This window comes from Dreissena polymorpha, chromosome 1, assembly GCF_020536995.1.
Source record: "Dreissena polymorpha isolate Duluth1 chromosome 1, UMN_Dpol_1.0, whole genome shotgun sequence".
Classification (NCBI taxonomy): domain Eukaryota; kingdom Metazoa; phylum Mollusca; class Bivalvia; order Myida; family Dreissenidae; genus Dreissena; species Dreissena polymorpha.
In genome coordinates, this window is record NC_068355.1 from 64,987,673 (window position 1) to 65,048,620 (window position 60,948).

At 35.3% G+C, this 60,948-nt stretch overlaps 2 protein-coding genes and 1 long non-coding RNA gene across 3 annotated transcripts in view; 1 reads left to right on the top strand and 2 right to left on the bottom strand.

The window, feature by feature from the left end:
* The window catches only part of LOC127878760 (patched domain-containing protein 3-like), a 9,854-nt gene extending 1,698 nt beyond the window's left edge, over positions 1–8,156 (top strand). The window contains 8 exon segments of the mRNA XM_052425318.1: positions 1,562–1,785; positions 1,979–2,138; positions 2,882–2,982; positions 4,634–4,812; positions 5,200–5,342; positions 5,593–5,793; positions 6,183–6,799; positions 6,801–8,156. Of these exon segments, the coding sequence (XP_052281278.1) occupies positions 1,562–1,785; positions 1,979–2,138; positions 2,882–2,982; positions 4,634–4,812; positions 5,200–5,342; positions 5,593–5,793; positions 6,183–6,799; positions 6,801–7,595 (2,420 nt within the window). The 3' untranslated portion in view covers positions 7,596–8,156.
* A 17,824-nt stretch (positions 8,157–25,980) lies between these two features.
* On the bottom strand, positions 25,981–60,213 carry LOC127832587 (SET and MYND domain-containing protein 4-like). Its single transcript, XM_052358112.1, has 17 exons — positions 60,133–60,213; positions 52,906–53,050; positions 51,177–51,266; positions 50,459–50,582; positions 47,088–47,132; positions 46,246–46,294; positions 42,915–43,047; positions 39,764–39,888; positions 38,532–38,850; positions 38,076–38,187; positions 37,602–37,696; positions 35,439–35,557; positions 30,711–30,784; positions 29,595–29,713; positions 28,352–28,526; positions 27,458–27,571; positions 25,981–26,404 (listed from the first exon to the last, which is right to left on the bottom strand). Exons 5-17 carry the CDS (start codon positions 47,092–47,094, stop codon positions 26,136–26,138), a joined length of 1,710 nt encoding a protein of 569 aa, XP_052214072.1. The 5' UTR covers positions 47,095–47,132; positions 50,459–50,582; positions 51,177–51,266; positions 52,906–53,050; positions 60,133–60,213; the 3' UTR covers positions 25,981–26,135.
* LOC127832599 (uncharacterized) lies at positions 48,659–50,227 on the bottom strand. The gene is made up of 3 exons (XR_008026979.1): positions 50,211–50,227; positions 49,834–49,959; positions 48,659–49,455 (listed from the first exon to the last, which is right to left on the bottom strand). It is a non-coding gene; the product is annotated as an uncharacterized LOC127832599 (long non-coding RNA).
* Positions 60,214–60,948: the final 735 nt, after the last annotated feature.

Genomic DNA, 60,948 nt, shown 5'->3' on the forward strand with positions numbered 1-60,948 from the left:
CATGCTAAATTATTGTACACAATTTGCATTTAGCAGAGCGAAGAAGTTATATTAACATATATTCATCAGATACATACGCACGCGCGCATGCACGCACGCACGCACACACATACACACACATATAGGTATATATATTCATACATACACACATACATATGTTTTAGAGTATATATACAAAGGTATTGCCACTGCATATTACCTTTATCAATGCTAAAAACCTGAGTGTAATGCATATATATTGTAGAGTGGAATTAAGGTTATATCGGTAGGGCATACAATAAATTGACAGAAAGTTTTTGCCGAGTTATATGCCCTATCGGAACAAAATATAGGACTTTCACGGTAGGGCACTATATTTAAAAAAAGAAAATTTTACAATTTATCGGAAACACAGCTAGGTTCTCGGGAAACCCACATAACTTGATTTTATTATAGATCAATAATTAATTTCGTGTTTCAAGTGTTTTAACAATGCTGGAAGCCGTTTGTTTCATTGTCTGTTTATTTTTACATTATAAAGAATGTGTGTTTATGTTTTTCGTATGTCATGCAATACAGGGCACTTTAATAGGAAATTTTATTCGCTTGCTATTTCACCAGTATTGCAAGTTTGGCAAACCTGTTGTTCACAAGATATACCGCGATATCTGCCTGTTTCAATTTCTAGCGGAAGCGTTACGGGACGAAGTTGTGCAAATATGCGCCTTAATGTGCGCACAAATAGGATGTCTAAGTATGATTTTCGTTTAAGTTCTTGGTTCCGATTTGGGAGATGTATTTACCATATTCCACCAATTCTGAATTATTAGGGCTTTTATTAATGTATAAATTTTTGCTGTTTCGAGACATGCTGATGAATCCGAATGTACTGAAATCCAGTTTTGCTTTGTAAGTTCTTTATTTTATGTGCCATATTAAAGTAGAGATTTTAATTTGTGTTCAATAAGACATTGTAGCATTTTTTTAGTATTTTGTGTCGGCCATTCTTATTATCCTCAATCAATATTTAAGACATCGTTTTTGTGAAGTTTTAACAATAGGAAAGCGACCACAATTTCTGAGGCTCGTGATATTTGATGTGGTTTTTTTTCTCGAACACAAAGGTACCTTTTGCAAGCGTGACGGTGGGCCGGTGCGATACATTAAAATTCAGTAAAAACCCAATTTTCGCTTACATGTTATAAATCAGGACTTATTTTACCGTCAAACAGTTCAAAGAAGACTGAAGAAGATAGTTGGCCATATTTATATAAGGACGATAATATGCCATTAAAGGCACGCTTCCCCTTACTTGCATTTGCGTAGCCATGTTATTTAATGAAAGAGAAGAAAAGAAAAAGAAACCAACGTAGGTGAAGAGCTTAAGAAAGTCAATTAAAGTACCCGCGTAACTCCAGCATTCATTCATTGCTGGTTTACCTCCCTTTCTGAAGAACATAATTTTTGTTTTCTATGTAATCCTGTTCTCGTACAGAATTGATTGAATGAATAGAGTTACGGTATCATTTACCACGATAACATTTTCATTTCATTATCGGTTACCATGTTTTCAACTGTGTAGGTACCCGTTCGTGGGATGACCAGGCCACAATGGAGGCTACATTCCCTGATTTAAGCAACAGAAACTACCAGAGTATCCAGTCACTGTCCGAGGGCTACTACGCTCGGGTCATCGTACGCGCCAAATCTAATGACCTGTTGACCTTGAACGCGCTGGATAAGGTCCAGAACCTGGACGATATAGTGCAAGGCATAGTTGTATACCACAACGGACAGACTCTAATGGTGAGAATTTTGTTTACAACACTATTTTTCTGGTACTTTTTTTCTTAATAGATGTAGTTTTATTTTCAATGTAAATAACGTTTAATTGTGACCATACATAAGCATTTTGTTTGTTTTTTAAACATCGTTTATCCTTTGTAAAACTCACGCTTCTGATTGTATTTTTGTGAACGTATCGGTATTGATCATTCAGTTCCAAGACTTGTGTGCTAAAGCCCACGGCGCATGCTCACTGGAAGGATCTATCTTCTGGGACGCCGACTTCCGCAATGCCGTGGCGAGTGGAAACGTGACGTATCCTATGTTTACATCATCGGCAGTAGGAACCGTGAACTATGCATCGCTTACTGGGGGTAATTTATTGTTTATCAAAGATGTTTAAATCAAAAGAAAAAATGATGTGCGTGCATTTTTTAAAAGTTGCTCTCACTCCCGCCCCAACCAGCTTGGGGCATTCATTAGTCTCTTAGGTTTGTTCTTAATCTTTTAAATCTCACCAAGGAGTGGCTAGGCCAATTGGCAAAAGTGCTGCATTACAACTCCAAGGATCGCTTGTGCTATTCTTAGCCCAGCAACTTGATTTGTGTTGAGGGTGGTCATGGATATCTTTTTACACATGAACCTTACATTTGATTTAAGTATATCAGCATTCGTGCATTAGGTAGATATAATATTATTGATGCATGTTCAAGCACATAATAAACATATTGGAACCATCATTAGCAGTGGCCTTTGAAAGTCACTTAGTCACTTATTTTCAAGAAAATCAAATTAATATGTACCGAATGCAACAATGAAAAAAGAGTAACGTTTGAGCCCAGTTATAAAAATGTAAGCGCGATAGAAGAAAAAGTAATATAATTGCGTATAGTTATATTTTAGCCTATCTAAGAAAGTATTCTTATTTCCTATTATGAAAGTGAAAATTATCAACACTGTCCATAAAATCGCTAAACTATATGCTGTTTGTAGATGAAAAGTATATAGCCCATCATTTGTATATTTTCTCATATTTGTATTTTCTGGGCTCCCTATTTTAAAATATCACTCGCGTGTTTGTGTTTCTTTGCCAAACCGTGCCTAGAATGTTTTAAAGGAAATGTCAAAGTTGCGAACGGAGTCCTTAAAAGCTTGGAATACATTCACCTCATGTACTCCCTGAAGGCCACGGCGGGGAAGGAACTGGCTGACTTATGGGTAAGATAACACATATACATACATATTTGTACTGCATTATGCAAAAGCAAATATTCATCACCAAAATGTCGCATATTCTGCATATACACAATGTCAATTAAAGGGGCCTTTTCACAGATTTTGGCATGTATTACAGTTTCTCGTCAATTGCTTTATTTTGATAAATGTAACCATTGGATCTAAAAAGCCCCAGTAAAAAATGAAGAATTAAATTTAAAAAAAAGAAAAAAGTAGACCTCAACAGGGCTCGAACCACTGACACCTGGAGTCCTGTAGTCAAAAGTCTGTCGCTTAGACCACTCGACCATCTGTGCTCATCTATGATGTTCGTTTTTTATACTTTATATAAGATATTGTCGTAGCTTCATAAAATATAACGACAACAACAGAACTCTGCAAATAATTCAATCGTTTCGCGTTGCAACGCTTTATAATTTTCAGGTTTTTAAATCATCAAAAGATGCATATGAATGCTATTTTATAGCATGGTTAACGTTCAGTATTGCTGTTTTCTCACAAATATCACTACTAAAACGAAAATTTGCGAATCGGAAACATTTTTTTAATTTTGTCAATTTACTAAAATGTGAAAAGGCCCCTTTAAATGTAAGCAACAGAGTGTATGTTTTCCATACACAAAGCGTCGTGTATTCTTTCTCTTTCGAAAAAGGTGCATAAACGACCCTTTCACAAATTAGTGTTTATCATATGCTGACAAGTAAGCAATTTTATCAAATAATTGCGATCAATGAGTTATTCTCGGTTAAAATTAGTTCACTCAGAAGAGCGCATATGTCACTACGTGTTTATTTGTGTGTTTTTCTCATTGAATTCTCCATCAAGGTGGTATGTGCCGGTTATCCATCCGTTGTCTAGTGCTGATTTATTTGATTATTGGGAAATGACTGATTTTTTAAATATATATTACATCTTCAACCATGGTCACTCTCTTACAAAAATACTGCTTAATATGCGAATATTTATTTTTACAATTCATGTCCGTCCGTCATGTAATGTGATTGTCGCTGAATTGTATAAACGCGCTCAAGGAAGAAAATGTTGATACCTGTATAGTTTCATAGCTTCCATTTTACTTTCCATCCATCTTCATTGTCTGAGAATTGATATAGATATAATTTCATGGACATTTTCTAAACATAGCTGATTCAGGTAAAACGATTATTGACATGAAAGTGTGAACTTGATATTGATTAATAAATACGATAGGCGTTTTGTGCCAAGCATAAGGTATGAATAGCAGAACAGACCGCCTTTATTTGACTTCAACACTGTTAAAATATTAGAAGATGCAATAATCTGCGTCAGCACATGAGTAACCTACATTTTGTAATTGCTCTATCATTTATGTCTTTAAACCAATGCCCCAACCGTATGATGTAACACTAACAGCAATAGACCCATAACGCAAAACACGAATCAATAACATAAAAACATGTATGAATGAAACTCTAGTCATCGCAATGGAAAGGTCCATGTAGGGTCTTTGGCGGTGTGAATCGCTTTCAAGCGGTCCAGCATCCCACTGGGTTCAGAGTTATTATAACAAACATTCATACGTAAGGGCGACGAAAAGAAACACTAAATCAACCAAACATAAACAATTAAATCAAACTATTTGTAATGACTTTAGGTGAAGGCATTCAAAACGCGGATGGAGGGCTACAGCTCGCTTGAACTGGATGTTGCCTATGCCAATCATCTGTCACTGGACGAAGAACTGGACAAGAACATAAATGGGGACATCGCGTTGTTCGCAATCACGTTCACGGTTATGCTCACATACGCCTCTGTCGCTACGATGAATATTAGGTATAACTAGTTTCTTTTTTTGACGTAAACACACGTAACGTCATCAAAGTATTTATCTGGTAATGCCTTACTTTCCTATTTATTTCAAAGAAAATCGTTAAGTTCATTGTCCGTATATTTCATTAGGCTAATCACTAAAATAATTTTTACACATCCTGTCTATCCACAAGTACGTCCTTGTTATTGCGATTACCCAAAAGTACTGAAAATACTTGAATAGAATTGTGTATGCTTTTCAATGGCGAAGTTAGGACCACGTGTAGCCTCTTGTTTGAGCATGCGTTTTCCTTATTACAACACAAAAGTTTAATTAACCCTATTAACTAGTTATAATGCTTTCCCTCAGTATAACGTCTCAATAAATGGCAAGTTTTCCGTGCTCACTAGGGACGCGGTCAACCAGAGGGCTCTGTTAGGCTGGGCAGGCATTCTTGCCGCAGAACTTGGAATTATCGTCTCTTTAGGTCTCTGTATGGCTGCAGGTCTCGAGTTTGTCAGTATAGTTGGCGTTATGCCGTTCCTGATTATAGGTACGTAACTGAACTTTTGTGTTACTATTGCCGTAGTGTACCAATGACCATGACCAAATTCCTTGGAGTTGTGATTCTTTTCTGCCAAAAGCTTAAATGTAATTTATTTTAAGCCTTAATGGAACATAATGAGGTATTGCGAACCGCAGAAATTTATATTGACATGTGTTTAGTACATATTAACAATTAATTCTTTCACGTTGGATTGAACGCTTAATAATACTATTTGAAGACAATTGTTTTTCTCCAGGCGTAGGCATCGACGACATGTTTATATTGCTGTCGGGTCTTTCGGGCGCTCAAGGCGAGGCTACTGTTGAGGGCCGCATGAAAGAGACATTGCGGGCAGCCGGGGTCGGGGTCACCATCACCTCGTTAACGGACCTGATAGCGTTCATGTCCGGGGCGGCATCCAACTTCCTCGCCGTGAGGAACTTCTGTATCTTTACGGGTATACAAATACTCAAAGTAGTTTCACTAAGATCCGTTTGATCATAAAGGTTTATATTTGGTATCTATTTTTATTATCAAGCTAAGTTTGATCCTCAGAAAACCCCTAAAATAAGTTTTTTTGGTATTGATTTAACTGTTATATATTGTTTCATTGACGCGGTCACATTCAGGTCCCGGTGAAGCAAAATTAACCGACATAAAACAACTACAACGATGCAGTTTTATGGTTTCATCAATTGCTTAATACAACAATAAAACGAGGTTTATTGCAGACTTGTTCCCCAAAATCAAATATTAAAGGAAATACCAGAATATCTATGAACTTGACCTTAAAAAGTCAAAACTAAAACGTTCGATCCTTGGTACATAGTATTTCTATACTTACAGGTGTTGCTGTGGTATTCTGCTACATCAACAACATCACGTTCTTCACTGCTTGTCTCGCCATCCACGAACGACGAGTAGAATCAAACCGGCACTTCTTCTTGATGTGCAAGACGGTCCCGAGCACAGAGGATGCCAAACAATGTGGCCAATCAAGAGCCCGCGTTCTGTGTTGCGCGGGATCACGTCCAAGGAACCGAAAAGAAGCGGAAAGTCTTTTGGACAAGCTACCAAGTTGGCTTATGCCGAAGATCGTTCTTAAGACACCGTTGAAAATAGGCATCATTTTCTTATTCGCTGGTTATATGGCCGCTTCGATATATGGGTGTGTGAATCTCAAGCAAGGACTCATGTTTTCACAACTTGTTTCGGAAGAATCATACTTTTATAAATATTCACAGCTTCTCGAAGATAAGTTCTCACGTCGGAGAGTCGTCTCTATAGTTACAACACATCCGTACTCATTCAGCGATGCTTCAACAGAAAGAGATCTAAACGCGGTTTTGGCAAGGGCTAAATCAAATTCTTACTTTGACCCGAACTTTGAGATTAATTGGCTCAATACGTACAAATTAGGCGCCTCTTACCAAAACTCTAGCGAAGTTAACTTTATCTCTGGTCTTAAAACATTTTTTTCAGGCTATGCAGTACAGCCGATTTGAGAATGATGTAGTTATTGATTCCGAAGGAACCACAATCAAAGCTTCCCGGGTGTATCTTATGTCTCGTGACTTAAAGGACAGCCAAGAAGAAGGGAAGTTTATGCTTGAAGCTCGTGAAATTGCGGATGCGTCAGAATTTAAGTGTTTTGCCTACTCCCCGTTTTTTATCTCTTTTGAACAGTTTGTCCAAATTCTACCACAAACGCTGCAGTCGACTGGTATCGCTTTGGCCGCCGTGTTTTTTGTCACGTGTATTTTTATGCCTCATCCCGTGCTGATAATATTCGTTACGATCACCGTTACAATGATAATGGCGGGCGTGTTCGGCTTTCTTCTTTACTTGGACGTCGCGCTGAGCTCAATCACGATGATTGAGTTAATTATGAGCATTGGCTTCTCCATTGACTTCACCGCCCATATATGTCACGGTTTCATGACTTCAAGATGCAAAACTAGAGATGAAAAAGTCAGAGACGCCATTGACAAGACTGGTTCACCGATATTCCACGGCGCAGTTTCGTCTTTGTTGGGAATAATAGTACTAGCTGCAGCAAAGTCTTACATATTTCGAACATTTGCAGCGGTGATGGGATTCGTTCTATTTTTCGGCATCACCCATGCATTGTTGCTGCTTCCGGTTGTGTTGTCCTGGATTGGTCCAATGAGATCTGAAGATAAGACACGTCCGCAGCTTAACGCGACCAGCGGAAGAAACTCCCCCATGGAAGGGCTGAAAGCCTATGAAGGTCTTTAAAAATCAAGTCCTGAAAAGATCAAGCGCATGTCAAGTTCGCAGAAATCGAGAGTTGGTATTTCATCTGATGACATTGCAGATTTTTAGAAAAATTAACAAAATTTCGAATTAAAACAAAAGTCTGGTCCAACGAAGCGCAAGAAAGCAGATCAGGTTCACCTTAAATCGTTAAATCAAACCCGACGAAGTTGTCACCTGAGTACAGCGTTCACCTAGCAAGATTGGCCCGACACATATATTTTTATAACATCTGTATATAACGTTCGCCAGTAGTATACGGTCTTCTGCCTGTATTTTTCAGACCGAAAGCTTTTTTATCATGCGGTTAGCGGTAACGAGTAAGTGATTTCAAGGTGCCAGAAGTATACACTAAAATCTAAATGTATTGTCGCCTCTCATAACAAACGCCGTAGCGGCTATATTGCGTCTATTTGGAGGCTAAATAATATGCTATCACAAACTGCCTTTGATATAACAAATGCCGCCCACTGCGAAAAACAAATAATAGGGTTTTCAAAAAGTTTGCTTTACTGGGACAGGTACGGAAAAATTTCAAAATAACTTATAATAAATTATTAGTAAATACATGAGGACTAATTAGGATTTTCCAATATTCAGATAGTATTTACATAATTAAATATGAAATTAAAAATAAAACTTTGTTTATTCAGAATGATTGTATGTGGTTTGAACCTTTTTAGCGAATGTGATATGTTGTTTATGGTTTGAATCATCTATAATATTAAACATGTTATTTATGCATGAATGTTGTGCCAAATTTTTTTTTGAATAAAATGATATTTGTATGGTGTTTGTGTACAATGTTAGAGATTAACACAATCTTTTGTTATGCAACATTAATGAGATCGAGGAAGATCACTATGTTCTTAAAATTTCTTTAAATTGCGCGAATGTTTTTAATACATTTATTATAAAGCATTATAGATCCCGTCAAAATATGTTGAAGCTTATTGTGTGGTATAAAGCAGTTATATTCTTTACAAAGATTATAGGTACATACTATTGTAATAGTTGTTGTAATTATTAAACTACGTTTGACATCATGTGGCTACAGTGTATTAACAAAATCCATGTGACATTCTCACGAAAACAAATTTTTCTTTCTATTTAATTTGATCGTAATTCGAAATGACGCATGTTGTGTATTTACTTCAAACACATGATGTTTTATTGTATATGTATATTTATAACGATCAGCTTTATTTGTTCAATTCAAATTCACAGTTTTGTTCTGTTCTTATGTTAGTATATTCAGCCCATACATGCACAGGTAAATGGCGATGCATGTCGATAATGACACTTCACAACAGTGTAGTGGTCGTAAAAGAATAGTATAATAATAAGTACAACACTGTCATCAACAAATAAGAAAATGTCCGCACGTACAAAGCGATGTTATCTTGGACCAACTATGGCATCACTTCAAGTGACTTTAGGTTTCACATCCTCGGTAACACATAATTAACTCATTTCGTATACTGCATTTACGTTTACTGAAACGGAGTACAACACGTAGTTATTTGACGTGATTATGTCTCGAAACATATGCATGGATGTGCTAAAACGTGTTTTCTATTGTAACACTAAATATATTGCGAAGCAATACTCGTCCTAAATATTTGGCTACTCATATAAAGGTTTTGAACTACACGTCTTTAAAATCATTTATGGACATTTAAATAATATTGCAAAATCATCAGTTGTTTGGCTTTTCTAAGCACCTTATTGCCATAGAAAGATGCGGGGAAATTATTTAAAAAAAACACATTAAAACACAATTGTTTTCAATTAATAATAAAACTAAATGTAATTTGTATCGATTTATTTATTTGAGATTCACAAAAGTAAACACAATGAATAAGGCTTGAATAAGGAATAAGAATCTGGTTCCTTTTTTCCATATTAAGCCGCGGAAAAGAAACTGGATTATAAATATAAAAAACAACATGTTGAAGTGTACAATACTGCTATTGTATATCACATACAAGTCATGTAAAATAATGTTTTATGATTTAGGTTTTGTTGATGTGAAGTTAGTATTTTAATTAGAAAATATCGGTCCGATTTTAACAAGAAATCCTATGCAAGCGCGAAGAAGAAATATGCATATGTAGCATAGTACATAAATAAAATGTTTTCGAGTTATTTTGTTTTGATTTACTTAAGAATTGTTTTCATTTTTTTTCTTTAAAACTCAAATATCAAATAAGTTAAACTTGTATAATTAATAAGGAACAATTCCTTATTCCTTATTCGAAAAAGGAACTAGGAAAACGGAGCCAACTTACTCTCCATTTCATTATCAGCTGCTTTTGAATCGATTGACATTTGTAAGTGTTCTCCTTAATGTATTTGTTTTCTTAGTATTCGATGAATATCTTTTCCTCTTCGGTGGTCATAGTTCAGTCTTGGTCTGATATTGTTCATTGTTGAAACTTAGTACTTTTTACTCTATGACTTTTATTCAAATGTACATGTAATTTGTTCTCTTATCAATTGGCTCATTTAACCCACTCGGCTTTATGCCAAACAGGTTGAAAACGTCTTTCTCTAACATAACAACTAACTCAAAAGATGTCAAACTTACCCACATGCACACAACCTGTCATTGTAAGGTTTATTTTGTAAAATACTAATTGCAATATTTTAATTTTACTTAGTTTCGAGTAATGATAATCCAGTTCCTTATTCTGAAAAGGCGTTGCAACGCGAAACGATTGAATAATTTGGAGAGTTCTGTTGTTGTCGTTGTATTTTTTGATGCTACGAAGATTGCTTATATTAAGTAAAAATTACATCTTTCATGGTATGAGAGCGGATTGCGGATTGCCTAGTGGAATGCGCGGTATACTTTTGCTCCATAGCTCCAGGGGTTAGTGGTTCGAGCCCCGTTGAGGTTACTTTTTTTCTTACTTTAATTGTATTCTTGTTTGTTTTTAATTTAGATTTTAAGATCAAATGTTAACATTGATCAATATAAGGCATTTAATTACAAACTTCAATACACGCCAAAATCTGTGAAAAGACCCCTTTAAGTTAGTTCCTTATTCGGAAGCCTGTATTTCGAAAGATCTCTTTCGGATAATTTTTTAGATGTGTGTTATTTAAGCTATATTATGTTATACATACGTATTCTGTCACATTTCTTGTTATATCCTATTTGACGATAAACGCTGAAAACAAGTATTATAAAGACAATAATAATGGAATGTCATTGCCTTGCTCAAACATAGATTAAAATTAACCAAAGAATAATAAATGTTCATGAAAATCATGATATAGGTAGGTTCGAAGTTAAAAATATGAATTGCAATATATTTCTATCTTGTTTTATTTTATAGTAACACAGTTCCTTATTTAGTGTGAATAAAGAATAAGGAACTGGTTTCTTATTCCTTATTCATATCTCTATACCTCTCTAATAAGTTTTATTAAATGATAACATAGTTCCTTTTTCGGATTGAAAAAGAAATTAAGAACTAGTTCCGTATTCCTTATTCATATCGAATAAGGACCTGCCAATGTCTTTAAAAAAAATAATAAAAAGAACCAACGAGATCAATAGATTAATGAAAACCAGTTAAAATGTAGGTTTGGTATCAAAAATATGTATTAAAGTACATTTCTCAATAGTTTTTGTGCGTAATGATAACAAGTTATTTTCGTGGCAAAAAGTAACCAAGTGCACTAACTTTGGAGTAATTAGGTCTTGTTACCAGCAAGACCAGCGCTATTTGTCGACCTTTAATATTGTGGCAATGTTGAAGGTCACCGGATATACCGTTGGCATCCAAGATCGAAAAGACTTGTTTTCGGAGATAGAAAATATATTTAAATTAAGGCACTCAAGTAAAGCTGGCATACGCATTTGTTTTTTTTTAATTGAAAATAACAAATTCCAGATTTCTAGAGTCGCCTAAGTCGCTGCTTTATGCTTAACGTGAATTAAATAGGAAAGCAAACATTGCAGATTATTTATGAATTGTGCGATATGTGTATGGCTTGCTGTACATTCTTGATTTTTAAGTTAAATGTCAAAAGTATATGCATGGATTATAAACAATGCATATTACACGAAATAAGGAAAAAGTGGTCAATTGACAATTCAGATAAGTCGATATACAGTACATGTAGAAAACATGTGAAATAAGTCGCGTTTATAATAAATCGTCAAACAAAATTTGGGAAAATGACGCAATAAGTATGTCATTTTATGACGCCATCAATCAGCTGATTCATTATACGGATGGCGAAAAATTATGTCATATGACTAGATTTAAAGGTTGAAGATCGTATAATTTTGAAGCTTAAGTTTTCTCGACTTTGTTTCTTATGAAAAATCATTCAGTGGTAAAGTACATATAAATAAAAAATAACAAAACAAAAATCGTGTAATTTTATATTTTATTTCAACATTTCTTTTGGTGAATATGTAATATATATATTTTCTGCAAAATATGCACATTTTCTTCCAATGGGTGACCTTAAAATTCGATCAATGAACCAAACAATATCGACCTAAATTTAGCGCATATCGCATGACGTCATTTGAAAAGTAGTCCGTGCACGCGACAGGTATATTCCACAGTGTTGAAGACAGGCAAGTATATTTCACAACGTGTTATAACGTCAATGTCGCGGTGAAAATGGGATAAAACGCAAATATTGACACAAAAGTTAAAATTTCACAAATATTTTAAGAAATGTAGCAGACCCATTATTTGTCAAACGCGTTAAAAAATATCCACAATTTGAACGACAAACTATATCGGACAGCGATAAATGGTTTGATCAAAAATGCAGTGAAGCGAAATAGTTGTATAAAGATGCATTGCATATATATTATAACTCACATATCGATACGGATAGAGTTAACATGTGTCAATTAAAAAGTAATTTTAAAATGATTACAAAAAATAAAAAGGAAAGCATACAATCTTAAACGCTGTAAACAATTCGAATACCTTAAACGGAAAAAAACAAGGAATTTTGGAAGTACTTTAGGTCGCAGAATACACCTTGTAACAATAGTAATACGTCGCTCAATGATTTTAAAAATCATTTTCAGCAAATGTTTTCGGACGAAAATCTTACTCATAACGCTAATGCAGAAGAATTTAATTCGAACCATGACTTTGAAAATTTCGAATATGTGTTAGGTGACCTTGATAACCAAATAACATATAACGAAGTAGTTAAAGCTATTGCCCTCTTAAAGAAATGTAAATCGCCTGGTTTAGATAAATTGCTAAACGAATATTTTATAGAAGCCTGCGATATTTTGGAAAGTTATATAAAAACGATTTTTAACATCATTTTAAAAAAGGTAAATTCCCGTTAGCTTGGACAGAAGGGATTATAATCCCTATACATAAGAAGGGTGATAAATCCGATCCTAGTAATTATAGAGGTATCACCTTATTAAGTAACTTTGCAAAATTGTTTACATGTATACTCAATCAGCGAATATCGGCATGGTGCGAAAACAATGATGTTATATCTGACGCGCAGTTCGGGTTAAGAAAAGGCAGGTCAACTATAGATGCAGTTTTCATACTCCATTCAATTATTGAAAAATATGTTAATATGAACAGACGATTGTATTGTTGTTTTATTGACATGAAACGTTGCTTTGATTCCATATATTTAAATGCATTATGGCTAAAGCTATATAAGTCGAAAGTGGAAGGCAAAATGTTGCGCATTATACGCAGTATGTACCAATCAGTCAAATGCTGTGTTAGACATTCCAACACATACTCCGAATATTTTAATATAGCAGTCGGGCTAAGGCAGGGCGAGATAACATCGCCGATACTTTTTTTTCTTTTCGTAGACGATCTTGAATTTTTTTTTACAAAATAGACATAATGCGGGAATAAATATACAAGACATATGTTTAATACTACTTCTGTTTGCAGACGATATGGTTGTCATAGGTGAAACGCCGGAAGATATACAACAGTCTATCGACCGTTTATATGAATATTGCAATACCTGTGGTTTGCAAGTTAACATTCCAAAAACCAAAATTATTGTTTTCCGCAAACGCGGAGCTATCAAACGTAATGAGCGGTGGGTATATGGTAACGAAAACATAAACATTGTAAACGATTTTATATATCTGGGTGTAACACTTAATTATACAGGGAACTTTAATCTCAATACTAACACTCTGCGTGGTAAGGGTCTAAAGGCACTTAATATATTGCTATCAAACTTGAAAAACTATAGTTGTACACCTACGGTAGCTTTACAGTTGTTTGATGCGTGTGTTTCTTCAATTATTACATACCCGTGCGAAATATGGGTTTTTTCAAAGTGTAGCGAGTTGGAAAAATTGCACCTTAATTTCTGCAAAGCTGTTCTTGGTGTAAGGAAATCAACTTCAAATTTAGGCGCTTACGGCGAACTTGGTAGACACCCGTTATTAACAGATATGTACGCATAGTAAAATATTGGTTTAAAATAACTAAAAGTGAAACATTATATTACGACCCATACTGGAAGAAGGTTTGACAGACTTAAATGATAATACATGTAAATGTAACTAGTTTGGAAAGGTCAGGGAATTACTATGTAAACACGGATTCAATTATGTGTGGTCTAATAACTCACAAATAAATGAGGCAACTTTTTTGTCTTTATTTAAACAAAGAGTTATCGACGAATACCTACAAGAGTGGAAACAAGATATTGATGACAATAGGGTACTCATTGTATATAAAGCATTAAAAACAACCTTTTCTTTTGAATCATATCTCGAGACGATTTTGTCAAGAAATCTAAGAATGGCGATAACGTAATTACGCATCTGTGCACATGACCTTATAATTCAGACGGGTAGATATGATAGAATGGGAAAAAATATGCGACTCTGCCAATTATGTAACAGCAACGAAGTGGAAGACGAATTCCACTTTCTGTTGAAATGCTTCAATTTTGTCCAAATCAGAGAAAAATACATTAAAACTTATTATAGAGTCAGACCTAGCATGTTCAAACTCACACAGTTATTAACCACACAAAGTAAAAGCGAAATGTCAAGTTAGGCAAGTTCATATCAGAGGCACTAACTATTCGCCAAGTTTATACTCATAGTAATGTATAATTGTATTATATGTATAACTGTTGTGTTATATGTATAACTGTAGACTGAATTCATTATGATACATTATGCTTTAAAGTGATAGGCTGCATTTAAACATGCTGTGTAACTATTGTATGCTGATGTAGTTGTTGCATTAACATTAAGTATAAATAAAATTCAGTATTCTGTGTTCTACTAACATTTAACTGTGATTCAAATTGTATAATGTTTTGTTCTTTAAAAGAAAACTGATTTATTTTTTTGATCATGTTGTGTAACTATTGTATGCTGATGGAGTTGTTGCATGAACATCAAGTATAAATACAATTCGGTATTCTTCGTACTACTAACATTTTACTGTGATTCAAATTCTGTTATTTTTTGTTTTTTAAAAAGATATTGATTTATTTTATTGATCATGTTGTGTAACTATTGTATGCTGATTGAGTTGTTGCATTAACATAAAGTATAAATAAAATTCGGTACTCTGTGTACTACTAACATTTTATTGTGATTCAAACTGTATAATCTTTTGTTCTTTAAAAAGATATTGATTTATTTTATTGATCACGTTGTGTAACTATTATATGCTGATGGAGTTGTTGCATTAACATTAAGTATAAATAAAATTCGGTATTCTGTGTACTACTAACATTTTACTGTGATCCAAATTGTTTTTTTTATTCTTTACATAGATATTGATTTATTTTATTGATACAACGACATATTAAAGCAGTTCCATATATAGCTAGATACACTGTTATCATGTTTGTCTAAAATACCTGTAAAGTTGTTTCATTACCAAATTATGATATTTCTGTAAGAAAAAACAACGACTTACTATATTCATGTATTTTGTATTATCATTTTGTTTAACACTAGAAACTGTTAAGTTTATGTGTAATAAAATTATGTTCTGTCTGTTCATGAAAATTTGCAACTTACCATCGAGAGACCCGCCATCATCCATAGCTTCCTGTACAGTTACCGCTTTCAAAATATTCGCGCCAATGAATTCTTGAGTGACGTCATTTTCGCGGGGTTGCAACTATACTTACTATTTTAATTATTGTTGCCATCACACATTCGTTTCGATAATGACGAAAAAACTGGATGACATTTGAGGCTGTTGGATTTTTTATGTTTTGTGTATTTCATTGGTAAGATAACGTGCTTTGTTTTTTATGTTAAACTTTCAAGCACATTTAAAAGCCTTACATTTGTTTGAAATATAAGGATTCATACTTGTCAATAATAGTATAATGAGCTACCGCAGCCACGTGACAAGGGGTTTTCCACCACATTTGGGGGTTGGGATAAAAAAAAAATGTGATATTTTACACCAATTTATACTTGTAGTATTTTAAGGTATAGTTTCTGTAACAGAATACATGTTTATTTAAAGGTAAAATATGAATAATGCGATATAATGTGATTTTATGTGCGAGTGACAGTCTCTGTCTATTTATTGTAGAATCACCCGCATTAGTACTGCCCAGTCTTATGCGAACTTTGTCAGTGTAAATGATCACATAAGTACTGCAAAGTCTTCTTGTATATTTTCCGTACATGGGGTACATTGTAAGTATACAGAAGAAAACCCGGGGTACATTTAAGAGGTACCCGAGCCAAAAATGACCATCCATTCAAGCACAATTATTATTCATGACATCTTTAACAATGCATATAAAAATCTCACATGATTATTTGCTTTTTTCAAAACAGGTCCACGAGGCTGGTTTGCCAAAATTGTTTGGAGATCCCGGGGTACATTTAAAAGGTAACCGACATCAATTGATCCTTTAAGATAAAACGGTGTGGCTTAAATAATTATACTGTAATCATGAACGATTGAAAGTCGAACATGTTCATCCAATGGATTCCGGCCTTCGGATAAAACTATAATACTGCCAAACTTCAACAAAAGTCTAGATAAAATGTGGCGGAGGGTCTATAACTATGCAACAATAGCTGTCTGTACACTCTTGGTGCGGCTTGCTTGTATGCGCCTCAATAACTAGATAGGGTATCTCATATATTAGTGCATTGTAACCTTCGCAGAAATTTTGTCGGAACAAAATAAATGTCGTTTAAATACAATTGGATGTCAAAATAGACAGAGTGTTGCACTTATGTTGTATCGGTAAGTTAAATTTGCATAATTTATCATGTGAATACATGTATAAAATGAAATACTTCTTCGCTGACAGACTTTTTTTGGTAAAAGTAATATTTTTTCGCGATAGTGTATGAATCTCTACAAAGGAAAAATATATAATTTTAACTAAAAGTTTTGTAATGAGAAAGCTGACATGCCCCATTTACTGTAATATTGGATTCCTAGGAAGCAGTTTATCTTATAAAACCAGCGGGTTAGTGGCCTATTAAACACAATCTTGCAAGAACTCGGGGGTTGGAGAATGGAGATCCATCAAGACAACACTCAATCACAGGCAGCAGTATCATAAATTTGCCCCCCGGGACCCTACCCCCCCCCCGGGACCCTACCCCCCCCCCCTCCCCCCCGAGCTTACCCCAGGGGTTCCAGATTGTTAAATGTACACCTATTGTGTATGGTTTGACTTTTCAACAACGAATATTGACAAAAATACACAGTTTGAAAAAATAACCCTCCTATATGTATTATATATACACAAGGTATGAAACGCACTATATGCCTATAGCTGAAAGATTGTGGAACACTGGACTTGACCTTTTTCATCGAAAACACACATGTTCCCATGCAGTTGCCAACAAAATGCAACTGGATTCGTTAAAACACAGTAAAACCAACGAGATTACACTACTAACCGATCTCCTGCTCGGCTAATAACTTTAATATTCAATTAAATTCGACTTTCATACCTTGTGTATATATTATACACAGGGATCATATTTTTTTCGGTTTTGTCGGTCCTAGACCGATTGGGGTCATGAAAGACCGATTGAAAATCCCAAACAGTCGGTCCTATTCTGTTTGCTAAAATTCGCATGTCATGAAATCGATTACACAGTGAACATGCTAACACCCCCTATTTACATTCTTATCTCGATTAGGTGTGATATACCATTCGCTGCAGTCTCTCAACCGGTCAGGACCAGTTTATTGCATGTCAGCCGACTGGTATGACCCCAAGCAGCGACGATTCGCGCGGTTGTGTATTAGTCATGTGTGAAAAACCCGTGTCAATATCAATCGATAATTTCAATGGCTTATACCTAGCACACAAATTAATCGGTCTGTAATGTGTACTCGTCCACGACAAAATCATTGACAGTTACTTCGGAGATGGAAATCTTGATGTTATCCTCGTGGAAATTGTGCATTTCATGCATGAAACAGTAAACTTTCATATAAACAAAGAAGAAAATCTGATATTCTGCAATAATTGATGGCGGACCTTATACACTAAAGGCACGCGCTGTAACTAAACAAAACATGCCGATACATTTTCCACCAGCGTAATAATCCGGCAATAAATGAATTAAAGTCGCGGATCTGATCGACAGAACAGCCGAAAGTTATTTTATGGGCGGAACTTCGCACAAGTACTCAAGAAAAATAATATACATTGTATAACGCTTTAGTAAAAATCGTGTCAGAATCGAAATAATTCTTGTACTTTATTGTTTGTTGTTTAATAACCACGACCGGAAGTTTAGATACGTGGTATCAAATCACACAGATTAATAATATTGACAACGATGAAAAAGTCAGATAAAACAGCACACGAAACACGGAGCGTATATTGACTCATCTAGAGTCTGTGCACGAAACAACAATGAAATAGCAAATGATAAAACCAATTGAGAAAACTCGTATTTACCGAATAAAAAAAATGCCTAAGGGAATTTAACTTGTACTTTTTATTATACCACCTTCATGAATGGCAAAATCAATTGTATATATTTTAACGTAATTTGTCATGAGTTCGGATATAATTTTTCGGACACATTTTCCCCAGTTAAATCCAGACCGATTGATGTTGCCGGAAAATATGATCCCTGATAATACATATACGTAGGTTATTTCTTCAAGCAGTAATTTTAGCGAGAATTTTTCCCAAAATTAGCCATTTCTTCCCAAAATCCATAAGCTAGGGTCTTTTCCCAATGATGCAAGGAAAACCCCTGAGTATATTGAGGCACACCTGGCTTTTTCTGCCTCATTTTTTAAATAGATTATTTTAAATATGTTGGTTGATACTCTTTTAACTATTTTTTATGACTATAACTGGTCAATATTTTATTATTGTTATTGAAGTTTATTCCATTTGGAGCAATGTTTCTTTTATCATTTGCTTGAAATATGTTTTGTCGAAATTGTGATTTAAAATGCTAGATGCAGCTTTAATATAAAAAACACAATGTAGTTATTTTGATTTCATATATTTTGATAACTTGTAAGTGAAAATAATCATGAATACACATGTCTTAACGATACAATACAGTATCATCACACATGCATTATCTTGGAGACTTTTCTATTGCAACACTTGAATCAGTTATGAGTTAAGATTATGAATACAAAAAATTACTCGTGATCATTTGACTACATTCTGGACAAGCTCTCGCTAAAATCATTCATGACAATCAACGCTTTAGCACAAGGTGTATATATGGTTTCATCTTTTTGCACTTGCGAATGAACTTTTTTCTTAAGCAATTATCATTTGATTTCATAAACAATCAAAGCAACATATATAGGTTCTTATCGTCAGCATACAATTGTTTCTGATGTTATCCCATGGTTAAATTAATGCATTCAGCAGGTGTTTATTTACTCTGACCCCATCATTAATTAGAGAAGCCAATGTCTATTATTTGTTTACTGTCAAACAAAATTATAAGTGTTGAAGATACATGTGTACCTCAACCATATGAAGTATTACTATGATAAAAGAATGCCTATAATTAAGAGCAGTAGCCTACAAAGTAAGGTAAAAACTGATTTAGATGTGTTCACAAGCTCTTGATTTCAATTTCACTTAAAAATATTTTGTACATGCTGCTTTAAATCTTAATTAAAATAGATGCGGATTTGTTGTTATAATTATGCACATTTACCAGTTACTTAATGGGTTATATGTTTCCCAATTTATTATCAAATACCAACACAGGCTGTACAGGTGTATCTGGGCTTTCACTTAACCCTTTCAGTGCGGGAACCGAATTTTAAAGGCCTTTGCAAACAGTTTGGATCCAGATGAGACGCCACAGAACGTGGCGTCTCATCTGGATCCAAACTGTTTGCTATTCTGATAGTATTCTTTGAAAAAAAATCGAAGAAAATGCTAATTTTAGAAATTCTGCAGACGACATTTTAGCAGATGACAAATTACCCAGCATGCAAAGGGTTAAAACACACATGCATTCAGCAAAGTTTTCCCAGAACGATGATCAATGTATTTTGCGATATTTAATGAAAAAAAATATGCTAATGTTAACCTCTCTTTTGTTTAAGGTTGGTTGATTGAAGTCCTGAAGACGTTTAACTGGTTATCATTTTATAAGAAAGCAGTAAATATAAGTCTGTGAAGCCGGTTCAGGACAGTGAAGGCCAACAAGAAAAACACCAAAAGGTTATCAGCCTACAGAGGTGCACTGATGCTTGCTGCAATGTTCCTGAATTTAAAGGAGATTGTGAAATGGTTTGGGATGACCACATTTGAAATATGGGTACACCTGGTGTCCATATTGATATTTTCAATATTGATGGTACTGAAACTGGAAGGTGTTTCCACAATGACATGGTGGTCAACATTTTCACCGCTGTTTATTGCAGATGGATTAAACAGCTACTTCTGCATAATTGTGTTTATCAGACAGTTTGAAGATTTTTCTTTTCGTATGGCTGGTGGAAGGCTATTGTCATCTATGCTTATAATTTCACTGCTCTTTGTATTCAAGTTTTTATTATGTCAGAAATTAAGTGATCGCTTTTCTACATACTCGCACACAGAAGTTATTGTGCCATTATTTCTTCTTTTAGTTGTTTTGTCCATTAGATCCTGTCAACCTAGATCATGAACAAGACACAGAGCATGTGCTTTACATGAAAAACAATACAATGGAAATTTTGCAAATTGACTTTATGAAGGTTAGCTGACTTAAAAACACTGTTTTTCCAATATAAATATCCTACCAATGTTGACCGAGCTTATTTTTCAGAACTGTGTTCATCTTTATGTGACATTCTGATTATAATTATGTTTGTCGTATGTATCTTTAGTTTAATTAACAAATTAGTTTCATATGTGATGTTATTAGTGCATCTTGTTATAATTTTTAAAACACAAAAATATAACAACCTTGTGGAATTGTAACATTTGCTTTAAAAGTTTAAAGGCATATCTAAGGTTAATAAGTATAACATTTTAAAAAATAAAGAGTTTTTTTTTAAATCGTTATTTAAATGTTTGCTTAGTAAACATGTCTATTTCTAAAATGCGCAATAAATGTCTAGAAAAATGGAGGAAAATTGTGTTGACTGTCTATATTAAGGTGAAAAAAGCGTCAATAAGACACTTCAAAATTTAGTTAATAATTTTGTTTTCATGCAATTGCTTGGTTATTTACTTAACCCTTAAAGCGCTGGAGCTGAATTTTAAAGGCCTTTGCAAACAGTTTGGATCCAGATAAGACGCCACAGAACGTGGCGTCTCATCAGGATCCAAACTGTTTGCTATTCTGATAGTATTCTTTGAAAAAAATCGAAGAAAATGCTAATTTTAGAAATTCTGCAGACGACATTTTAGCAGAAGACAAATTACCCAGCATGCAAAGGGTTAAAGACACCCCAAGAGAAAACTTGAAAATTTATTTAAATACAATTCCTTGCCTCAGCGCTAGTCATGTATTCAGGTTCTGTTCCACTCTAGCTTGGGAAAACTGGGCTTATTTCATGTGTGTTGTTGTCTCTGTCTGCACAGGCTAATCAGGAAAGACACTTTTTGCTTAAATGGACATTTTGCTATGAGGGGACTTGCTTACAACGAAAAATACCATAAAAGCAGAAAGTGTCATCCCCAATTAATCTGTGACGACACTTAAGCACATGCATCAAGACCTGTTTTCCCAGAGTGCAGGATGGATTTTATCACATGCCATACCCTGTTTCCCATGTAATATAACCATTACAAATATTCTTATCTTACACATGTGTAATATACTTTTTAAGCTTTTTCATAGGCTTATTTTTCGTTCGATTGACCAATCCCATTTTGTTATTTTGCTGAAATGACGTTGCAATGTCAAATGACGTCACAAAATGTAAACAACATTCGGGATTTATCATTATGTTTGCGTAAATATTTATTTAATTTGCTCATTTAAAAGCATGTGATAAAAAAGATCTAACACTCGTCATTTCAAACCATATTTTATTAAACTTGTCCAGGAATTTTTTTAGTAAGCTCGCCAAAGGCTTGCTTACTAACAAAATTCCTGAACTCATTTAATAAAATATGGTATGATATGACAACTCATGCCAGATCCTTTATATTTCTGTCGTACACTGTGTGATTATCCGTAAAATGTGTAGATATGCATTTGAGCCTTGTTCTGAGAAAACTTGGCTTAATGCATGTGCGTAAAGTTTCATCCCAGATTAGCCTGTACAGTCCGCACAGGCTTATCAGGGACTACACTTTCCGCCTAAACTTGATATTTGGTAAGGAGGGACTTCCTTGAAACTAAAAATACCATAAAAGTGGAAAGCTTAGTCCCTGATTAGCCTCCACAGGCTAATCTGGGATGCCACTTTATGCGCATGCATTAAACCCAGTTTTCTCAGAATGAGGCTCGTTTGTACATATATTGATCAGCTCTAAACCTGTGCAATAGATTTGAAATCATGGTGATTGTCTTCATTTATTTGCAACTAAAGTGCCGTTCTTGTGTTATCTAATAACTTTCTTTTGATAATGTAGTTTTATTGCATATTACTTCTTTTGTATTTTTTGCATGGGTTTTCCATAATATTCATGTTGTTAACAACTTATGTACTGTAATACAAATTTATAAATGTATGTATTGCCCAGTTGTATAAACACAGCCAATCTGTTGCAGACTAAGATAGCCATGTCATTTTTGTTGATCAACTTGCAGTCAGTCAAGACCATCTCAGCGGCTGATAATGTACTTGTCCTTTTAAATTTGTTAACACTGTAACTTAATCATACATCATGAATTTTAAAACTCAAATCTTCAAAATGAAGAGAAAATGTATTGCTTACGGGTATAAGGCCATGTCCATAATTAAAGAGTCACTCGAGACCCATGCTAAAAAAATAGCATTATTAAATACAGAAATATTAGAAAAACATGCCCCACCCAGTTGACATGTTAGTAATGCCTGAGAATTGAGCTCCAAGGTAAAGCTCACAATCAATTTGCACGAGATGAACAAGATTATTGACAGCTGGCTTAACATGTTACAACTATATATATAGTTTTCATTCTTTTACAGTGGAATTCTTTGGTGACTGCAAACGTTATTCAAACAAAAGGGCCATGGTGGCCCTGTATTTTGTTCCACTGTTTTTAAATGCGAAAAAAGCGTGCAATGCGCATAGGTTGAAATGTACTCAAGCATGTGACTTTCTCTTTCTATCCGTCGTCCCACTGGGCGCTTAAAGTTGGAAGGGTGAGCATTTTTTATTTATGGAAAACGTTACTACGGTGTTAACTAATCAGACTAAAAAGTCGGGGAATTGTCGCACAGGTCCTTTGCTTATAACGTAGGTACATTTATCTCTTCAAAAGATATTGTCTTTCTTTCTATTTCACATATTTTTAGATGCTGAAGATCAAATCTATGCATTTTTAACAAGATTAATGAAAGTTCCTTCATCCAATCATGAATCTTTTTCCAAAATTCCAAAAAGTGTTTGTAGGTTTCAAAGTGTCTGTTACTTATACACATGTAGTTCATGACATATGCAAAATACATAATGATGTAGATCACCAGAACTTTACTTCATTCTTGAGGCATTAGTGAGTGTAGCAGGATTGTTAACGTGGTGAAGAAATTGTTTATTGTACAAAGAAGATATTTGCCTGAGAAAACAAATTTACGCGTTTTTCAGGTTCATGTGGTGCCGAAAGGCAGTAGGAATGATAACTTTGTAGAGGTTGTTTGTTAAACAAAGTAAATGTTTATGAGACAAAAAATTGAATTATAATTCATCAAGATGTTGCAATCATGGCAACACTACTTGCATATGGCGTGAGGTTTAAAGAGATATCATGACAAACAATTAGCCTGACCTAACTTTCCTTTACCTTTTCCATCTGACATTGGTTACCTGTCATGTTTGTTTTTGAAAAATACTAGGATTGCCATATATTGAAATAAGGTATCTGACCTATTTTCTAATAGGTTGCTAGTAATAGACTAAGCGGCAGTCATGTTATAAACAAGGGTATTGTTCACTGCATTGGTAGAATATACTTTTAATAGATGCATCTTTTTTAAGTTGGATTCTCCTTACTTTTTTGCTGCTGAATATTAAAATCACTTAATTTCAATGTAACAATTTGTTGTTTAGTTTATCTTGAGCAAATATTTTTTGCAATCTGTTTATAAATCATAAAGTGATGTCATTCACAATTTTTTTTTTGATAAATAGGGCCTATAATAAAACAAGAATTTCGAGAATGTTAACATAAAAGAATAATACTAACCATTTGGTTAAAACAAACAAAACAATACATTTTTTTTTATAAAATGTTATATACAAACAAGGTTAATGGACTTAATATAAATAAACACACTTGAGTGTTCATGATGTATTAAACTGAGATAAATTAATATATATAATTTGTTTACCTTTCAATATCTTGCATTTCACATCTTTAGTTCAATGCTATTTCGATTAACTGAACAGCGTGACAAACATAATAAAGCAGAATATGCATATGAATCTGATTATACACAGATCCACTATCATATAAATCAAATCATGTTTGTCTATTTCCATGTTCGAAAGATCCTCTTCTTAATTGTTTTACTTCGCGAGTACACCAAATTTGCAAACATAAACACTGGTTTCCGCACAGGCAGTAGTATTATAAATTTGCCTACCCCCCCCCGGGACCCTATCCCCCCCTCCCCCCGAGCTTACCCCAGGGGTTCAAGATTGTTAAATTTACTCCTATTGTGTATGGTTTGACTTTTCAACAACGAATATTGACAAAAATACACAGTTTGAAAAAATAACCCTCCTCTATGTATATTAATAATAATACATATACGAAGGTTATTTTTTCAAACTGTGTATTTTTGTCAATATTTGTTGTTGAAAGGTCAAACCATACACAATAGGTGTGTGTGGGGGGGGGGGTTGGGTATCTAAAACGTAGTCTTTTTCGTTATCATTATTCATTATTCCTATCAAACTATATGATGTCAGTAATTAATTCGATTGATATTTGTCATTTCAATAATCTTAATTTTCGCTTCACAACGGCGCCATTTGCATACGAACACCAAACATATTTTATGAAACCGATTTTAATTGGAAGATTGGGAAACGACAGCCAATTATATCGCTCGTTTTTAAAATGCTTAGGCAGAATCTGCCAGTGTAAAATGCGGCCTGATTTCGCGGGCCGCGGATATATTAAGCATATGTTCATTTTTGTGACCCCCGGGGCTGGGTCAAATTTGACCCCAGGGGCATAATTTGAACAAACTAAGTAGAGAACTATTAGATGTCACTACATACCGAATTTGGTAGCCATAGGCCCTACGGTTATGGACAAGAAGATTTTTAAAGTTTGCACAAAATAGGCTTTATATAAGCATTTGTTCAATTTTGTGACCCCCAGGACAGGGGCATAATTTGAAAAAAAATGGTAGAGGACTATTAGATGTCTCTACATACCCAATTTGATAACCCTAGTCCCAATGGTTATGGACGAGAAAATTTTGAAAGTTGTCACAAAATAGGCCTTATAGATCTATAAGCAAATTTTCAATTTTGTGAGCCCCGGGGCGGGGTCAAATTTGACCCCAGGGGCATAATTTGAAAGAGGTTCACCCAAGGAACATTCCTGAGAAATTTCATCAGAATTGGACCAGTACTTCAGGTGAAGATGATGTTTAAAGAAAAAGTTAACGCACGCACGACAGACAAAGGACCATGTCATATGCCCCGCTGGCTTCTGGCCAGTGGAGCTAATAAACTAATTTATTCACATAAAAATTACCAGGATGGGGGGGGGCTAATTTGAGTGTCATCTGAAGTGTAACATAAAACTGAAAGTGTAATACTTCAAACATTTTATGTAAAGAAGATTGTGATTGAATTTAAAGATGACGAATTCCTAGATGACAAAATACTGAACATGGATTAGCAGTGAACACAATAAACACATTCAGTAACATGCATAAGAATTATTCGTTGGTTTTTTTGTTATCAACATTATATTTTTAAAGCTTTAATCAGTTCAGAAAGTTCATTTTGAGCGCCCATCAGTATTTTCACACTGTCATGTGACTGCCCATAATTCATTTCAAATATGTGAACTGCTTTCTGATTGGCTACCAGAGCTCTGTTCCATTCCTGTGCATTTATGAGTATTTCTGACAGCTTTTGGAACTCATTGGCTGCTTCAATACTCTCTTGTCCATAATTGATGACAACTGTTCCAATACTCTCTTCTATATATTTTGAAGCCTGGTGAAACTGTCCTGAAATGAAAAACTGTATATGATACTTATGTCCACTAAACAATATCTGGTAACAAAGGTGATATGGTTGAAAAGTTACTCCAGGTAGTTAAAACTAAGCAAATTTGCATTAGGTTTGCATATGTTTTTTAGCTTGGCTATTTTCAGAGAAAACCCAAGGTATTGTCATAGCCAACTCGTCGTGCTGTGTCCGTCGTTGTCCGCATCATGCTTAAACCTTAACATTTTGTCAAGGTTTTCAACATTGGCTCTCAAATCAAAGTGCTTCAACTTTGAAACTTCATATGTAGCTGCACCTTGATGAGTTCTACATGCCACACCCATTTTGGGGTCACTAGGTCAAAGGTAAAGGTCACTGTGACCTCTAAAAAAATCTTTCATCTATTCAAAAATGCACCCGCAGCCGAGCTTGGCACCCATTATGTGGTGCTCTTGTTCATTTTAAGCACTTAAACACTGCAAACATAGATAATTTACCATGCCTTCTTCAAGTGAAATCAATAAAAAAACTGATGTTCAAAAATGCTTTGGATTTGATGACATTATTTCTTATCATCTAGAATACAAGTAATTCCTACTAGATATGTCGTATACCTGTTTATATTTCCGCTTTATTGTAAGTTTTATTTAAAGGAACCATCTTCTAAGCGAACATTAGCCTGTACAGGAATGCATAAGCTAATCTGGAATACACTTTGCGGACATGCATTTAGTCCTTTTCACCCAGAGCAAGGATCATACATTGTACTCTGTTGAACCCTTTCCCAAGCAGAACCAAAGTGAAAATGGCTATTTGCAAACAGCATCAAACCAGAACTGCCTGCGAGAAGCTCGCAGTCTGTTCAGGTTTTATGCTGTTTGCTGCTCATCAGTATCTATGGATTGGGAAGGACGCCTTTAAAACTTGAATTTAGTAAGAAAGGTCTTCAATTAAATTTAGCTTTCTATTAAAAAAAGGACTACAAATGCGTCAAAATACGTATCTAAGAGGTAAAGGGTTAAGAGGCTGTACCAAAAGAAATGTAGCTGACCAACATGCATACAATCCTTCACCTTTTGTAGCATGGCATCTTGCCAAACAGTCTTGGGTTTCGGACAGTTTTCTGTTGTTCCTGTACAGCAAAGACTTTTGTAGTTCCAGGCATTTCTGTAGGTTCTGAAGAGCATCTAAAAAGCAAGAGCACTTTAGTGGAAACCTTACAATATCAAATAGTTTAGTATAAGTGCTAACTTAGTACATTGCATAGGATTCCAAAACTTATACTGTGCTTAAATTGACCGGTATCTCTCATAATCTTTAACACTTATTTCTTAACAGCTGATGCTAAAATGTATAGAGGATATCATTATTGTTAACCTGTTGTCAGTGTTTATCAGCTTAATAAAGGCTGCTTATTTGTTGTGTCAATGAATACTTTGGAATTGATTGAAAGTTAAATTACTTTACAGTCAACCCTGTGGTTTTGTTAAGAATTTAAAATTGAAAAATTTACCCTCGAGCCAGTGGCACTGTATGAAACAAGAGCACTGCATAACGGGTGCCAAGGCTCGGCTGCGGGCAGTTTTGAATAAATGAAAGCTTGTCAGAATTATTTTTTTTAGAGGTCTCAGTGACCTTGACCAAGTGACCCAAAAATGGGTGTGGCGTGTAAACTCAACAAGGTGCATCTACATATGAAGTTTCAAAGTAGTAGGTGGAAGCACTTTGATTTTAGAGCCAATGTTAAGGTTTTAGCATGACGCCGGGGCACGACACGACACCACAAGTTGGCTATGACAATACCTCGGGTTTTCTTCGAAAACAGCCGAGCTAATAAAATTACCTAACTATGAACCATGTAATGATTTAATGAAATGCTAATACTCTTCACTGTAAGGCTATATTGAGTGCACGTTTTCTCACTTTATCATAAAATGTGTGGAATTTATTAAAAATCCAACAACTACCATCGACCCTATTCTCCTGGAGACACTGATATCCCCGATTGAAAAGTCTCTCAGCCTCCAACATCTGTGTCCTGTCCAGAGAACAAGTAGCCCCACACTGTCTGCAGACCATGGTACCTGGCTCCCTGTCTATATCTTCACATGTGGGCCCATCACAGCCACTGCATCTGTATGCCTACAGGGAACCAATCAAGTTCTTAACTATTCAAAACATTATATTGAGGCTTAATTGGTCATTGTCAGCTCAGGTACTACTTACATGTCACCGGGGTACTCTTAAGTATAATTACAAGTACCCCGGGTATGGTAAATATACTACAAGTACACAGGAATTTTATTGCTAAATCGATCATTGTCGTTTTTTTTTTTTAAATTAATTATGTTCACATTTATGTCAATTTTCTGTAAAAATGGCCTCTATATTATTGAAACTCGTACTCAAAAAGCATGTTGATGCAGTTTTTTAAAAAGAGAAGTTTTTTAAGATAAACTATATGGTTTTGCGGTAATATTTTACCATTTCGGATTTTGGTCGGGAATACAACGGGGGGTACAGTCTTAACTGGACCGGATACGTTTAAGTATATTTTCCGTACTCAGGGTACATGTAAGTATACTTAAGAGTACCTGTGGTACATGTAAGTAGTACCCGAGCCAACAATGACCAATCGAGGGCTATTGAGTGCAATAATTATAACACATGTTGAGGGTACATTTTAAAGCAGAGTTTACAGTTTCCCATTTAGCCTTGGATGTATATAAAACACTTATTATTATTTGACATCAGACAAAATGTTTAATAACAAATTAATAAATGAGTTACATTAGGAGTAAATAGGATAGGATACAATTAAATCACAAAATACAAGGATGTTATATTCAAACGGTTCACAAATACATCAACAGTCAACGTTTCGAATGTCGTTTGCTTCATTAGAAGCTGATTGATACAAACACTGAAACACATTGGTATGTGTATGATTCAACATAAAGTTGAGCCTCGCTCTGTGAAAAGGGAGTTTAATGCATGTGCATAAAGTGTCGTCCCAGATTTACCTGTTAAGTCTGCACAGGCTAGCTTGATTTTTCCTTAAAAGAGAAATTCTTTCAACAAAACATATCAAAAAAGCGGAAAGTGTTGTCCCTGATAAGCCTGTGCGGACTGCATAGGCTTATCTGAGATAACACTTTTTGCACATGCATTTAACCCTGTTTTCTCAAAGCGCCACTCAGTATTTCTTACATGTAACACCATTTCAGCCTCCACCCCTTTTAAACAGGCCTCACAGCCACATGTGAAGAAGTACTGTTCCTTGAGACATCTCTGTCGCTCAGTGTACCCCATCCTCTTTGCATGTGGTCCTAACATTTCATAGTAAATTTACAAACACAAGTATCACAAGAGGGCCATAGGTCACTGATTGCTCACCTGAGACTTTGGGACTTTGCAGCTTATGTTTTGTATCCATACCAGTTTTGGAACTAGGCTTAGATATCATGAGATGTATGATACACCTCATGCACCTTGCCAAATACTAAATACCTTGGCCATGCAGTTTCAGGTGAAACTTTTTGAAAGTTTTCACTAAAATAATTTTAGCCTCAGCAGCATCTTTTAAACAAACTTGGTAAAGGACCACCGTATAGACTGTGACACGCCAAATACTACATATCTTGTTTTAGAGAAAAAGCTTTTTAAGTTGTCATGCAATGCAAGTTTGTGTAAATAATAGCACCTCTGGGTAATGGCAGTTTGTTGTCCAGGATGTTTCACACAAAAAAATGCTAAACCCCTGACCCTTACAGAGATTTTTACAGTTTTTAACTTTGAAATCTATTTTGAGCTCTAGTTGAATTGAAGAAACTAAGTAGAGTGCCAATATACATTCATATGGGCTGAAGTTTGTGGAAATGAGGATAAATGAATGTGAGAAAAGTGCTGACCCAGATTAGGGATGACAATTTCCGCTTTTATGATTTTTTTAGTTTAAAGAAAGTCTCTACTTAGCAAAAATGAAGTTTTTGCGGAAAGTGTTGTCCATGATTAGCCTGTGAGGACTGACATAAAAATATCATAAAATGTCTTGTATAACTGAAAAATCACACATGTAAACTGTTGTACTGACTTATCATCTGCTACAACAGACTTCAAATTTAGAAATATCAATTTATTTTGATAAATGTGTTATGTAAATTGTATTGTGATTTATACAAATATTTTTTGTGCATGTCACAATTAAATGATATGTTTATCAGTATGATAATAATGTTTTGTTATGTATGGAAAGCACAAGTTAGGGTTATCACTGCAACCAGTTTTTTATGCTGTATTTAAGGGGAAACACAAGTGTAATCTCACCATAACAGTTGAAGATCTCGCCACCCATAGGAACGTCTTTCACAGCTCGAACCACCAGAACATCTTTTTGAAAACTGAAAAGAGCATATTACTTGAAAACTTGTTTAAAGCAGTAAGAGCAGTCAACCGTCAGGATTGGAGTTTAAACTATTTATAGGTAGTTTTGTGCATATACAATCACCAAGCAAATATAGACTTAAAAGAAACACTACAGTAAACGTTGATGTTCTGTAAGAAACAGTTTGTTGATTTTAAGCAATAACAGCGACTAAATGCCTAGGCTTCTAATTTTAATTATGTAGCACTTGTTCATATTCATATATCACCTTGTTCTATTCTTGCTTCTAAAAGATGTATAAAAGAGTAAGACAGTATAAATGACATTAATAACATTAACTTCAATAAAAGAGTAGTAACAGGCAGTGTATATTTACTTAAAACAAATAATTGTTTTGACTATGTTTGAGCAAGGTTATGTGAAAATCAGGCTTAATGCATGTGCGTAAAATATTGTCCCAGATTAGCCTGTGCAGTCTGCACAAGCTTATCAGAGACAACACTTTCTGCCTAAACTGAATTTTCATGGACGTCCATTAAATGTAAATTCCATGAAAGTGGAAAGATTTGTCCCTGATAAGCCTATGCAAATTATGTTACTTTACTGACATGCATTAAGCCTGATTTTCCCACAGCTTGGCTCATTCACAGATGAGTCACACATATACAGTTTCAGTATTACTGTAACATTAAAGGAACACATTTTTTAACACGAATCTAAACATTTCACCAACAAATTTACGCTAATTTAACTAATTGTGTACTTAAGTTTTTTAATTTTCATTAAATATGGAACATCTAAAAACAATGCTTGTAATATACACCAGTAAAGCACTGAAAGTCTCATACCTTGATATGATAGTGGGTACACAGGAGTGGTTCATAAGACTAGCAGTGGGATAGATAGCTGTCGCATACTTTTATATGATAGTGGGTACACAGGAGTGGTTCATAAGACTTGCAGTGGGATAGATAGCTGTCTCATACCTTGATATGATAGTGGGTACACAGGAGTGGTTCATAAGACTAGCAGTGGGATAGATAGCTGTCTTATACCTTGATATGATAGTGGGTTCACAACAGTGGTTCATAAGACAAGCAGTGGGATAGATAGCTGTCTCATACCTTGATATGATAGTGGGTACACGTAGTAGTTCATAAGACTTGCAGTGGGATAGATAGCTGTCTCATACCTTGTTATGATAGTGGGTACACAGGAGTGGTTCATAAGACTAGCAGTAGTATAGATAGCTGTCTCATACCTTGATATGATAGTGGGTACACAGGAGTGGTTCATTAGACTTGAAGTGGGATAGATAGATGTCTCATACCTTGATATGATAGTGGGTACACAGGAGTGGTTCATAAGACTAGCAGTGGGATAGATAGCTGGCTCATACCTTGATATGATAGTGGGTACACAGGAGTGGTTCATAAGACTAGCAGTGGGATAGATAGATGTCTCATACCTTGATATGATAGTGGGTACACACTCAGGCATGGTTCATAAGACTAGCAGTGGGATAGATAACTGTCACATACCTTGATATGATAGTGGGTACACAGGATCGGTTCATAAGACTAGCAGTAGGATAGATAGATGTCTTTTTCTTATACCTTGATATGATAGTGGGTACACAGGAGTGGTTCATACAACTAGCAGTAGGATAGATAGCTGTCCCAAACCTTGATATGATAGTGGGTACACAGGAGTGGTTCATAAGACTAGCAGTGGGAAAGATAGCTGTCTCATGCCTTGATATGATAGTGGGTACACAGGAGTGGTTCATAAGACTAGCAGTGGGATAGATAGCTGTCTCATACCTTGATATGATAGTGGGTACACAGACAGGAATGGGTCATAAAACTAACTGTGGGATAGATAACTGTCACATACCTTGATATGATAGTGGGTACACAGGAGTTGTTCATACTACTAGCAGTAGGATAGATAGCAGTCTCAAACCTTGATATGATAGTGGGTACAAAGGAGTGGTTCATAAGACTGGCAGTGGGATAGATAGATGTCTCATACCTTGATATGATAGTGGGTACACAGTGGTGGTTCATAAGACTAGCAGTTGGATAGATAGCTGTCTCATACCTAGATATGATAGTGAGTACACAGGAGTGGTTCATAAGACTAGCAGTGGGATAGATAGCTGTCTCATACCTTGATATGATAGTGGATACACAGGAGTGGTTCATAAGACTAGCAGTTGGATAGATAACTGTCACATACCTTGATATGATAGTGGGTACACAGGAGTGGTTCATAAGACTTGCAGTGGGATAGATAGCTGTCACATACCTTGATATGATAATGGGTACACAGGAGTGGTTCATAAGACTAGCAGTGGGATAGATAGCTGTCTCATACCTTGATAAGATAGTGGGTACACAGGAGTGGTTCATAAGACCGGCAGTGGGATAGATAGCTGTCTCATACCTTGATATGAAATTGGGTACACAGACAGGCATGGTTCAAAAGACTAGCAGTGGGATAGATAACTGTCACATACCATGATATGATAGTGGGTACACAGGAGTGGCTCATAAGACTAGCAGTAGGATAGATAGATGTCTTATTCTTATACCTTGATATGATAGTGGGTACACGGGAGTGGTTCATACGACTAGCAGTAGGATGGATAGCTGTCTCAAACCTTGATATGATAGTGGGTACACAGGAGTGGTTCATAAGACTAGCAGTGGGATAGATAGCTGTCTCATACCTTGATATGATAGTGGATACACAGGAGTGGTTCATAAGACTAGCAGTGGGACACATAGCTGTCTCATACCTTGATATGATAGTGGGTACACAGGAGTGGTTCATAAGACTAGCAGTGGGATAGATAGATGTCTCATACCTTGATATGATAGTGGGTACACAGGAGTGATTCATAAGACTAGCAGTGGGATAAATAGCTGTCTCATACCTTGATATGATAGTGGGTACACAGGAGTGGTTCATAAGACTAGAAGTGGGATAAATAGCTGTCACATACCTTGATATGATAGTGGGTACACAGGAGTGGTTCATAAGACTAGAAGTGGGATAAATAGCTGTCACATACCTTGATATGATAGTGGGTACACAGGAGTGGTTCATAAGACTAGAAGTGGGATAAATAGCTGTCTCATACCTTGATATGATAGTGGGTACACAGGAGTGATTCATAAGACTAGCAGTGGGATAGATAGCTGTCTCATACCTTGATATGATAGTGGGTACACAGGAGTGGTTCATAAGACTAGCAGTGGGATAGATAGCTGTCTCATACCTTGATAAGATAGTGGGTACACAGGAGTGGTTCATAAGACTGGCAGTGGGATAGATAGCTGTCTCATACCTTGATATGAAAGTGGGTACACAGACAGGCATGGTTCAAAAGACTAGCAGTGGGAAAGATAACTACTACATACCTTGATATGATAGTGGGTACACAGGAGTGGTTCATAAGACTAGCAGTAGGATAGATAGCTGTCTCATACCTTGATATGATAGTGGGTACACAGGAGTGGTTCATAAGACTAGCAGTGGGATAGATAGCTGTCTCATACCTTGATATTATAGTGGATACACAGGAGTGGTTCATAAAACTAGCAGTGGGACACATAGCTGTCTCATACCTTGATATGAAAGTGGGTACACAGGAGTGGTTCATAAGACTAGCAGTGGGATAGATAGATGTCTCATACCTTGATATGATAGTGGGTACACAGGAGTGGTTCATAAGACTAGCAATGGGATAAATAGCTGTCTCATACCTTGATATGATAGTGGGTACACAGGAGTGGTTCATAAGACCAGAAGTGGGATAAATAGCTGTCACATACCTTGATATGATAGTGGGTACACAGGAGTGATTCATAAGACTAGCAGTTGGATAGATAGCTGTCTCATACCTAGATATGATAGTGAGTACACAGGAGTGGTTCATAAGACTAGTAGTGGGATAGATAGCTGTCTCATACCTTGATATGATAGTGGGTTCACAGGAGTGGTTCATAAGACTAGCAGTAGGATAGATAGCTGTCTCATACCTAGATATGATAGTGAGTACACAGGAGTGGTTCAAAAGACTAGTAGTGGGATAGATAGATGTCTCATACCTTGATATGATAGTGGGTACACAGGAGTGGTTCATAAGACTAGTAGTGGGATAGATAGCTGTCTCATACCTTGATATGATAGTGGGTACACAGGAGTGGTTCAAAAGACTAGTAGTGGGATAGATAGCTGTCTCATACCTTGATATGATAGTGGGTTCACAGGAGTGGTTCATAAGACTAGCAGTAGGATAGATAGCTGTCTCATACCTTGATATGATAGCGGGTACACAGGAGTGGTTCATAAGACTAGCAGTGGGATAGATAGCTGTCTCATACCTTGATATGATAGTGAGTACACAGGAGTGGTTCAAAAGACTAGTAGTGGGATAGATAGCTGTCTCATACCTTGATATGATAGTGAGTACACAGGAGTGGTTCATAAGACTAGCAGTGGGATAGATAGCTGTCTCATACCTTGATATGATAGTGGGTTCACAGGAGTGGTTCATAAGAATTGCAGTGGGATAAATAGCTGTCTCATACCTTGATATGATAGTGGGTACGCGAGAGTGGTTCATAAGACTAGAAGTGAGGTAGATAGCTGTCTCATACCTTGATATGATAGTGGGTACACAGGAGTGGTTCATAAGACTTGCAGTGGGATATATTGCTGTGGCAACCCGCACCTGATTCTTCCCTTCAACCAGCCCAGCATGACCTGAGTCTTGGTACTATCAATAAATATTGATGTGTGTATTCATATAAAAATCATAACCAAGATTATAAAAATTATCCCCTAGTGTCAATGTGTTTGTAAAAGATTTGATACAAATTTGCTAACTTAAAGGTACTTATTTACAAATGGAGACATTTCTTCAAAGAATGTCATTATACGCCTTAAATTAAAAAATTCAATAACTGTACTCAAGAGTTCAATCATAATAGCAGTAATATAATTTAAGGGAAAAAAATTGTCACAAAAAAATACTTGAACCAGTGTCCTTTGGAATAAAAAGGCTTCTTAGCCATCTGCACTATGTTAAAGTCATCATATACTAGATATCAGTGATCCATGTGCTTCAACAAATTATACCGAAAACAACAGAATCATTCCATTCTTATTTTTTAAACGCTTAATCATTTTATCAATTTCAAATGATGATATTTCATGCACCCAGCTTTATTGTCACTATGAGTCTTTGACAAAAATGGTATTTTGTGACCTCAAGTCTACTCTTCATGTTAATGTTATTCCGTTCTGACATGGACTGTACCTGTAATACTGTTATGGCATGTCTTTACATGTAATACAGTTATGACATGGACTGTACCTGTAATTCTGTTAAGATATGTCTCTACAAGTTATTCAGTTATGGCATGGACTGTACCTGTAATACTGTTATGGCATGTTTTTACATGTAATACAGTTATGACATGGACTGTACCTGTAATTCTGTTATGGCATGTCTCTACGTGTAATACAGTTATGGCATGGACAGTACCTGTAATTCTGTTATGGCATGTCTCTATATGTTAGTCAGTTATGGCATGTACTGTACCTGTAATTCTGTTCTGGCATGTCTCTACATGTTATTCAGTTATAGTATGGACTGTACCTGTAATTCTGTTCTAGTATGTTTCTACGTTATTCAGTTATGGCATGGACTGTAACTGTAATTCTGTTATGGCATGTCTCTACATACTAGTATAAGTCAGTTATGGCATGGACTGTACCTGAAATACTGTTATGGCATGCCTTAACATGTAATACAGTTATGACATGGACTGTACCTGTAATTCTGTACATGTTATTCAGTTATAGCATGGACTGTAATTCTGTTCTAGTATGTTTATACATGTTATTCAGTTATGGCATGTCTCTTCATGTTATTTGTTTATGGCATGGACTGTACCTGTAATTCTGCTATGGCATGTCTCTACATGTTATTCAGTTATGATATGGACTGTACCTGTAATTCTGTTATGGCATGTCTCTACATGTTATTCAATTATGGCTTGGACTGTATCTGTTATTCTGTTATGGCATGTCTCTACATCTTATAACAGTTATGGCATGGACTGTACCTGTAATTTTGTTATGGCATGTCTCTACATTTTAATAAGTTATGGCATGGACTGTACCTGTAATTCTCTAATGGCATGTCTCTACATGTTATACAGTTATTGCATGGAATGTACCCATAATTCTGTTATGGCATGTCTACATGTTATTCAATTATGGCATGGTCTGATGGACTGTACCTGTAATTCTGTTATCACATGTCTCTACATGTTATTCAGTTATGGCATGGACTGTGCCTGTAATTCTGTTATGGCATGTCTCTACATGTTATACAGTAATGGCATGGACTGTACTTGTAATTTGATTATGGCATGTCTCTACATGTTATTCTATTATGGCATGGACTGTACCTGTAATTCTGATATGATATGTCTCTAAATGTTATTCTATTATGGCATGGACTGTACCTGTAATTCTGTTATGGCATGTCTCTACATGTTATTCTATTATGGCATGGACTGTACCAGTAATTCTGTTACGAGATGTCTCTACATGTTATTCTATTATAGCATGGACTGTACCTGTACTTCTGTTATGAGATGTCTCTACATGTTATTTTATTATGGCATGGACTGTACTTGTAATTCTATTAAGGCATGTCTCTACATGTTATTCAGTTATGGCATGGACTGTACCTGTAATTCTGTTATGGCATGTCTCTTCATGTTATTCTATTATGGCATGGACTGTACCTGTAATTCTGTAATGGCGTGTGCATTACACACCAGCTGAAGGATGTGACGTAGCAGAAGCCCGCCAATATAGTCCCCTACTGACTTGTGCTGCCCTGAAACATACAATATATTCATTTATTGATGTTTTACATCTAAATGTATCTTTAACTCAATGGAGTGATTTGGTATGATATACATTTGAGGTTTACTGTGTAAAAAAGCTGAAAGTTTCTTGAACAGCCACCAAAATCTTATAAATGTAAAGCAATAACTGTGAGAAGTAGTCCATTAGTATATTCTCACTATATGGGTTCATGTCTGATCAGAATATCCGAGAATAACTCACAGTCTGTTCAGGTTTAATGCTGTTTGTTTATCATTAGTATCTTTTGGCTTAAAAACAAGCCTTTAAAACTTGACTCTTATATTGAATTTGAGTTTTTAAGGGGCTACAACGCATCAAAATGTGTATCTGAGTGTTAAATGGCTAACCTGTCATGCTAGATGGGGAATTTCCTTTAGATGTACTCTCACTGCCAGTGATATCTCCACATCTATCAAACCACCCAGAGTGCTGGAGAACTTTCAGGAGGAGTTGTGCAGTCTGGAATTGAAGTCCACCACATGAGTACCAAGGTAGATGTGGCATATGATCCAGTTTCAAGTTTTTAAAAGCATTTTTTTCACTTTGAAGAATTTGTTGTGCATACTAATTGGCATACCAAATTTTAAGCAGGGCAAACAGGTCTTCAAATATGTATTCCCACAACATAAATTTATCCAGCATAGATGATACAAAGATTACACAATGTTGAAAAAAAAAATTTGTTTAAAAGGAGCAGTAGAGGGAGTTTTTTTGGGGCCAAGGGACTACTTTGACTAAAATGTATGTGAAGATTTGGAATTGTAAGTTAATTATTAGCTGAGAACAATCATTCATTGACCTACAAGGGTATAATGCACAACATCCACTGGACTCATATCTTCCAAGTGGGTCAAAAGGTCATGGACTGCGATGTAGCTGCGACAGTATCTGCCATTTGCATCAAGGCCGGCAATAGAAGGGTCCACAGAACGGCTCTCCAACTCTGACATGATACTGGTCAAGAACTTGAGACCGGCTACCAGGACAATCCTCAGACTCAAATGTGCGATGCCGACAGAATGGAGGAGCTGAAGGTAGTGACACTCGGTCCTGTGGTACTGACTCCAGCTGCCTTCAGCGCATGACGGGCTGCAGTAACGTACCTGGACACATTGGCAACATCTAGAAATGAAACTAGAGCTTTGTAACAAACATGGCTTATACCCACGCAAAGCGTTGTCAGCTAAGTTCGAGGTCAAAAAAACAGGAATGTGTGGGTAAAAGGGAAAGAATAAATTGTCTTGCACATATTCACATATCAGAAAGAGCGTCTCTAATATTAATCCTCCCTGTGGGGTTATAATTATTTTCTTTGGTTTCAGCAGTCTTTTTGTGTATAACACATGTACATTACAAAAGGAAAGCTGGTCTTTTAGTAGTTTGAGTATAAGATGTTAAGCTCCTGACTTCCTCACTATGAAGATTCTTAAACCAATGGAAATAAATCTGACTTTGTAAGATGGACTCTTATTGGTTATTCTGCATTGTTAAATGAGAAATAGTTGAGAAATGAGAACATTTGAATAGTCTTTTCATGGAAATTCCATCAAACATAAATAAGTGTTTAACTTTATCAAAATATGATGGGTAATTTATATTTTATTGCTTGACTTTACTTCAATAGTTGAACCATTATGCCAATTTTATAACAATACCCTAGCACTGTATTTCACAGACAAAGATCGACTTGAAAATAGCCGTCTGTCAAAATACTCCTCAAAGTGTGTTATACTTTATCATGTCATAACAAACACTGACTTGATTTACAGGCCTGACAATAATTGTGTCGCATTCTGAGAAAACTGGGCATAATTTATGTGCGTAAAGTGTTGTCCCAGATTAGTCTGAGCAGTCACTTTCCGCTTAAACAAGATTTTCGATTAAAAGGGACTTCCTTTAAACAAAAAATACCTTTAAAGCGGAAAGTGCCATCCCTGATTAGCCTGTGCGGACTGCACAGGCTAATCTGGGAAGACACTTTACGCACATGCATTAAGCCCAGTTTTCTCAGAATGCAGCTCAATTATTCACTTACGGATACACTATGTTTAGTTTCCCAAAACAGTGATGACAGTGGGTGAGGTAATGTTCAGGCAGCAACACAGCTGCATATGGCCTTTCTACTATTAATGTGTCACCTGCTTGTATGTCTATGGAAGTCTGTAAAAACAGATCATTCACAATTAATTTAAATTCAACACTACAACATGGTATAAATATAGTCAGGAAATCTTTTCTATGAAACAGACCTAATTTTTCGTATTATGTTATTATTATTATTGATTTGTTTGCTTTTCTGTTGTTAAACAGCAGACACTTACTGGTAACTTGTTCACACTTTACCCAGGGCTAGATTGATCAATATAAGTGGCTCTAAAAAACGAACTACAGATATATAAATATGTATACAAACAAGAGATGTGTTCGTCAAAAACACAATGCCCCCTACTGAACCACTTTGAAATAAAATTTACATTTATCATTTGGCAGGTATAGAAATCATCTCCCTTTAAAGCCTATTACCTTGGATTTTGTCCAATCCAACGGGGAGGGGGGGGGGTCTGTAGACAGTCAAAAATGACCAAGTCAGACATCACTGACAACCAAGGCCTGTGGTTTATCAAAGAGATCATAGCCAGAGTTCATCATGTATCTATGGACATAATTCCATAGGTATGTAATGAACCCTACCATTAACAAATTAGTAAAGGAAAGAAATGATAATTATATCATATATATATATATTTTATCATAAAAAAAAACCTTTGATAAATCAATCATTTTAGTAAAAATAATCAAAATAAAAAATCTGTACAGTAACTGTGAAAAGAACTTAAATTCTTGGTAAGGAAATTTATAATCTGAGATTTATAATTATATAAATTACTTCCCTTGAAAATAATTGTCTCTAACAAATCTACATTTTTAGTAGCAAATAATTAAAAGTCACTACCGTGACTGTAGATTCACCACTCAAAATGTGCAGCTCCATGAGATACACATGCATGCCAAATATCAAGTTGCTATGTTCAATATTGAAAAATAATCTCCCTTTAAAGCTTATTACTTCCCTTGGATTTGTATTTTTGACCTAAGACCTTGAAGGATGACCTTGACCTTGACCTTTTACCATGATGTGTTTGCCAGAAACACAATGCAGCCTACTGGGCCGTTTTGATTTATTTAACAACAAGAGCTGACAGAGGACAGCGCGCTCGACTATTCGAGTGCTTGACAGTATAACGTAAGCCATCATGGAGAGGGGGTATACTGTGGGTGTGTGGTCATTTAATAGATGATCTTTAAAAAAAATATAAAAAATCGGGAGGGGGGGGTCTGGGGTGGGGCGTGGGGGATGGTTTGTGGTATGTCAGGTAAGTGTTATTTTGTGTCAAAGTATGAATCAAATGTGATCATAAATAAAGAAGTTATGGCAATTTAAGAAAATTTATTAATGTGACCTTGAGAGTCAAGGTCATTCAAAGGTCAAGGTCTAATTGCCAGGTACAGTACCATCATGAAAGTAAGAAAGTATTTGAAGTTTGAAAGCAATAGCCTTGATACTTTAGAAGTAAAGTGGATCTAAACACAAAATTTAACAAAATATTCAAAGTTACTAAGACAAAAAAGGGCCATAATTCCATTAAAAAGCAAACCAGAGTTATGCAACGTGCCCTGTACAGTCCCCTTACGATAGTTAGCAAGTTTTCCAAGGCTGAAAGCAATAGCTATGATACTTTAGGAGTAAAATGGACCAAAACACAAAACTTAACCAAATGTTCAACTATATAAGTACAAAAGGGGCCATAATTCTGTCAAAATGCTTGATAGAGTTGTCTGCTCTTGTTTATAGATTGGGATCATGTTGGTAAAGAAGTATGCAAAATATGAAAGCAATATGTCAAGGGATTTAGAAAATAATTGAGGTGATACGCAAACTTTAACATAGATTTATCAATAATATGCATATTCTAAGTGAAAAAAGGGCCATTATTCTTACAAAATGCTTGATACAGTTGTCTGCTCTAGTTTATAGATTGGGGTCATGTTGGTAATGAAGTATGCAAAATATGAAAGCAATATGTCAAGGGACATAGGAAATATTTGGGGTAGTACGCAAACTTTAACATTTGCACGCTAACACTAACGGGAACGCTAACGCCGACACCGGGGTGAGTAGGATAGCTCCACTATATATGTTTCATATATAATAGTCGAGCTAAAAATATATAATTTGGCAGGTCAGATAATTATGTCCATTTAAAGCTTATTACTTCCCTTGGATTTGTTTCTTCTAACCGTGACCTAGTTTTTGACTCGGCATGACCCATACTCGAACTTGACCAAGATATTGTCTATTGTACAACTTCTGACCAAGCTTAGTAAAGATCGGATGAAAACTATTTGAATTAGAGAGTGGACACGAAAAGTGTGACAGACTGACAGACTGACAGACAGACTGACAGACTGATGGACAGTGCGAAAACTATATACCCCCTTTTCTTTAAAAGGGGGCATAAAAATACAAAACTGCCCTACTTGACTTAGAGGAAGGTAGAGAAAGATCTTCATTATTCATAACCAAGCCAAAAACAAGAATTCAAGACAGTTCAGTGCTCTAGTAAATGAGCCAGCCAGGCCAACACAAGATTGAGCAAAACAACAAGTATATACAATTAACTTATATGCAAAAGGGAACTTAAATGCAAATATGTGAATATAAAGAAAACAAGAGCACCGCATAACGGGTGCCACACTCGGCTGCGGTTGCAGTTTTGAATAGATGAAAGGTTGTCAGAATATTAATTTTTTAAGGTCACAGTGACATTGACCTTTGACATAGTGACCCAAAAATGGGTGTGCAATGTAGAACTCATCAAGGTGCAGCTACATATGGTGTTTCAAAGTTGAAGGTTGAAGCACTTTGATTTTAGAGCCAATGTTCAAAACCTTGACAAAATGTCAAGGTTTTAGGGGACGGCGGACACGACACGACGAGCTGGCTATGACAATACCTCAGGTTTTCTCCGAAAACAGCCAAGCTAAAAATTAAGTTACTCTCAGCAGAAAGTATCATTCCTGATTGGACTGTGCACACTGCTCAGGCTAATCTGGGACAACACTTTACACACATGCATTTAGCTCTGTTTTTCCAGAATGCAGCTAAATTAATTCATTAAACTCACAGTCACATATCTGCCTTTCTCTGTGGTGTAGGACATGTCCACAGCTCTGCTTGCCTGCACCAACACTGTGTTCTGGCCATACGAAACTGATGGTGGACCTGGTGATTCTATATCAGTGTTGCAGACGTGTGAACTAAAAATACACACTGCAGTAAGACTTACTAGACCCGTTGTCTTTATTTCTTTTTAGCAGACATAAAAAGTAAATATAAACAACACAGAAAGACAGGATATTTACTTATAAATTCAATCTTTAGACTCTACCCAAACTTAAATAAAACAGTATTAAAGATAATATTTTATCCAACCATCTTTTCCAAAAATGTTAATACACAATATAAAAGATATTTTATCAAAGCTGTTAACTTTTAAAAATAACTTTTACCCTTTATCTAAATAAACAATCTTTTAGCAAAACCATATACACATCTATCTTTATTGAAAATATTTACACTCCAAGAAACTTTCTAACGCAACATTTGTATAATTCTCATTTTTCACAAAGAGCTTAAAATATAAACTTCAAATTTTGCACATCATTGTTTGAGAGCATTTTCAATTTATTTGAGCAATGCTCTATGACAAGGGGGTTTAATGCATAAGCTAATCTGGGACGCCAACTTTATGCACATGCATTAAGCACCCTTTTCACAGAGCACGGTCCATTTACATTTACATTAGTTCTTCATCACACTCTGACTGTTGACCTTGTGCACGTATTATTTCTTTGCTTTGCACGTGTAAGTTTAAGTTTGTTAATGATATTGATTTTACTCTCATATTTATCATTGAAATCTCTCATATTGAGCACTAGTAGAAACAGGGGCTCACATTGCATGATTGGAAGGATATAGTATAGAAAATGCTGATGATAATCTACATTGTCTGGGGTAAAAGATTATTTATGTTCCCATGAACATGAATGATCCCATTTGGTCTTAATAGAAGATCAGTACTTTCCACAGGATTTTTGTGAGGCGCTCCAGGGCTGATAGGGGTGGTTCGGGAGGGGTGTCCCCTGCCGACGTTGATTATTTTCATATTTAACGTGTCAATTGATGTTCTGTGGTGCGTTATAACTCAAAGAAAAACAGGGTCAAAAGACGTGATTTGGTGCGCTATGACTCTTCAAGAAAATCCCTCAGTCATTTAAAAAAATGAATATTGTTTAATTGTTTTAAAACTTTCCCGCATAGGTAGTAAAATCCCGACTCGACAATTCCCCAATATATCCTTTTCAACCTGACTCTATTACTGTATACTTACTACTTTTCAGGTTTCTTTTTATTACCCGAAAATCCCGTTTATTCCGTTTTTATAAATCACTTTCTGGTAAATATTTACGATAAAAGCTCTCAATTATTTATTTAACACAAACCTTGCCATTTTCCTATAGTATCAAATAAATTTTAAGTGACTATTTATAGATTTGATAAAATATTGCCTCTGAACATGCGTCAATCCCCTGACGTGTTGTGTGCTTGTTAAAATGCTCAATAGTGAATGCACGCACGCTTTCTATGCAAATGCCGCGACGTTGTACATGCTGCATAATTTTCGCGCTATTTTTAATTAAGAAAAAGATTCGACAGAAAATAAATTTGCACTGCTAATTTCAAGCAAGAATATTTCAACATTGCGGTAACAGATACATTCGGACGTGTGTTTCGAATTAAAAACACGTTCACATCAACTTACGGGTATGGGTTTTGGATTACAAATTTAATTATTCCCATTTGAGATTTCAACAAATATTAACAGTTGCATTATGAATTCAATGATAATATGTTTAAACACTTTACGAGTCGTATAAATATTTTTACGGAATTATGCATGAAATTCACGTTGTCCATGAGGTTTATGGCCGGTTGCCATCATCAGTCTTCTAAGTAACTGGCAAAGATTTCTGTGGCAATTACATGTATGTCATGAGTCGTCTGCATGATTTAACTGCAGGTATTGCCTGCCTACTGCTGTCACTCATACAAAGTGTGCGCTCCAATTGGCCATATTGATTTTCTAATACAGTGAGGCTCCGCCTTTAGGTGGGCTTTAGCTGGGTAAAGCGACAAAGGATCGTGAAGTCGATATCGCTTTGATCTTTAGATGCAATAACTATCAGAATACACTGATCGGCAAATTTCAGGCGCCCCGCGGACTATGATTTAGAAATTCTAGCGCCCCGCTGAGGGATTGTTAAATTGCCTGTGGAAAGCACTGAAGATGGCTGCCATAAACCTTTAAATACTGTGATTTCATAAATGGTATAAACAACATCTAATTGAGACCATGGAAAGCTTTTCAATTTAAGAAATTCTTAATGTATTACTTTTTAAAAACAATTAACTGTTTTGATGAAATATAACACAGGTAATTTCGATTTAAGTATGATTTGTCATTTTAAATCGTCAAGTAATGATACTTTAACAATTATCAATAGTAGCGTATGAACTTTTGTAACATTTAGCAAATTTGAAATAAACTGATATTTAAGCAGTACACCACAGCTATGCATGAACAACAATAAAGCATAAAGAAATATCGGTTAAATATTTTAATGCATAAATACCATTTATTATAATATGAACTATACTAACAATATTAACTATACTAACAAGCAGATAGACTCCTAGAACTAGTTACATTTTATATTTAGATTCCAGTTTGTAAGTAGGATTATTTGAGATTTGGCACCACTGAATATTGCCTGTTTATAATAATTAGTTGAACCATAACATTTCTATTAGATATTTAAATATGATTTAAGATTTAATATTCCAAATTTTAAAGTAATCTGTAGATTAATAATTGAGAAAAAAGTTTCAAAAGTAAACGTTGCGTTAGAAGACCCTTTGAGTGTATAGACATAATCAATGGGGCACCAAAGGGGAAACTTTAACTTCTGCTGCAGCAAGAAAAAATGCTGCAAAATTCCTGCCCGAGCAGCATTTTTTTTGGCTGCTCTCATAATCTGTGTTTTAATCAATTATTATTACATTCTCATCCTTTTTTCAGTTGTTCATAAAATAATAATTAAGCTTTAAAATCTATAAGTCATGCAGGAACATGCACATTTGGTTGATCAATTGCTCCAATGTTACATGATTTGTGCCTATGTGTAATCCGATTCTGATTGGCTGATGCCATTATCTAAAAATAAATGCTGGTCAAGCAGGATTTTTCTGCTGCATCAGAAAAAAATGCTGCTCGAGCAGCAAATTGCTGATGCTGCTCGAGCAGCAATTTCCTGCTCGAGCAGCATTTTTTTCTGCTGCAGCAAAAGTTAAAGTTTCGACCCCTTTGGTGCGCCATATAGACATAATAAGTATACCTTACATGCTGTTCACTTAGCAGTCTTTTGATTTCCTTTATCATATTTTCTGCAAGAATAAACAGAATACTAGCTTAAGGGTTGCTACAAAAATAAGTTTATTTAACAAGGTTTTGAAAACTAGACCACGAGTCTTGGCAAATGATTCAATTTTTTAAAGTTATCTGTGTTCATCAAGGTTTAAACACACTTACATTTTTCAAAAGGGGTGTTATCTCTTTAATGAAAAAGAGGGCTATTTTGGCCCTTGTTTGCTCAACTGAGCTTTGTTTTTAAGAAGATATTTGCCATGCGAATCTATAAAACTGATAATTAATTACAAGCCCGTATGCTTTTGAATGAGATAAATGACACAAAAGATCCTATAACCTACATGCAGCCACACTACATGTATGAAGATAAAGGCCTTGTGGATTAAAGGGTTATTTTATAATTAAGGTAATCAGGTGTGGCAATTATTTACTCCCAAGGAATTATTTGCAAAAAACATGTTTGAGGGCTACTTAGTTTTGTCAAATGTATATTATAACTACTCTCACTCTAATGGTTTCAGAAGACCCAATTTGCAATTTTCAAGCGTTCCTTTTAATAAATCTATTTTGGCCCTTTTTCGATAAACAAATACAGCATAACAGAACATTTTAGTATTTGTTACCCATGAATAATTGCTGTGAAGTTAGATTTTAAATGTCACATGGATTAAGATGTTGTTTGAAAAGAAATATTGATATCCTTTACGTGATCAACATGAGATTTTCACAAAGCTCTCTTGGGGAGTGTTTTGCTCTGGCAGTCTACATGTAGTATAAATTACTATACCCAGATTCAAGACAATTATTTACCTTTCATAGTAGAATCCAATCTTAACAATGAGCATTCTTCCTGACCTTAAAGCACAATATAAAACAATTTAATGTAAAAACCCAGGTAATCATGCTTTTACATATCTATTTTCCATTTCTGCATGAAAACAAATTCTTCAAATGTGAAGTAAGGAAATTTACCTTTTCAATGCAAATTTCAAAAGCCATCGAATTCAAACTGTTTCTAATTCCTCAATATCTTGCTAATTCCTGTAATCAATTGTACTGTAATCAATTGTACTATAGACTTATCATTTTTGTCAGTCAACCTATGCACACCATTCCTTTATAAACAGGTTGACCAGTACCGTGAGCTATGTTGGTCAGTCAACCTATTCACACCATTCCTTTATAAACAGGTTGACCAGTACCATGAGCTATGTTGGTCAGTCAACCTATTCACACCATTCCTTTATAAACAGGTTGACCAGTACCATGGGCTATGTTGGTCAGTCAACCTATTCACACCATTCCTTTATAAACAGGTTGACCAGTACCATGAGCTATGTTGGTCAGTCAACCTAGTCACACCATTCCTTCATAAGCAGGTTGACCAGTACCATGTGTTATGTTGGTCTGTCATACTATGCACACCATTCCTTTATAACAGGTTGACCAGTACCATCAGCTATGTTGGTCAGTCAACCTATTCACACCATTCCTTCATAAACAGGTTGACCAGTACCATGGGCTATGTTGGTCAGTCAACCTATGAACACCATTCCTTTATAAACAGGTTGACCAGTATCATGAGCTATGTTGGTCAGTCAACATAATCACACCATTCCTTTATAAACAGGTTGACCAGTACCATGAGCTATGTTGGTCAGTCAACCTATTCACACCATTCCTTTATAAACAGGTTGACCAGTACCATGGGCTATGTTGGTCAGTCAACCTATTCACACCATTCCTTTATAAACAAGTTGACCAGTACCATGAGCTATGTTGGTCAGTCAACCTATCCACATCATTCCTTTATAAACAGGTTGACCAGTACCATTAGCTATGTTGGTCAGTCAACCTATTCACACCATTCCTTTATAAACAGGTTGACCAGTATCATGAGCTATGTTGGTCAGTCAACATATTCACACCATTCCTTTATAAACAGGTTGACCAGTACCATGTGCTATGTTGGTCAGTCAACATATTCACTCCATTCCTTTATAAACAGGTTGACCAGTACCATGAGCTATGTTGGTCAGTCAACCTATGCACACCATTCCTTCATAAGCAGGTTGACCAGTACCATGTGCTATGTTGGTCAGTCAACCTATTCACATCATTCCTCTATAAACAGGTTGACCAGTACCATGAGCTATGTTGGTCTGTCAACCTATTCACACCATTCCTTTATAAACAGGTTGACCAGTACCATGAGCTATGTTGGTAAGTCAACATATTCACACCATTCCTTTATAAACAGGTTGACCAGTTCCATGAGCTATGTTGGTCAGTCAACCTATCCACATCATTCCTTCATAAGCAGGTTGACCAGTACCATGTGCTATGTTGGTCAGTCAACCTATGCACACCATTCCTTTATAAACATGTTCACCAGTATCATGAGCTATGTTGGTCAGTCAACCTATTCACACCATTCCTTTATAAACAGGTTGACCAGTACCATGAGCTATGTTGGTCTGTCAACCTATTCACACCATTCCTTTATAAACAGGTTGACCAGTACCATGAGCTATGTTGGTAAGTCAACATATTCACACCATTCCTTTATAAACAGGTTGACCAGTTCCATGAGCTATGTTGGTCAGTCAACCTATCCACATCATTCCTTCATAAGCAGGTTGACCAGTACCATGTGCTATGTTGGTCAGTCAACCTATGCACACCATTCCTTTATAAACAGGTTGACCAGTACCATGAGCTATGTTGGTCAGTCAACCTATGCACACCATTCCTTTATAAACAGGTTGACCAGTACCATGAGCTATGTTGGTCAGTCAACCTATTCACACCATTCCTTTATAAACAGGTTGACCAGTACCATGAGCTATGTTGGTCAGTCAACCTATTCACACCATTCCTTTATAAAAAGGTTGACCAGTATCATGAGCTATGTTGGTCTGTCAACCTATTCACACCATTCCTTAATAAACAGGTTGACCAGTATCATGAGCTATGTTGGTCTGTCAACCTATTCACACCATTCCTTTATAAACAGGTTGACCAGTACCATGAGCTATGTTGGTAAGTCAACATATTCACACCATTCCTTTATAAACAGGTTGACCAGTTCCATGAGCTATGTTGGTCAGTCAACCTATCCACATCATTCCTTCATAAGCAGGTTGACCAGTACCATGTGCTATGTTGGTCAGTCAACCTATGCACACCATTCCTTTATAAACATGTTCACCAGTATCATGAGCTATGTTGGTCAGTCAACCTATTCACACCTTTCCTTTATAAACAGGTTGACCAGTACCATGAGCTATGTTGGTCTGTCAACCTATTCACACCATTCCTTTATAAACAGGTTGACCAGTACCATGAGCTATGTTGGTAAGTCAACATATTCACACCATTCCTTTATAAACAGGTTGACCAGTTCCATGAGCTATGTTGGTCAGTCAACCTATCCACCTCATTCCTTCATAAGCAGGTTGACCAGTACCATGTGCTATGTTGGTCAGTCAACCTATGCACACCATTCCTTTATAAACAGGTTGACCAGTACCATGAGCTATGTTGGTCAGTCAACCTATGCACACCATTCCTTTATAAACAGGTTGACCAGTACCATGAGCTATGTTGGTCAGTCAACCTATTCACACCATTCCTTTATAAACAGGTTGACCAGTACCATGAGCTATGTTGGTCAGTCAACCTATTCACACCATTCCTTTATAAACAGGTTGACCAGTACCATGAGCTTTGTTGGTCAGTCAACCTATTCACACCATTCCTTTATAAACAGGTTGACCAGTACCATGGGCTATGTTGGTCAGTCAACCTATTCACACCATTCATTATAAAAAGGTTGACCAGTATCATGAGCTATGTTGGTCTGTCAACCTATTCACACCATTCCTTAATAAACAGGTTGACCAGTACCATGTGCTATGTTGGTCAGTCAACCTATGCACACCATTCCTTCATTTTTTTATAAACCGATTGACCAATACCATGTGCTATGTTGGTCAGTCAACCTTTTTACACCATTCCTTCGTAAGTAGATTGACCAGTACCATGTGTAATTATGTGCTCTACCAAATCAGATATCGGGCCCAGTAGACTAATGTATAGCGCAAATCATGACATATAAAACTGTCCATAAATTGAACACATGCTTCAAATCTTGTATTTTTTAGCAACACGCTACTTACACTGCTCCAGTTGTGCCCACCTCTGAAGCTTTGCAAGGCAGTTAGCTTTCCTAGAATACAGTTTACATTTTGACCCATCTGGAATGCCTACCCTCTGTGCAGCCTCTATGTCTGAGAGACATTCCTAAGCAAGAAATAGAGTCTTGAAAACTTGAAACAAATCAAAAGCATTCAGTAAAGAAAAGGTTTTCAATTAGAAATTGTTTATTTTCTTAAAGTTTCTTGGTATTCTGTTCTGTTGTAAAGACTTATGTCGAAAGCTCCTAGATTGTGGAATAACCCACTTATCAGTAGGTAAAAACAATGTTTCCTTTTAAGCTAGTTTCTTGAAAATAATTAGAGTTGATATGGTATGTGATTTTTCAATGATTTTAACCCTCGGCATGCTGGGAAATTTGTCGTCTGCTAAAATGTTGTCTGCTGAATTTCTAAATTTAGCATTTTCTTCAATTGTTTTCAAAGAATACTATCAGAATAGCAAACAGTTTGGATCCGGATGAGACGCCATGTTCTGTGGCGTCTCATCTGGATCCAAACTGTTGGCAAAGGCCTTCAAAATGTTCCAGCACTGAAAGGGTAAATTGGTCAGTGGGCTTTAGTGCATTGCAAATCCTTGCTGTTTTCAACAAGTGGATAATACCGCCAAGTTTGAAACATATGGTGTTTTTAAGGTAATGCAAGTAAAAGGACCAGATCTAAAGTGATACACCCTTTATACCTCATAATTCCCAAGTCGATAGGACGCTGCTGATCTGTTCCCATATGTCAAGGACAGAAACTCAGTGTCAGAATCACTATACAAGATTGCCTGTCAATATAAACAAAAATGATAATGATTTATATTTAAAACACTTGTAAAATGTTGCAAAGTGTATGAAAACAAGACCTTTGAATGATATCCCACCACTAAAATTGGATAGTTTTGTGCGTGCTTAGTGCATTTAACATGCTGCAAACAGAGAAGACTGTTATAAATTTAAAAAAGTGATGAAAAAGGCAGATCAATATTCGAGCAAAATAATTTTAAATTGTTAAAATTCAAGTTGAATTCACACATTTGCTACAATAGCTGTATAAGCATAGGCAATTATAGTATTATCTATTTTATTACTTTAACATTAAATAATTTCTACAATAATCAAAATATGCTCATTCAGTGGAAACAGGGCTTAATGCTTGTGCATCAAGTGTCGTCCCAGAACTAGCCTGTGCATTATGCACTGGCTTATCAGGGACAAAACTTTATGTCCTATCTCAATTTTTGATAAGAAAATTCCTCTTAACGAATCATACCATAAAGCAGCAAGTATCGTCCCAGATTATCCTATGTGGACAAAGGCTAGTCTGGGACCACACTCTAAGTACCTGCCTTAAGACAAGTTTTCAAAGAGTGATGCTCATGTATATTGCACTTGAAATAAACTCTTGCACTGGTTTGGCTCCAGTGTCAGCAGGATTATTTCCCTTCAATCGAGTAGAGTCTGTTGTCATGGTTTAACAATATTCTATTTATGCTGATTTTGAATTGTGAGTTTTTTTTATAAAATTTTGATGAGGAGTTGCATGTGTTATTTCAGTTGCTTGTAATAATTGCAACAAACCTTTTCTGTTCTATAATTGTAATGAACTGACCAGGGTTTATATTGTATTATGGCTCTGGCTTGGTTAGCCTGTTTGTCTGTCTGAACTTGAAAGATATTTATACAATAAAAAAAATTCTTGACAGATCATACAGACTTACACAACAATTGTGTAAGTAATGGATGGAAGTGATGCCCCAACAGTTAAAGCAGAAATATTGTTGACCACTACTGAGTACTCTGTGATTTTCATCATTGAGTTTAAATGTGTCCATTGAGATACAAATATTTGCTTACGGTACTTTAAAGAAGATTATAGGTTAACAACCATGCTGTTCTGATTGTTATGGCTATCTAAGGCCTTTTATTTCAGATGGCAAGCTGCTTTAAAAAAAAATAATTCCTACATTAATTGTTTGTAAACACAATTGACTTGGAGGACACTGTATTTTGAGCTCAAAACACGTTGTATTGCCCATTTTTTATGGCAATGTCCAATAGCATATATATATTGTTTTTGATAACCTTTATAAATATGCAGAAAATATTTAAAAATCAGTAATAACTACGGATCGTCACCTTTTATGAGCCTTTATTTTGTAAACAATAACATGTAATGGAAACTTTATATTATTATATAGGTGATTAAATACTGTGTTGAATAATTTATTTGCAGACAATTCAATCATGAATTATATTGTTTTACTTGTGTCGCAAAAGAAACTGCTTGATGATGCCTCTTTGATATTTTGCACCAATGGCTTACATGTACTTAATTAATATTGTATTTATTTAACACGTTTTTTTCTTTCACCTAAATAATGGGCGAACAAAGTACTTTCCAGTAACTGGCGACATAGTACAGACCTTGGTATAACTTGAAACTGCGTCTGTATATTTCTTGACTTGAAAATAATTATTTCCCTCATTCTTGAATTTCAGTGCTTTTTCAGAATTTTTCCTCTTGGTCGTTGTGCTTAGTTCAATATATTGAACTATCCATTGAGTAGAACTGAAATGCAAAAATTTAATATCAATTTTCCAGGCTCAATATTCAATCAAATTTAAAAGAAAAGGTTAGAAAGTTTAACAATGCCTCCTAACGATAATTTCTTGAAAATGTATTTAATTGCTCTGAATAACATATGGTACATGTATATTAATTTATTTATATATTTTTTGTATTTGAGTATATATATTTATTTATATTTATTTTGAAGTTTCTTGTAAAAATAACTACCAGTAGCACTATATACAAGGCAAATGTGTATAAATGCCAATCAAAAAACGATTGCACCATAATAATTTTTGCTATCTTAATGAGGTAACACATTTTTTTTATTGTTTGTTTTCGTAGATTTTACTTTCAGTAAAGATCAGAGAATTTCATGGGTGTGTCCAAATGCCTTTGTGGAAAATATTTCTTTGATCACCATAAGACACAAAATAATCTGGCAATAAACCCCAGACACTGATGCCACCTGTGAGAAAAGGACACAGACCAGTGTTAAAAATTAGACATTTGGATTTTCTCATATTGCTTTTAGTCAGTAAGGGAAAAAGTCATATTAATTAATATTCTCAAAGGATTAAATAAAGCAATTTTATATATTAAACACTGAACATGTCAAGCCAAGATGAATGTAAATCAATAATTGACTTGACTTTTGCTTTTGGCAATTAATAAAACCTATAATTCTGATTTCACAACACAAATTTTTCCAATTTCAGGGAGTTTTGCGCTAATTTTTCCCAATTGGTATGGTACAGGTACTTTTCCCAATTAGGGAAGAAAAATCGCTGTGGTGTGTCGGTTGAATTTACTGGACTGATGGTCTGTTAAAATATTGACAACAAATATGTTGATTGTCTAGGTTTGTTATTGTCTCTGTTAGTTTAATGTATTGCAAAAATAGCGAAAGCACCTATAAAAGCATGCTTCTGAAATATTTTGATCCCAATTGCAAAACAAGAATCCTGTCCTTCATTTCCGCATTATTATAAATTGATAATCTTGACAATCAAAATTAATTTGACACATTATTTTGATTACCCATGTTTCATCAGTTTATGCTAGAATCACCAGCTTTAGTTGCATTGAGACATAATAAAACAAGAGCAACGCCTTGCGGGTGCAGACCGCTCATCTATTTTCTTTTTAAAGGTGAATGAACTCTCATTTTCAATCACAAAGGAGGGAGGGGTGGAGTGAAGAGGGGTGTATAGTGTGGGTGTGTGGACATTTATTACATTATCTTCCAAAAATAAATTGGGGGGGGGGTGAATTTGGGGGGGGGGGGTATAGTGTGAGGGTGTGGTGTTAATTTGTGAGATGATCTTAAAAAAAAAAAAAAGGGGGGGGGATTCGGGGGGGGGGGGGGGGGGGGGGGGGGATTCTTGGGTGCGATGGTTGTAGGTATTTCAAACATAAAATAATAAAAATAAATAGTTGTGTTTTTTAACCGTTTAAAAAAAAAAATGGGGGTGGGGGGTATAGTGTGAGGGTGTGGTGGTCATTTGTGAGATGATCTTTAACAAAAAAAAAAAAAAAATAGGGGGGGGGGATTCGGGTGGGGGGGGGAAGGGGCGGGCACGGGGGATGGTTTGGGTGGAGTCTATTGTGGTATGTCAGGTAAGAGTAGTTTTGTCAAAGTTTCAATCAAATCTAATCATAAATAAAGAAGTTGTGGCAATTTTAGCAAAATTTAATAATTTGACCTTGAGAGTCAAGGTCATTCAAAGGTCAAGGTAAAATTCAACTTGCCAGGTACAGTAACCTCATGATAGCATGAAAGTATTTGAAGTTTGAAAGCAATAGCCTTGATACTTAAGAAGTAAAGTGGAGCGAAACACAAAATTTAACCATATATTCAAAGTTACTAAGTCAAAAAAGGGCCATAATTCCATAAAAATGACATCCAGAGTTATGCAACTTGTCCTTTAACTGTACCCTTATGATAGTTTGCGAGTGTTCCAAGTATGAAAGCAATATCTATGATAATTAAGGGGTAAAGTGGACCAAAACACAAAACTTAACCAAATTTTCTAAGTATAAAGGGCCCATAATTCCGTCCAAATGCCAGTCAGAGTTACATAACTTTGCCTGCACAGTCCCCTTATGATAGTCAATAAGTGTTGCAAGTATGAAAGCAATAGCTTTGATACTGTAGGAATAAAGTGGACCTAAACACAAAACTTAACCAAATTTTCAATTTTCTAAGTATAAAAAGGGCACATAATTCTGTCAAAATGCCAGTCAGAGTAACATTACTTTGCCTGCACAGTACCCTTATGATAATTAGTAAGTGTTGCAAGTATGAAAGCAATAGCTTTGATACTTAAGGAATAAAATGGACCTAAACACAAAACTTAACCAAAATGTTCAATTTTCTAAGTATAAAAAGGGCACATAATTCTGTCAAAATGCACGCCAGAGTTATCTAACTTTGCCTGCCCAGTCCCCTTATGATAGTAAGTAAGTGTACCAAGTTTGAATGCAATAGCATTGATACTTTCTGAAAAAAGTGGACCTAAATGCAAAACTTAACCAAAATTTTCAATTTTCTAAGTATGTATAAAAAGGGCACATAATTCAGTCAAAATGCACGCCAGAGTTATCTAACTTTGCCTGCCCAGTCCCCTCATGATAGTAAGTAAGTGTACCAAGTTTGAATGCAATAGCATTGATACTTTCTGAGAAAAGTGGACCTAAACGCAAAACTTAACCGGACGCCGAGGTGATGACAATAGCTCATAATTTTTTTTCAAAAAATAGATGAGCTAACAACCTGTTTCGTTGGTACATGTAGGACCAGTATTTGGTGTCTTATGGGTGATTAAATTTAAACAAGAGGCCCATGAGGGCCTGAATCGCTCTACTGCTATAAACACTGTGCAAGTTTGGAAAAAATAGATGGAAACTGTGTACTTAATCGCGCAAACAAGGAGAATTTTCTCAAATTCGAGGGGAGATTATTGTGTACTTATTTCTCCAATACTGCTCATATTCAATAGGGTTCAAGTCCTCATTGATATAAAGATACTGTGAAAATTTGGAAATAATTGGATGAAAACTGTGGTGCGTAAACAAGCGTGATTTCAAAATTTTCTCATATTCAAGGGGAAGTCATTGTGGACTTATTGCTTCGATATTGATCTTTTTAAAAAAGGGTTTGTGTCCTCATTGATACAAGACACTGTGCAAGTTTGCCAAAAATTGGATGACAATTATGGACTTTATCACATAAAAAAACTTAAGTTTCATTTTTTTCTCAAATTCAAGGGGTGATTATTCTGGACTTATAACTCCGATATTGCTCATTTTCAATAGGGTTTGACTCATCATTCAGATAAAGACACTGTGCAAGTTGGGAAATGATTGGATGAAAACTGTGGACTTAATTGCATTAACAAGCCTTATTTCACAATTTTCGCAAATTCAAGGGGAGATAATTCTGGCCTTTTTACTCTGATGTAACCCATTTCCAATAGGGTTTGAGTCCTCATTAATATTAAGACACTGAAAAAGTTTCAAAAGAATCGCATGAAAACTGTGGACTTAATCGCGTAAACAAGAAAAAGTCTAACGCATGCACGCACGCACGGACAGACGACGGAAACCACGCCATGACAAAAGATCTTCAGGCCTTCGGCCAGTAGAGCTAAAAACACTTATACTTTAACTAAAGGATCAAAACCAAAATCTTTAAGTGGCTAAGCGGACACCATATCATCTACCCCACAGCCACCAAACTATGGTTGAATTCTAGACTAGAGGCAAAAGAGTTCACAATGATATCAAATTAGATCTAAATCATTAGCATGTCTATCTGTAATATCGGCCCACTTTAATAATGAATACATACGCATTTTGGAAATGAACAAATACAAAAACATGCAAGTGTTATATGTAAATCTATAGTTAAATGTGTATGAATTGGACATAAAGAAAACTGCATTTAAATTGTCAATGTTTTGACAAAACTCCTTGAAGTCATCTGTTTCATCTATGTCTCATAGTATTGGCCCTTTTGAATGTTTGCTAAGATTTGTTACTATGCTTGTTCTAAAAAAGAAACTTAATGGAAAAAACGAAACTCTTGCTCATGTTGTTCTTGAAATATTTAAAAAAAATAAGCAGGATATAAAACATTTGATAAAGATACTAGGCCACGACTTTTTTGTATTGGTTTACAAAAATTATTTTGAAAATGGTCCATCGGGCGGTCGAAAAAAAAAACATCATTCGAAAAAAAAGTTAAAACTTATAACATCAGAACAAAGACAACATATCTTTTATAACCTTAACAGAGACAAAAAATCAAATTATGCAATGAAACACATTTATATCTTCAAATGAAATAAGTCCTAAAAGCACCTTTTGTAACATCAGGCAATTTTAAACACTCCATTACATGACATGCGTTCTCCCATTAAAACGAAAAACTGCGCTTCATTTCTGTAAATTCGATGTGCACCATTATGCAATGCGATGCCTGTTGCATAAATCGTATATATTGTGATGCCCGTTGCATAAATCTTATATAAGATAAACTACTCATACACAAATTATGTGTTTGCTCTTACTCGACTTATGAGATCGTCCATGAAAAAAATCGAGGTACATCGATCCCCGCGTCGTCACGGTAATGTTTGTTAAAGTTGTTGTTGTCATAAAAAACTCGTTGATTTACAACGCAAAACGTCTTATTTGAACTGACGCGAATTAATTTAATCATATTTGTCAACTTCGCTTTTGCTTTATTTTGATTATCTAATCCAAAGTTTAATGTTAGCAAGTGTTTTTTTACTGGAATTGTAAACAAGGAGTCAGTTAAAGTCTTCCGAAAATGTGCAGTCTGTGTGAATTGACAGTTTGACGTAGTCAAAGGAAAGCCGCTTTCTGTCTGAAGCAATAAAGCGCAAAATTTCACGCAGACAAAATTGGCTTCCTTTGTCTAGCAATCAACATGCCGAACCAATCGTGTGTTTGTTTCTCAATTGACCAGTCGCCAAATTATCGATCGCTACGCCCACATAGTCACGTGGTCTAGTGATTAGAAAACTCCCACAAGCAGATCGCAATTATAGCGGATTATGTGAGGGAAATTCTATATTTGTAATGATGTATTGTGCTCTTTTCTATAATATAAATTATTAAAGCCGCACACTAAACTAAACTGCTTTGTAAAACGTTAATACAATCATAAAAACTTTAGAGAGAAATGGCGTAATCAAAATAAATGAGTTAACGGCAGACTGACTATCAGAAACGTTTCTTATACATATTATATACGGAGTTGATGAAAAATCCGTTGTAAAAATGAGCATTTATTTCATATTGATTTTGAACTTGTATTCAACCGTCTGACAGTGAACCCGGTGGCTATTCATATATTATTTTGAAAATATTTTTATTAAATGCAAATGACATATCCATATCATGATGGGTTTTTTGTTTATTAAAAATGTTTAGATCTTTGTTTTATTGTGTTATTTTTAAAAAGACACCGATTTTTTTATTAAGATATAAATTAAATTTTGATTGTAACCATAATTTAATACAGGCCTAATTTCGTGGTTTCATTAACAGATAGTCTAATATGCATTTTATTTCATTTATGTTTAATGCGAACCTGTTACATTTCACTATCAAAAAATGAAATGTTGGTATTACGGTACTGTTCACGAACATTCGAATTGAATACATTTAGCATATTATGCATTTGCTTATTTATAACAAGATGGCCCTTATATGTTAATTGCAATTTTCACATTTCTCCTCGTATCGTATATGTTGTATTAGAAATGTTGTTGTTGTATTATAAGCTGTACATTTTACACTTGAAGTCGCTTTAAGCTGGCTAAGCCGCGTTGAAATCACCTTTTTGTTGTTTTTACTTTAGTTAAAACAATATTTAAGTTAACAATTTATAATGATTTCCCTTGTTTATGATCCACAGAAAATAAATATATAATTGGAAATCATTTAAGTAATTAAATAGTTTTCTTTTCTTGTGTACAGTACCTAACAATGCCTTAATGTTCCTTCATTCTGAGATCCACGCAACATACTGTTATTTATTAATCATCGACAATTACGCTGAGATTAATAAGCACATGTGGCAATTATTATGTTGCCCAAACTGCTTAATAATATTGTGCATCAAACAGTATAACACGTTTTATAGAACACACACCTGGTGTGGTTAAACTATTTATTGTGTTTGTTTTCATATTACTCGTTCATATGTTCAAGAAAAAAAGATAAAATAATAACCTTTTATAAAGTATGTATAGCACCTACAATTTTGAATAATGATCGAACAGTAATGATCATGCATTTGATATAAAATCTGTGTAAACTCTTAAAAATTACGTCCATTCCATATGTACAACACGCTTTGTTTGTCGGACAAAATGGCGGCCAGATAAGCGTTGCTGAGGGGTGTGTGAAAAATTGATATCTGATTGGCTGATCGACAAAATGTGGACGGAGTTGGCGACTGGTCAATTGCAATCATCCAATTTAATAATAGCACGTGCATAGCTCCGCCTTGAAATCTTTTGCAGATAACGGAGGCGGAGTTTAACAGTTAATTGAGCTAGTGTTTTACGCAAGTTGAGTTCTGATTTGCCGAAATTACTCGGCCCTTAGCATTGAAACGACAAATACATTTATCAATGATTTTCCGAGATATACCGATTTGTTCAGATTTCCAAACTTTCTGTACAGTTACTATAAACTATGACGGATATGTTTACAAAATTCCTAAACAAATATAACGTAAACAATGGCAGTGTTTTATTGGATTATTTATACTAATTATCAAATTGCAAGGTAATACTTTTTTATCTACTATATCAGGTTTGTTTAACATAATTAACATGTTAAACGATATAGTGGCGTCACAGACTTGGAAATAAATTTTGATGGGGTCGACATTTTACTGACGCTGATTTTCCTATTGTCTGTAATTTTTACTCGAAATAAATTTTGAGAAGTGCCCATAAAAGGACTGGTACATAATGTGTCACATTGAAAAATATCCTGATCTCTGCAATATATGTGAACGAATTGTTGATTGTACTTACTTGATTGTATTCGCAACCGTACTCAATCCGGAATGGTTTTTTTCTCCTTTCGCTCGTTTTTCAGTGGGGTCGGAAATAAAATATATTAAAAAAAGACGATTATCCAATTTTTTTTCCCATGATCCAAAAAATAGGGTCGGCGGTTTCGTAAACCAAGAAATATGAAAGTCGTGGCCTTTTAATCAATAAACAAACTTACATAATTGTGTGTTACGTAATTAAAAATCATAGCATCACCCTTGAATAAACATGACATATCCCAGTTTGACCTAGTCCAAATAATTAGACGTAAGCTACCCCGCTTAAATGTAAATCGACCTCATATTTATAGGAGTAAGTTTGACCCAAATTGACGATGCAACGGTTACATGAAGCAATATTTATCAAATAATGAAAGAAATAATGAAATGTTTAATAGCACAAAATAACAATTTTATACTCGGCTGTATTACTTTGAAATGATTCCAAGACAATAATCATCCATTTAATCAATACAAATAGAACATCGTCGAATTTGTGTTGCGGTAGGATACTTTCCACCGAACACCGGAAATCATGAGAATGATTGTCGTTATAGTCATGGATAACTATCAAATAAATAAATACTTTCCAAAACATGAAAAAACATTAACTTTCCAGCACTACTTGAAAGTTTTCGTTAAAGGCACGATACAATGAGGAGGGCAGATACTATGAGAGTAAGGGATAAAAATGCGTGGAAAATGTAATGAAGAAACTTATTTTGAACGTATTTACCACAACGAAATCTTTGAAAAGAACTTCAATAAATCGCTTTCACACCGGGTTGATGATAAG

What these genes read in the sequence shown, in the direction of transcription:
- LOC127832587 (XM_052358112.1), bottom strand. An exon ending in GTACCCACTATCATATCAAG is followed by an intron (nt 30,785 to 35,438) that starts GTATGAGACAGC and finishes TGCTCTTTTCAG; the next exon opens with TTTTCAAAAAGATGTTCTGG. An exon ending in CCAGGAGAATAGGGTCGATG is followed by an intron (nt 27,572 to 28,351) that starts GTAGTTGTTGGA and finishes CTTGCTTTTTAG; the next exon opens with ATGCTCTTCAGAACCTACAG.